We start from the raw sequence: 71,822 nt of genomic DNA on the forward strand, positions 1-71,822 counted from the left end.
AGGGTGCCATTGCCCTGTGGACCAAGATGCCCCATGCCACCCATCACATCTGGGTGAGGATGCCCAGGCAAGGAGTCTGGTGCCTGCAGAGAGGGCTTTGTCTCTGCTGGGCTCAGTGGCGAGGTAAGTCACATGGGAGTTATCCTCCAGTGAAAATATGCTTTTTCTCTTTTTTTTCCAGTCATGCAAGAAAGCCATAGGGCAGATTTTCTATGACTGACACACAAGAGCTTCACACTGCTGGTACAAGATAAGAGGTTACAGAGGCAAATTCCATGAATGCAAAACCCAGGGATGTCATTATGGTGTTGAAACCTGAACCTGGACATAACTCAACCTCTCCTTCCTCCTCCAAATCCCTCTCTTAAACCCAGTGCTTTACAGCCAGCCTTCCAGGCTCTCCTGGCCGTCAGTCCACAGCCCACAAGCTGTTATCCCGCTGCAAAAATAGAGGAGTTAGAAGCAATATCTCTGAAAGCGAGCATATCTCTAGGAAGCAGTGTTCTGGTTGTGCCAGCAAAGCCAAGTAACATTCCCAAGCAAGCAATACTGAAAAAAAAAAAATTATAAAAAAAAGATATTTACTTCTTGGTGGTGGCTGGCAGACATCCAGAGCTTCTGTTCAGGAGTGGGGTTAGAACAGGTCCTCTTGCCCTTTGTTCATGAGAGATGCCTTGGCTTGGTGGCTCTTTGGAGGTGGACAGCTGTGCCTCATGAGTGTGGAAGGGGAGGAAGAGGAGGGTGGCAAGGCTGCAGAAGAGACAGGAGGGTGCTGGGCTCTTTCTCAGTGTGAGTCCTTTGAAATCCAGCCTAAGCAATCCCTGCCAAAGACCGGTTGCAGGACCGTCCTGTGGCTCTGCAGCCTCTTGAGCTTTACTCTTCTCTTCCTTCTTGTTGCAGAATGGTCACACAACCCGTGGCTTTCCTGGCACTTCTCATCCAGCCTTCGCAAGTCCAGCCAAGCCTCTCGTTTCTTTACCGAGCAATTGTGGTTCATAATATTTTGACAGAAAAACCTACACTAATTTTTCATGCGTCTGAACTACACATTCAGCTTGGGTCTGGCTGCAGAAGGTGAGTCTACCTTTGTTTTTGTGATTGCGCTGCTTATTATCTGTTCCACGTTAGCGTGCTTCAGCATGCAGTAAGGGGGAAAACCAGCAGCACGCTGTCCCTCATGTTGTTGCCATCAGATGTCCTCTGCAGATGCGTCAGGTGGTAACAGGAGAATGGTCAGCCTGGTAACAGAAGGCTTTTGTGGGCTACCACAGGTAAGTATAAATCCACCAGAATTACATCCCAGAGGCGCATTACACCCTGAGTGGTGCCTTAATTTTTTGTCCAAAGGGCCAGCACAGTGGCATGATTCCCCAGATTTTTTCCACGCCCTGAACACCCTCTTCCCTCCACAAAATCATAGAATCATTGGGGATGGAAGGGACCTTCAAAGATCATCTAGTCCAACACCCCTGCAAGGAGCAAGGACATCTCCAACTTGACCAGGTTGCTCAGAGCCCTGTCCAACCTGGCCTTGAATGTTTCCAGGGATGGGGCATCCACCACTTCTCTGGGCAACCCGTTCCAGTGTTCCACAACCCTCATTGTAAAAATTTTTTTCCTAATATCTAAGCTGTATATAGGTGTTTCTGTGCACTGACATCTCTAACTCTCAGCTTTTCCTCCCAGAATTTCTCCATTTCTGCCTGTGCAGTGAGATGGAAGTGCCTGCCTTGCCAGGCAAGGACGGCTTTCCTCATCTAATTCAAAGCTCCTTATTAAGGAGCTTAAAGCAGGTTAAGCAGGAGCTTATTAAAGCAGGTTTTGATGCGCAAGGGGCAGCTGACTCAGAGTTAGGAGGGAAGGAATGAGGCGTTCAAATTCCTCCAGACACGAAAATCACCTCTGACCTGGCCACAGAGGGGAGGGGAAGAAGAGAAATATCTTCTCACTGCTGCCAGAAAAGGCTCCCTGCCAGCCCTGCCAAAGCCCCAGCTGTCCGTGGCTCAGCTGCCAGAGCAGCTTCTCCCGCTTGGCTCTGCGCTCTTGTCTGCAACAGGCGGCCGAAACAAAGGTGTGATTTCAAACAAGTTTAACTAAACTATCACAAATTTCTTGTGAATGCAAGACTTCAGAAAAATCTATTTGTTTTTTTTTTTTTTTGACTGCTGATAAATGTATATGTTTATGTAGGGGAAATTCCAGCTCAGTAGGCTGCAAATGGGTACAAGATTTCACCCAAAGACTAAAAAAGTACCCAAGGCATTGAAAATAAAATAGTCAGTAATATACTGAATTTAGTGTCATTCATTAGCATTGCATCTGGAGAATATTCCTGATTTTCATGTGGAAAGCAATGAAAAACTTCACTTTTTGTATTTCCTTGAAGGGCATAATTTTCAGACTGGTTTTGCACACAGATAAAGGGCCCTGCTTTGGAGTTGGGGTCTGCCCCAGTCGCACAGGGGACTCACTCAGCCACTCTACAGCGTATTTCAGATGCAAGCCCTACACAGGCATGAGATAATATAAGCATGTGAGCTTTCTAGAAGACTGTGCTGCAGTATTGATTAAAAGAGAAGAAAATATTCTGATTACATGTACAGTATAGTGGCAAAGTGATTTTATACAGTACATGTGAGAACCTCGGCTTAAATTTGAGGATGAGATATTTATTGCTTGTACAGTTGTGTGATAAACTATTGGCAAGTAGAAGCACAGATGGCTTTCCCTTAAGATCAGGCATCACATGCCACAAATTATCTGGGAAATTGTCATTTTAAAAATAACTCTGGAACAAGTGCCAAACTGAGAGGGACAGCAATGTCTAATAAACAGATATAAACACAGCAGTGGCCAAAACTAAAATATATTTGAATTAAAATATGTGGAGAGAGAGCATATACAATTAGCACTTATTCTCTAGCAGTACAAATGAAAGCTTTTCATACTGTATTTCTTTGGTCTCTTTCTCATCAGGAAATTCAAATAATGTTTTCTGTGCATTTTTAAGCTGCTGTGAAGTTAATGGCTTGAATAGTCATGTTAGACTCTTACGTTACAACTCCTAAAAAAAAAAATCATACTGGAAGAAAGTTAAACACAGCTATAGGCAGGCAACTTTTTTTAACTGGTTTTCAGAGTGGTGACAGGTTCATGCCCTGAGACGGCTGAGCTCCGGCGCAGCCGTTGCTCCTATTGTCTTCTCCAGCAACTGCATGTGCTTCACAGCTTGGAAAGGCAAGATCCTGGAGCCTGCCGAAGCATATGGGCAAAATTACATCCTGAATTTCACGGCCATGGCTGCTTGCTCAAAATAGAGTATTCATTAGGCTGCAGCATGTGGCTGGCCAGATTGGGGCAGCCCTGTGCTCTCCACTGCCGTGCAGAGATAAGGAGGGGAGCGGATTGCGTTTGCTTATCACTTGCCCTCCTCCTCCTCAAGGGGTGAAGGCCTCCATGTGTGAGTGAGGAGAGCCAGGGCCCCACCAGCCACCCCCCCGTCCCCCCACCAGCCGTCACCTGTCCCAGCCTGTCCTCCTCTCACGCGCTTATATGGGCACGGCAGGGTGGCATCTTGTGACGCCACGCTGCTAAAAACAGCCCCATCTCCCTTCGGCTCCTCGTTTAAACAATGTCCTCTGGCCAGACCAACCCAGAGAGCCCCTGATCGCAGCACAGCCTTGGACTTATTTCAAGGGAAATTAACCTGGAAACCCCTCCTCGAGGCCGTGATCCTGAGCATATGCCCCTGGAAAAGCTAGGGATGAGCACCTCCCTGAGCTACAAGTCCTTCTCCAAAGAGCAGCAAACCATGGATAACCTGGAGAAACAGCTGATTTGCCCCATCTGCCTGGAGATGTTCACCAAGCCTGTGGTCATCCTGCCCTGCCAGCACAACCTCTGCCGGAAATGCGCCAGCGACATTTTCCAGGTAGGTTTCTTCCCGCAGAAGGCTCTGCTTCCTGAGAGGCACTGGCTGAAATTAACGGAAAAGCATTACGTTCACACGTTTCAGGAAATTGCTTTTAACAGTTGGTAAGACTTGGGGGGGAGCGATTTAAAGCAGAAGTTGAGCGTCCCTAAGGGCCAGGGCTGAGCTCGTAGCAGATTAAAGTGTCACCTGTTAGCAGTGGGGACATGGATTAACGTGTCACCTGCCAGCTGTGGGACATGGCCGCATGTGTGAGCTGAGGAACCGGCCCCTCACCCTGCAATTGCCAGGCGCTTTCTTGGGGGTGGCTTGCTGGACCTACAGTTTGCTACAAGCATGTTTTGCCCCCAGTGCTTTAGAAATGAGGTTTTTGTGATCTTGCATGGCCTTACTCACCTCTCCTTGTGCTGCTTGGCAAGAGCAGGCCTCCAACCCCTACCTGCCGACCCGGGGAGGCACAACTGTGGCGTCGGGAGGCCGCTTTCGCTGTCCCTCCTGCAGGCACGAAGTGGTCCTTGACCGGCACGGCGTCTACGGGCTGCAGAGGAACCTGCTGGTGGAGAACATCATCGACATCTACAAGCAGGAGTCCACAAGGTAACGAGGGAGTGTGTACCCTTCAGAGGAGGCTTGCCACAAAAGCAGACATGGCTTAGGGGACTGGTGGCCTTTGGGCTTTCTGTTTGGCACACCCTGAGGTTGATTTAGTTAGTTTCCCTCTTGGAAATGCAGAAAGGGATCGTGCTGCCATGCATGCCTGTCTGTTTGCTGTGCAATGAAGTCACCTCTCACTAAGCACAGAAAACCCTGTCCAAATAGATGCTGAATTTCCCTGCTTCCACTTACAGCAAAGGATTGTGCCGTGCTTATTTGCATGAGCAACACCTACCCGTGCAAGCAAAGCCCTTGAGGTCAGCATGGCTACTCACACAAACAAGGGAAAAATAGCCAAGTTCAAACCATTTATTTTAAAAACAGTTCAGGCAATTCTTATTTGTTTTTAAGCTGTGTGTTCTCCTGCTAAAGAAGGGAAAGAAATTTCAAATCTTGTTAGAAAATCCTGAGGGACAGATAGCGCAAGCAAGAAGAAAACTGAATTTCAAACAGAAAATACCCTGCATCATAATGTCAAATCAAAACTCAATTAAAAAAAAAAATCTCCATTTCTGTCAGCTTGGGATATGAACTCATGAAATCAAGTCTTATTTAGGACTCCATAAAAGAGAAGGAGTAGCCAGAAATAATATGTATCAGTGCCTTGTGGCTATGCACCAGAATCAGGACCTCAGGGCAGAGGAGTGGGTTAGTCGTAAAAAGTAAGATTACTCCTAAATATTAATTGCCTGCATTAGATGTGTAATGGGTTCAGCAATAGAAAAATGTTGTGTTATTGTCTCTTTTCCTGGGATGGATTGGACACATGATACTACTGTGGGGAACTTAGTAAGGGCAAAGCTAAGCCCCAGGTTGCCAAGCAAGTAGCACTCACCCAGGGAAGCCACCTGTTGTCACCAGTGTGCACCCGTAGGGCTGGTTTTGTATGGCAAGGTGTTTTGTGCACCTGAAGGAAGGTGTAATCCTGGCCATGCTCCCTGACAGTCTTCCCATCCCAACCCAACAAGGAGCTGGGTTTTGCAGGGACAATGAGGTGATATTGCCAGAGCAGGTGGACATAACCATCAGAGCCCAGTGCCTGGGATGGCTTAGGGCACTTCTACCCTCCTCTGCCAGAGGAGGACAGTCCCCAGCAGAGAGGATGTTTTGGAGCCGCGTAATGGCTTTGGCTATTTTCAGCTGTTTGAATCCCTTCGGGGACTGTTGTAGCTGGGCGTAGGTAGGAGCTCCAAAGCGTCAGAGAGCACAAAGTTGGCTTAAAAGTGTCCTTTCTTCTGGCCTTCACACTCAGTGCTAAGGGAAGGTCAGCTTGTGTGTGTCATTGATACCCAAATATTATTTTAGTCAAGAAAATCTCGGAGGAAATGAATCAGCAAAGTTATGGTGGTGGACTTTGCTTTTGACCAAATAAGCTGGACATGTGTGACCTCATGCCTTTCCTGTCATTTTTTTTTCAGCTCAGAGTTCTATTTAACTTAAAAAAATAAAGAGATGCAGCTCTTTTCCCTGTGTAGGTCATGGGCAATTAGAACAAAATTTAGTTAAACAGAAACGTAAGAGATCTAATAGATTTTTTTTAAATTCCATGAAAGTAAAACACAACATCATGACTAAAAGGGAATAGTAGAAAGAATATAAATATGAACATCTACTTGCTTAGATATTTGTCCAAAAGATTTGTTTATTTAGCCTGTTTAAGGTGCTAATTTAACCTTCACATATGTCCTTAGAATGACAGTTATCATCAGGGTTATATAGCAGCAGCAATGCATAGCAGCATTATCTAAACTATTTGGCACTTTGTAGGCCTCAGCTGCTTATCTCCCTCCACCTAACATTCCTCAGGCTCCCATGAGACGGTGAGCAAGATCTGCCATGGCTTTATGCTGTGCTGTCCCACTGAAACCAAAAAGTCAAGAGAAATCAAGGCTTATCCACTTCTTCCTTTTGTACCAATCTTTCCAGACTGAGGGCTGGGGTCTGGCAGAGGTGCATAGGAGGAAGGGTGAGATGTGACCTTTGCCTCCTTTTTTCTTCCCAAGACAACCCTTCAAACTGGCAGCACCTGTGACTTCCAGACAGGACCCTCATCTCCTTGAGTCCTCCTGTGGGTACAATTTGCCATAACTGCGCATTCCAGAGTGATACCAGCTCCCAGCTGCATTTCACTTGAACCTAGGAGAGTGAAGAAAATTCAGCTAGGGAGCAAGCTTTGTCTCCTGCTTAGGCAAAAATGATTTGTTTCTCTTTTTTTTTTTTTAATTTGAGTTTCTATTTGAATTAAGGAATTTATTTTTTTCAAATAAAAGCTGGGGCAAGAGCTGGGCTATGGGGTTGTGAGTCGCTGCCTAAGCCCTCACATGCAGCCCCCTCCTGTTACTAGAAATCACATCTTATGGTCTCTTATTCCATTGCTCATCAAATTCCAGCTGACAGCAGCATAGCTTGTTGCCCAGTTTAGAATCTGTGAGCATCACAAGGAAAGAAATATTCAAGCAGAACATGGCTCCTACAAAGCTTTAAAGGAGGTCAAAGGACTGAACTGAGTGGAAATAGAGTTAGCTAGAATATTAAACCAGTGTTTAAAAGTCTGTAGGCTACTGGTTACCCAAACTATCTGAGGAACATCAGGGTGCCTGCTGCCACCAGGAAAGAGTAGCTACTGTGACTTCTTACAAGTTCTGTCAGCCTCTAACAAGCTCAACCAGCTATTCCTGATCTAAAACGTGCTTTGGTCTTTGTTACCAGCTGAATCTTGATCAGGGAGGGTTGAGCTCTTTTTCTGGATTGCACCTACTAGAGAGAGCCCTAGATACAGGCTGTCACAGCAGCCCTGAGCACAGATGGAGCAGTGTGTGCATCAATGTGCACAGCAGGGACCAGGCACTGTGCTGAGAGCAGCGTGCGTGGGCTCTGTGATGGTGGTGATGTACTGTAGGACAGGGTAGCCAGCACAGAAGTAGCCATCCCTGACACCTCAGAGGCCTCAGACAGAGGAGACATGGGTGTCCAGTACAGACTGCAGAGATGCAGGGATGCCTGGGGATCTCAGATAGGCTGGGCTGGGGATATGGATTGCTAAGCAAGGGAGCTACAGGAGGAGCTTTGCAGACTGTGCAGGGAAAGAGGTGAGGAGAGAAATCACCTGGATCTTCTCCAACTCCCCAAGGAAAAAAAGTCCCAAGCTCACCTGTGCAGGAATCCCTATGTCCATATGAATTTTTTTGGCCTTCTCATTTTTCAAGCCCCATTTCTACCCTGGGTATTGATGGGCTTTTCACTGCTTTTGGAAGAGTCCATTATTGTGGTTCATTTTCAAGGACCATCTCCTCCAAGCTCAGGAATGGTCCATCCCCTTATACAGGAACTCAAGCAATGGTGGCAGGATACTTGCATTGATAAACCAGGAGCTCCTGATAAAAATAAAACATTAAAAAAGGAAGAAAAAAAAAATGGTGGACAGGTGACTCAGAAATATTTTGAGACACTGTCCAAGCATATACAGATGAAGTTAGGAAAGCCAAAGCCTACCTGGAACTGAATCTGGGGAGGATGTGAAGGCTAACAAGAAGAGCTTCTACAGGTACGTCAGCAGCACAAGAAAGATTAGGGCAAGTGTGGGCCCACTGCTAAATGGGGCAGGGGCTCCTGTGACAAAGGACATGGAAAAGACCAAGGTACTTAATGCCTTCTTCACCTCAGTCTTTACTGGTAAGATCAGCCTTCAGGAATCCCAGGCCCACAAGGCCAGTGGGAAAGTCTAGAGCAAGGAAGACTTACCCTCAGTGGAGGGGGATCAGGTTAGGGAATATTAAAAAAAAAACAGACATCCTGATGGGAGGCACCTGTGAGTGGTGATGGAGCTGGCTGATGTCATTGCATTGATAAGACCAAGGTCATTGTTAAGATCCTCCTGAACCTTCTCTTAAGCAGGCTGAAAATCCCAGTTCTCTCAGGAGACATGCTCCAGTTCCTTAATAATCTTCAGGGCCCTTTGCTGGACTCTCTCTGCTATGTCCGTGTATCCCATGTACTGGGAAGCCCAGAACCAGACCCAGTACTCCAGGTATGGCCTCACCAGAGCTGAGAATCCTCCTCTCCATTGTTGCAAATGAAATATTTCACACAGTTACGATTTACCAACAATTTAAGATTTATTAATGATGTGAGGTAAATCAAAGGTTAAATTTAGCATTTAATCTTTAACCAATTCAAAGATTAAGAAAGCAATTCAGTGAAGTATGTTATGATTAAAACAGCGACTTAATTACAGATTGGAGAATGACAAGATTCACAGTAACTTGCTACAGGGTATCCTAAATCAATACGTGTGTATATATGTATAGACACAAAACACACAATCACAGAGATATTTGGATGCAATAAAATATCTGTGTAGAGGGGAGTAGCCTACAGTTAAAAGTTTCCTCTTTTACTCTATATGGGTAGAGATGTGAATAGAGGAGATGAGCCTATAGTTAAAAGTTCCCTCTTCCTTCTCAAGTTTAGAGTAAATACCCACAATGCATTGGCATTCCTCAACAGGCGATAATTAAGCCTCGAGAAGTTGAACTTTGCCCTGGCCTTTCATGGACTTTGCTGGCAGATGGTCCTTAAACCTCTTTGGTCTAAGGAGGCTTTGCCTGATAGGCGTCCCAGCTCAGGGTGGGATGCTGGTCACAGCAATCCAGGAGAGCTCAATGGGTCTCACTTAGGGTTGCTATTTATAGGGTCTGAGATAATTGACCACCATTTTAAGTTTAGGGGTTGTGGTTTTTGCTACATCTACATAGGCCTAGAGGATGTCTCCTGAAGTCAGGGGATGTTCTGCTAAAAATCTCTCCTTTTGCCTAGGGAGGAGACTGTAGATCTGTTAACTTCTAATCTTCTGTTGCTATCTTCAGGGCCTCACTAGTTCAGGGAGTTCTGCCAGGTTTCATCCAGCACTTTGCGGCACCTTTGAAGGTTGGCTACTTTTGGCTGAACTTGCTTGACACCATTACCTTCTTGCCCTATGCGATGTGTCTTTCATCCTAGTGGCACCGTTCCAGTGTCAGATAGCATTCTAGTAGTTTCTGGCTCTAGTCTTGTAAATATTTGCAGGAAGAGCAGCTATTTCAGGCTTAATTAATCATTTTGAAATTAATTGTCTGTTATTGCCCTCCCATGCAGACCCTCCCACTGGTGCTCTGTAGCGTGAATATATTAGGGGCTGTTTGCGGTCATCTGCAAACAATGTAAAGCATTCCTTATAGTGGAGACACACCTCTTCTGACTAGTGATGAAGTGATTCTGGATTTGACACACTGAGTGCTTCATGTAAATATATGCTGGAAATTTGACCCAAATAAAACAGGCTTACTTCATAAGTTATCTGTCTTATTTCACTTTGGTATATCGTGTCATATTGCAGATTACAGATTTTCCGAATAAGCCCTTTAAATCCAGTGCCCTCCTGAAATTAAAAAGTATGAATGCATGAGACACGGTATTTGGTGCTTGATCTTTTTTTAAACACATCTAATTGATCACGTTCCATTCCCTTCAGAAGAGAAAACCTGTACTTTGTTGTTAAAATATAAATGCCATGTCCACTCTACCAAACTGTATGGAAAAACTCTATTGAAATATAATATAAAATAGTGATTTTTCCATACATGTTAAAAATTGAATAGAATGACTGGTTGCCTTCTTGCTACAGAGCCCTGTAGAATGGCTTTCAAAAAATGTTTCCATGTAATTCCATTAAATTCTACAGTTTTGGAAAACATTTTCTATCTAATGATGGAAAGATACATTTCTATGACCACTTGTCATAGTTCTTATATTGGAAAGATTTAACTTTAACATTAAAAAGTTCAATACTGTATAAGCTAGCCACGTGCCACCCAACTGAAATCAATTTGTGTAAGGCCTTATTTTCATTGCTGGCCTAGTGTAAAGGCCATAAGGACCCAGTTCTGTTTGCTATTGACAGTCCTGACCTGGGCCTTACAAAGCTCATCAGCAGAGATGGAGAGTTAAGGGCATGAAGATCCACAAATACCCACAACTCTCACTTCTAATTAGCCCCCTGAATAAGAACTTTCCTGCATTAAGGGCCAAGTGCTCAACATTTAGCATGATGAACTCTAAAGGAATTACACATGTTTCATATTTCAGACAGATGTTGGATAACATACTAATTAAAGTACACGAGTAGTCTGAGATCAGCCTTAATGAGGGTATGCACGTTTTTAAATGTGAGCGAGGGTTCAGTCACACTCCCAGCTGGAATCCCCACATGAGGTCATGTTACTATATTGTCATCACATCCCAATGTGTCAGGGCATTAAGTTGTGCCGTTGTCTATTTAGTCATCCTGTGTGGCAGGTTTACGTCTACATGGCGTATTCAGGCCAGCCTTAGACACTGCTGTACAAATGTCCCCTATTTCATGCCAATACCCTAAGTGTTGTCACCAGAAAATCATGAGAGCCAAGTTTGTTTTAAACTTGTTTTCTTTTGCAGACCTGAAAGGAAGTGTGACCAGCCAATGTGCGAAGAGCACGAAGATGAGAGAATTAATATCTATTGCTTGAACTGTGAAATGCCCACCTGCTCCCTGTGCAAAGTCTTTGGTGCCCACAAAGACTGTCAAGTTGCTCCTCTCACAAATGTTTACCAGCAGCAGAAGGTAAATATATTTTATTTCACAGTCCTCCCAGCAACTGATAGGACAAATGACAGGAAAATATTCCCACGGACTCCCTGAGAGTTTCCAGAGGGGCCTGGGGACACCTTTGCCATTCCTGTGTGTGAGTGAAAGGCTCACTCAAATCTATAGGAATTGTTTAGAAACATAGGAAAAGAAATTTATGAGAAATCACACAGGAAGTTATTACAGTGTCCCAATTTTTGTTAGTATAGTGAGTAAACATTTTAGACAGCGATTTGATGTGAAGCTGAGGATCTCTCTTTTGAGGTTCCTAATCTCCTTTTCCAGTGCTTTTAGATCAGAAAAACAAGTGAGATTTTCCAGCACATGAACTGGCGAGAGAACAGACCATTACAAATCAAACAGTTATCCACCAGGCACTTTTGCCTTTAAGCATCCCGTTTTTGAGAAAAGTTAAATGAAAAACCTCCTCCTGCAAGTGAATGCAGGAATATTCAATAGTTGGCAGCACAGAATGTACCTAACATCCTCTGCCCTTGCTGTCACTAGTAAAAGACCTGTTTATTTTTAATACAGTGTTAATTTAAAACCTGACTCACTGGGTTATCCTCCTGAGATAAACAGCTCATTTTTCTGGAGGGCCTCAGTGGGCCAAGCAATCAGACAGGCCAAGTTTGCAGTCCCAGCCTCCAACTTTGTCACACAGATGCTTGTGTGTGGAAACTACAAATGAGAAGTCACTTTAGGAAAGTAGTTACAAACATCCGTTTCAATCAAAAAGGGAGAGAGAAGGGGATGAAGTTTCTTGGACCAAATCCATGCCCCCGACCACTCGGGTGATCACGGGTTTGCATGGAGATTTGCAAGCAGTGGTTTCCCTCCCAGCATGCCTGTGGAAAGGGGCTGTCATGCCCAAGAATGGAGGTGTAACCCGGAGGCTGCAGGATGTGTGCTTCAGAGGATCCTTTACAAAGCTGCAGAGGCCACGGACATGGTTGCCTCTGTCACTGCAGCCGTGTGCCAAAGGCCCCTCACACTCCCCAGCACCCTCACTGAATTCCCTAGGGACTAGTTTCTCTGACTCTCCGTTTCCAAGGACACCCCCCTGCCATCTCCCTTCCTACACTCACGCCATTCTCTTCTTCCACTCATGTCCCTCATGCCAGTGGCTCAGCCTTCACCTTCTCCTCCTCCTTTTCTCTCTTCCCCTCTCACCACTGCCCTAGCTGCACTGCCCTTATGCCAGGGGCTCTGTAGCATCCTGGTCCCTCCAGGTCCATGGGCCACCTTTTCTCTCCAGAGTTGAGAGCTACAGTCATCAGGGAAATACGACAGTGCTGTGGTTAGTCCCAGACACTAAAAAAAACCAACAAGCCTTCAAGAGAAAAAGACTTTTCTCTCACCAACCCAAAGGGAATATTTTGGGGCTGTTGAAACATAACACTTCAGACAAAAACATCTAGAAGAGCCTCCTAGAACAAAGTGCTTCCTCCTTTCCAAATCACAGCTTCTTCTCCCTGAAAAGTTTCAAAATGTCAATATTTTAATAGTATTTTGGGAGAGGAAACAAATGTCAAAGTACTAGTGGGTAACTTGTGGGCATGTAAAGCTCCAATTTTCCTCAGTTCTGGTTGAAAGAGGAGCTGATACACTGGTACAGCTCATTTGTCCCCTGCTCCCCAAAGTTAGATATGCACTCTGATGTGGGACAGTGTCTAACCCCCTACCGATTGCTCTCCCCTTACTGCTAGTCCGAGCTGAGTGATGGCATTGCAGTCCTGGTGGGGAGCAACGACAGAGTGCAAGGGATAGTCACGCAGCTGGAGGAGACCTGCAAGACAGTTGAGGTAGGTACCACCCCTTTAAAAGCAGGTATTTCAGTGTGAAGTAACATCTTTTAAACTGATGGTAACAATCATTTTTTAACAGACCTCACTTCACCCACATGCTTATTCCCACTTTGTTTTGCCACCTGTGGCTTTGCTTAGTATCAGCTGTACTGCCTCAACCAAAGGATATGTCCTGCTCGGCACCCTGCCTCTGACATTGGCCACCTGGTTGAGGACAAAGAGTAAGGGTAATCCACATCAGCACATCTTGCTCAGCATTGTTAGTGTCATAGGATATCACTGAAGTTAAAAGCGGATACAGCAAAATGACATCAACTCCCCGTTCATTTAACATCCAACATCAGGTGCCAAAGCTGCAAAAGATCAGTCTGAGGCCTGACTGTTCCTGTGAGTGGAGCCTTAGTCTCAGCCACAGCACGGCTCCCAAGTATGTCAGTGAGCTCTGTTTTTGGTTACTTTGCCTTCTGTGCAGAACTAGTTGCTTAATATACTTGTCTTTAAGAAGAGTCTTGTGTTGTTGCTTGTGAGAGGGAAGAGTTTGGGTTCTTACTGTCAGTCTGGATTTTCTGGCAAAGGTCTTGTCCTGACAGAGCTGGAATTAGTTTTTTGTCATTCAATAGCAGAACTGTTTTTTATTTCCTCCACAAGGTTTGCACCAGTAAAACAAATATAAATATCAGCTCTGACCAATTTGAGCATCGCAGAGCAGTAGGCTGAAAGGAGCTCATGTGAATTGATTTTATGATCAGAGTTTGATGAAGCATCTAGTGAAGGAGCCGTGTCCCACTCAGCCCAATTAGAATTATATTGACCCTTCAGAGCTAGAGCAGAAAAGAGAAACTGCAGAGAAAAAGAAGTTAATGCAAGATGTAGAGATTCTAATTGGTAAGACAAATTGATTCCACAATCTCCGTACACAATTCCCCAAGGCTCCTATTTCCTCAGAGCAAGGAAGAACAGAAAATGGCCAAGTTTGGTTCAAAGAATGTAAACCTATTAGCCCAAGTACGTGAGAAAGTGCATTAGCGGTGGTCAGAACTTCGTAGTTGGAAGCCTTCATGTTGCAAGGATGAAATTGGCTGCTATCAGGACTTTGCAGACAGAAACAAGACTTTCAAGTAGGTTATCAGCAGAAATTTGAATGATACAAAAGCAAAAGCTTATACTCATTTAAGTTGAACTAGCTGAACCAGAAACAAAACTTCAAACATCTAGTCTGAAGCATGCAGAAAACACTGTGCTAAAAATACCCTAATAAATACAACAGTTTCTGAAACCAGCTTCCTCAGAGTCATCCGCTCAGTTTAAAGTCTAACCTTTAAACTCAAAGCCCAGAGAAAGTGCAGCCATTTTACCTTCAGATGTTTTAACAAGCTTTTCACCTTTAAAGTCAAAGATTGCAGAAAATAGATCTTAAATCTTGCCTTGGCACTTCCATGTTACATTTCAAGCAAATCCCATTTCCTACCATACAAGAGCTTTATCTCAGTTGACATCAGTTTGTCCTTGAAGATGAAAAGCTACAGCTGGAGCTGAGAAATGTGCACACATGGAAATAATGCTTATAATCCAGGATTGTCTCTTCTCTCTATTTAACACTTTGCAGAGAACAATAAATATGTACTCTAGCAGAAAATACATGATCATTTTTATTTTAGCTGGAGTAAGAAATAGCCTACAGTTCTATATTTAGCTATTGCTCCTATCCAAGCCTAAAAAAAAAGAGAAAAAATGAACAAAAAAAAATCTGATTTCTACTTGTATAGGCTTTAACTGATTGAAAGGTAGACCAAATTCACATATGATACTGAAAATGTAAAAAGGGAATGTAACATCCTAAATACTGGTAAGCAATAACAAATAATTAAGTACTGTTTAGCTCTTTAAACAATATCAGTCAAATAATGGAGGAGAAATTATGGTGTTTCTTTCAAATGCTAATAGTGTAGACCAGTCAATACAGATACTTCAGAACAAGCAGTGCAACTCATGCTCAGTGGCAAGGACTGAGCTGTGCTTTTCTTACTTTTCCTGTAGCTGTGCTTTAAAATATAAAAAGGCTGAGAAATTTGTAGAATGGAAAGTCATGTATTTGTTAAGCTTTCTCATTACTTGGAATCTGATTAGGGTAATGCCGTCAGGCAGAGACTTTGAATAGGAACATTTTATACAGAAAGAGAGTACTTCAGAAATATTTCAGCATTTGCAGTTAGGAATCTGCTTTGAACTCTGACTCTTGAGGTTCACAACTCTGTAGTATCTGCTAGCAGGAAATATTATACATTAGAGCTTATAGATAGGGAAGGACCTCTCAGGGCATCCTGCTGTCGCTTTCTTGCTCTTTTTCCCCTAACGCTTGTCCTGTGGCAAATGGCACAGACAGCACACACCTGTCTTGAAATTAAGGTTGTTTAACAAGTGTTCTGAGTGACATTTCAGAGGAGGTCATTGTACACTAAACCAAAGAGGAGTCTGGAGCAAGCGGAACTGCAGGAAACACTGGGAGAAAGCAAGGAGAGGAGTGAAAGAGGAGATGAAGATTATTTGAGGTCTGAACAATAGAATGACAACCAGGAACAATGATTCACTTAGTCTGAAAGCTTCCTTATCCGCACCCTATAATTAATGAATCAGGAAATTCTGGGAAGTGGCAAGGACCTCCAGAAGGGCAGGACAAGCATAACCCCCAAAAGGAGTTTTAAATTATGAGTGCCTCTTTAGCCTAGTCTTCCCCATTGGGAAGCAGAGGTGGATACTTGGGTCAATGCAAGAAGATCTGTATTCACGCCCCACCTCTCAACATAAACAGTGATTTTTGGCCACATGTCCATCTTTGAAAGGCTTTCTTCTTTGAACGATACAGAGCAGACTGTCACCACTTGTAGAAAAGAGCTCTGGATGAAATTCAAGACAAAAGCGGAATTCTTCTTGGCCAAGTGCTGTGAATAATCAGTCTTACCACTTCCAAAAGTACTGTGGGACTGTTAATAATCCTAGGTTGCCAGGATCTCATCTCAACATTATGCCTCAAGGGATGAAGATGAGAATTGATTCAGCCTCAGTTCCTAGGAAAGAGATTTAAATAATCACCACCATCCACAAGCAGATACAACCACAAAGAGGTTATGCCCATCTGTGCCCCGGGGCACACAGATGACTCAAGTACTTCTATTTGGTAGACCTCAGACATTATAGATAACCTGTCTCCAATTTCCTGCCCATAAATCCTCCCTTGCAAGTGCAGTGTGTTCTTGTTAGAGAGCGCTCAATAAAGCAGTCATCAAACCCAACCTCCTTGCTCTGTGAAATACACTATGTTGTCTGGTTTGAATGATAAAAGTGTCTCAAAAAATTATGTGAAAATTAGTGCCTAAAGGTAGGATTGGAACCTGATTCCTCCTTCTTGTCTTTGTGCTTTCGTCATACATAATTTTCTTCATGGTACCTCTACCTAATTCAGTGCACAGTAAATGGAATATAATGGACACCTATTGTCAAAATAGAGTCCAAGAGGGTGTATATGAAAATTAAGCCCAGCCAAGATAGTTCCAGATTCTCTGGTAGAAAAATAAAATTCTCCAGAGTGGATTTGAGATGACTACTTCTTTAAAAACCATTCTGTTTGTACAAATGAACATAGCTGCTAATACAGTGAGGGGTTTACTTTTTCTGCAGATTTTGATGTATCACTATAGGTATCATAAATACCTTTCACAATTTTTTAGCCAACTGACAAGTTATACAATAACCTGTTTGGGGACTTCCAGTGGCTTGAAACTCAGAGTTTGAGGACAGTTTTAAAACTTTTTTTTCCAATAGCTTGGACTTTGAAAATTATAAAAGTCTCTGGGGTCATTCAGAATCCTTTGCACTGTTCAGAAAGAGGAATTTCTTTGAGGAAAATGCTTCCAAGTAACTGTAAAAATAGAAACGCTTTTAAGAACATAACATGTTTAACATAGACCAAATGATTCACAGGAATCCTGCAGACGACAGAAAGAGCAGCTGTGTGAAAAATTTGATTATCTCTATTCTCTACTGGAAGAAAGAAAAAATGAGATGACACAAATAATCACTAGAACCCAAGAGGAGAAACTGGAACACGTCCGCTCCCTGATGAAGAAGTATGCGGATCATTTGGAAGCTGTGTCAAAGCTGGTTGAATCAGGAATCCAGTTCATGGAAGAACCAGAAATGGCTGTGTTTTTGCAGGTATAAAGTCTATAAGCAGAGACAGAAAAAAGAATGATGGGTTTATCGAGATACTATTTAAGCATTTCTTGATTTTAGGCACATTCAGAGTTTGGTCATCTTTGAATGAACATTTATGCAAACTCATTTTTTAAACACTTGCATCAGCACAGACAAATGACTAGTCTTCTTGTGAATAGTGTCCAAACCAAGAATGTGAGTATTTTCTGTTTACACCAAAATATACTATCCTGTGTTTGAATTTCTGGTCCCCAAAGAAGAAACAGGAATTTTAACATTTTCCAACATACCTTTATTGTCCCACCACTACAATATATGTGTATGTGAACTTCTATGAGTCATAGGTTTCATTTGCATATTGACAGAATGATTAACTTTCCAAGAATTAAATATTTACGTTCTAAGTCACATTTTTATGCCTTTACGTCTTTTTTTTTTTTTTTTTCCAGTTTCTTACTACAAACTTAGGAGAACTGATTAGGAAACCATTATCAGCCTGTTCACTGAATCTTTGTTATAGAATTTCTCTCCTGCAAGTTTACAGTTCCTCTATATTAAAAGTTGTAAGAGTGTTTTCTACAAAATATATATTTTTTTTTTCACAAAAAAATTGCTTTTGAAGAGTACAGTATTCTTTCCGGACAAATACAATTTTATGGCTCCAGAAGCATGCCCTTAGCCAAAGATATAGTTGCTATCACTAAAGATGGTAGCAAAACAACTGCTTTTCACCACAAACACATACACAAAAAAAAAGAGCAAAAATATTTCCTGTTTATTTTTGTAGAAATTGTACGCATTTCCCATAATATTCATATTTTAATTAAAAAGTCTTCAATGACCTAAAAGGTTTACTCAGTTGTATGCTAATTACCATCCAAATTTGATCTCATTCATAGATCTCATTGTTGTCATTTATGAAATCCATATTAGTGCATCTAGAAGCAGACACTCTAAGAATTAGATCTCAATGCATAAAATCTCTGAAAAAAATGGAACCATTTAAGAAGTCCATTATTTCCTTTTTGTTTCCACAGAATGCCAAAACATTGCTACAAAAGTAAGTATTTAAACTTGAGACTCTTGATACTTATAATGAATTACAAACTACAAAGTTATCTGCAAATTCAAATGCCTATAACCAATCTCTCTGTTTTAGAATTACTGAAGCATCTAAAGGATTTCAAATGGAAAAAATAGAGGATGGGTATGAAAACATGAACCAATTCACAGTGAACCTCAGTAGAGAAGAAAAGATAATACGAGAAATTGATTTTGACAGAGGTATGTCATTCATTTCACCTAAATTCATTTCTTAAATTGCAGCTGTGTGTAATTTACATGAGGATACTGAGTAGGAAAACTTGAATCAGATATTTCTCTCCATCCCAAAGTATAACTAGACCATTTGGTAGCAATTATAACCAAAGCAAAAATCCATCACAGTCAAAAAGTCACATAACCTGTTGACACCCTTAATCTTACCTTTTATGTGGCCTCAACACTTTACTAAGTCCATGAAATTTACTGACTGTTCATGCGAAGGGACTGCAAAATTAATCTTTTATCTCAGTCCTTTTTTTCCCTAAAATATGTCATTATTACATGGCCTGTCTGCTCTAGAAAGTCATTAAAGAAATAGAATGTTTACTACTAAAAGAAGTACTTATGAAAGATACATTTTTAAAACTTTTTTAATAATAATCGAGAAACGTAGCAGAAACAATCAAAATTCAGGATCACGAAGTCACAGAGGGAAGCAAAAATTGTCATAATCTTTCATGCATTTAACATCGTGTCATGTCATTTGTCATGACACCATGACTAAACATGCTTTATATGTCTATACGATAACACAAAGTTCTAATTTTTACATTTACCAAAGTAGCCTGAAATCTAGGCGCATCTATGCTTCACCTTACAGAGTAAGCCACAAGAAGTTAATGGAAATAAATGTTTCAAATAAGCAGATCTCTCCTTTTAAAAGGCAGCAGTAATAGTCATCTGGATACCTCTAATTTTCTTGCTAGCACTGGATTCTACTAGTACATTTACATTTACCAGCCCAGATAAGTGTCATGCAGACGCCACCCGCTGCTTACTCCCCTACCACAACTTATACTAACTGCGGAGTGCACGGCTGCTCCCTGCGAGGGACCGTGTGTGCCTGTTGTGCGATCTGCAGATTGGGATCTGTGGACTAGCTGTACTTGGCACAGGGATCCATGTAGTGGGGCAGCAGCTGTGGCATCAGTCAGCAGCAGAGAAGCAGGGCCATGAACCCCCAGAGATTTGTCCCAGGAGGGACAATTCCTAACCACATCCTTGTGCCCAGTTCGTCCCTGTGATCAACCACGGCTGCCACATCCCTGCCACAACATGCATCTGCCAAGATCGTGACTTCATGCTCTGGCTACACACTCCCCACCATGTGATGGGGAATGTGACACCCACCTCTTGGGGACGAGGCACTGCCAAGGGCTCTGGCAATCCATTCAGTTCTGCATTTGAAACTCCTGCTACAGTTGATGAGGTCCTCTGCAGCCAGGGGACATGGAAGCAGATATCCAGCACTCCGCTTGTAGGAATGCATTTGTCTGCAGAAACATTTATCCGTTTTGAAGGCATTACCTAATTTGCGGATCTGCATTCCTTCTACATACTCAGGCAGAAACATAACCTGTGCAAAAATGAGCAACCAGTTTGGAGCTTGGGTTAACGCATCCATCTAAGTTTATTCCTCTGAAGGAAGGCTCTGAACAACATCTGACGTTTGTGAGGATGAATAGTGTGATTATGCAAAAGCAAATGCATTGTTAGAGGGCTCCCTTTGGAAATGAGCCAAGCCAATAATGCTGACAGCAGGATGTGTCAGATGATGCAAAAGTGATAGTTTGACCAAGTTTGACAGACTGGTTTTAGGGAGGTTGGTATCCAAGACCTCCAGTCATGTATTGCAAAGCACTGACCTGGTAAATATTTATTATGATGACCTCAATTGTGTTTAAAACAAACATATACCCAGAATTGCAAGAGGGACTTTTTTCCTGGCAGATTGTGACAGATTAGGTATTCTCTCCCCAAAAAATGCAGGGCCATGCTGCACATCCCTCATGAGGATAACTGTATTGGCAGAACTTTCTGTCCTCCTTCCCATGGAAAGGGACAACTTAAGATTGTAACAAGCATGTGCGTTCAGTGTCCTCCCTGCTGCAAAGAGCCTGCTGGCAGCTCCACGGCAGTGCCCAGTTCAGGCTGGTGTCAGTATGCTCCTCACCAATGCCCTCTCCCCAGCCTATGTCCTCTGACAGGCAGCAGATTGTCAGTAGCTTTGCCATCCAATTGTAAACGGCTTTTTAATTACATAAAGACTGTAGCCATCTTCACATGGTGCTCAGCCCTATTCTTTTACGCATGTCCTATCAGAGGAGGAGGGAGAAGAGGAAGAGGAGGAGACAGTGGACGGTGAAAATTTGGATGAAGTCCACACAGAGTCGTCAGGAGAGGAGGAGGAGGAAGAGGTAGAGGAGGAAGGGGCTGAGAGAGCATCACAGCCACCTCAGCAGGACCCTGAACCGCAGAGTGCAGTGGGAGATCCTCTGGCTGAATCTGCTCCGGTGGCACTGCCTGCCACCCCAGCGGTCCAGGTAAGTGTCCCCGCTGCCCCACTGCTCTGCCAGCTATGCTGAGTGCTCTCTGGCAGAGCAAGAAAATGCTCCCCTATGGCCTGTAGGGAGTGAACCTCGGGAGTGTGGCTAAGGGAGTTGATGTACTGGAGAGCAAAATTGTTTATCGCCCTTGTACACATCTACACAACTGTACCCTGTCCTCTTGACCTGCGTAAATATAGCTTGATAGCAAAAAAAAATTACTCTGCTAGATAAATTGAGATACGTATGGGATACCTAAGATATAAACAAAAGAGATTCTGTTTGGAAGTTAAGCACATTACAATGGATGTTCTGCTTACTGTGATTTAACCCAGACTAACTACTATAAATGAAATTATTGTTAAAATATTTATACTAAGAGAATCTGGCATTCTCTCTGGATTTAGGGAGCTTTCCACCACCAATTTTTAGATCATACTTCTAATCTGTTTTCTGTGAATGGCATTTGTTTTCTTCTGCTCTGGTCATCCTAGGGACATCATCTAGGTGGATGCAGGGATATCATACACCAAACAGGAGAAGAAACTGCCTCTTACAACCTAGCAGCAAACAGATTCAGGGTGTGAATAATTTAGGCCAGTACTTTTTCTTAAGGACTGTAATTAGAATGAGACCATAATTGCTGCATACTCTAAAAGATCTACATAAAAAAATATACTTCATGTGCTACTTTAGCTGGCTTTACATACAATTAACGTAGCAAACTCTTATGCAATTTGCCCAGTGAGGTTGTTGAGTGAGTAAAGGCTACTGTGAAGATATTTGAGGAAATCAATGTGAAAACAACACATCTCATAAAGAATCTTTGATTGTATCAAGCCTCCCACATAAAACAAGGGAAAATAAATACTATAGATTCATTCTTGCTTTGATTTAAAAACATATGTGAGTTTGCACCTACTGTGTAAAGATGCTTTTAAATCAGGCTTTACTGATTTAACTAACGTTTGTCTTTTGAGGATTTGCACTGACTTAACTAAACTTTGTCACCTAACAGACATAGTTTTTTATGCAAACAAGAACTAGACATAAGCAGTTCTGCCCACTAACGTGAAGTCCCTCACTTCTAATGCTAAAATGGGAAAGGTACGGCATGCTGCTTTAGCAATCGTAAAAGCCCATTAGGAGATGGTCAGACATGGAGTCAGACATGGCATGTGGGTGCTGCAGTGTGTGGGATACCTGTATTTCAGCTTTTGCCTTCTGGCATAAGAAAGGCAAAGCAGAAATGCTATGGTGAGCAGGTACTGTGTAGGTGAGCCCTGTGAGCTTGATGCAGGTAGAGAGGTGCAATTCAGCCAACTCCTCTTCCTGGCAGAGCAACTGTGCTTGGCTTATATCATTGATAGCAAGGCTGCTGGCCAAATGTTTCTCTGCAGTGTCTTCCCCTTATTCTGGCTGCTCATATCAGCAGACTCATTGGCACATGTGTTATTCTTAACCCAAAACCTAACAAGCCATTCAAAGGTACCTGCACTTGTCATTCATGGCTGGTACCAGTTCATGAGGCTCTTATGCAGGATTTCTTATATATTTAGGATTGAATTGGGTGTTTATGTGAATTAAGAAACTGCTTGCTTACTCCTTTCTCAGTCAGCATCCCCTTCCCAGCTAATTCTACCCTCCTATTCAATTGTTTGGGTAACTTATTTTCTTTCCCATACCTGTGTTATGCAAATGATAGTTGCTTTTGCTTTGCGTTTCGATTGTCTTTCGGACGATATATTAGGAAAAATCTACTCCTTGCAGTAAGATATAATAAATATGGCATGCAGAGCAACGTGGCTACAGCAGGAAGGTAACGTGGTGCACTCTGCTTGTTCTTCTCTTTATCTATCCTGATTAAGGATGAGGTTGTGACACCAAGTGGTTCTCAACAGACCCCAGAGTCTGACACTCAAGTGCCGACCACAGCAGAAACCAGCGATCCCCTGTTTTACCCTAGCTGGTATAAGGCTCAGTCACGGCAATCAAGCAGTCCGAGCTCAACCCTGGTGAGTGGGTTGGGGAAAGTAGGGCCTCCTGTTTCTCTGGAAACAAGTGCAAAGAAGGCAGAAGCCCCGGCAGCAGCAGCAATCGAGGAGAGTGCACTGGGGAGTGGTAAGGAAAGTAATGCCACTACAGCGACGTCCAAGGTCAGTGCTACCGAAGTCATCCCAGAGGGCTGTGATGTGCAGCAAGGCGGGAATGGCAATTGTTAAGGAAAATGTGACTTAATTTTCCTCTGCATGCTAAAGAATAAGAATGATTTCAGAAATATGGAAACAGCATAAATTGTCACATCAGCAAATCCACTGCATTTACAGATGGTTTCAATATGTGACAGGCTGACTTATCAGCTTCAGAGTAGCTTGCCGACAGTTGCTTGTGCTTAAGTGCCAGTGCACCTCACTTGTGCGAGCTGTTATCTCAGTTGCTCATGCACACACTCAGGAGCTGTCAGAGATGTTGGCGATGCCTCTGCACAATCAGATATTTGCATGCATTAGCAGCAGACAAATCCTGTGCATGAGATTATTCTCATCACCTACTGAAAGCCTGTGCACCTCATATGCCGTCCTACCACCACTGGTAGAGCAGCTATGGCTTGGCTTTTCCTTCGGTGGCTCTGTGGCTGCACCTGGAGCGTATGGCTTCCCCATGTGAACACAAAGCTATGCAAATACCCAGAGCTTTCTTGTGTGTTCGATTGCCTCTCAGTAAGCAATGTCATTTCCTGAGCTCGAATCTGTTGAAGAGTGTTTCCTTCAAGGATTATGAGAACTTGATTAAAGGAGAGCGTGAAGATAATATATTCCAGCTCTGTGTTAGACTACCAGCAGCAAAATAGGATAACAGAAACTGATGTGTTGGGTGCAGGAGGGTGTTTCCCTTAAAATTACAATGTTAGAGTTGGGATAACCTGAATATGAATATTTATTCTTCTGTGTATTTATACAAACGCCACATGGGTCAAAGATTGAAGGAACAGAGCCGAGGGACCTGCGTTTGAAGGATTTGCACACTACACCTGATCCTGCTCTAGTGTCTGCCTACCAGCCCATGAGCAGGACTCTCTAAATTAGACTATCCTGATTTACAGGCTTAAATCGTATGGTTTAACAAAGCAATGACCTGTATGTGTGTGATGAAAGCAGATAATGTGTGTGTATGTGAAAAAGCACAAGTGATAGTAAGTATTTAATGCTGTTTCCTTTAAAGTTGGAGTTGGCCATTCAGCACAAATAAGCAGCCCTACTATGATAAACCATCACATGGCAGGCAAAAAGTTAGCAGAAGAAGGAGCTCATACAGATATGATAAAAGGAGCACTTATCTTTTAGCTGGAGGCTTTAGTCAGTGACACTTGAATTTGGTGGAAGGATCCTTGCTGACTTCAGTCTTAACAAAAGCAACATTTGACCCCCGAATTTCAGTAGCTGTTTTTCAAGTCAGAGTTTTATTTGAGAATATTTGAGTGGAATTAAAAAAAAATAGCACAAGTATTTTAAAATTACCAAATCTGCTATGACCTTGTCTTCTTAAGTGTATTCCAAATGAGCTGGCAAAAGCAGGTAAATTCTGAGTGAAATTAATTGCTGATGTTTCTTCATATCAGAGCCAAACCTCACCATAAGCAGGTAAAATCCATACTGGGTAAATTCCCTGGGAGCTTGCCTGATTGTGGTCTGCTTCCCTGACTCCTAGTTTACCAGCAGCAAGTAAAGGAGCAAAATCAAGGTTTGATGGGGTCAAATGTCTGAAAAAACAGTGACCATGGTTTTTGGTCACACCAAAGCAGCAACCTGGTATCCAGCTGTTTTCATCATGGGATACCAGGAATAAAAACAGGTGCATGGAAAAGTTGTCAGTTCCCATAAGCATGTGAATTTGAGGGTGCTAGGATTTTGATATTTTGCCAGATCATGAGTGACATTGACATTTGGCAGAGGAGGGTGTTGAGATTAATAGTACATGGTTCTGGGGATAGGATGGGGAAGGAGCAGGGAATGTAGCTGAGGATGGGGTTTCCCCTGGGCTGGAGACAGAGGAAGAGATAAGAAAGCTCAGGAAGCAGAAAGATGCGGAGCATGCTGAAGAACAGAAAAAGCAGAGTGACCAAGCTAGGAAGGGTGTGACGCCGTGAGATGATGCTATGGTCAGATTTGTGGACCTGAGCTGAAATGTGTCTATGTCATGAGGAAAACGGCCTCTGTCATGTGGCAATGTGGCAGTGATCATTTTTAAGTATGTGAACTTCAACTTTGGTTTTTTCCTGCATGTGATTTTTACACAACCCATTCTGAAATGCCGTATTTGTTTATTTTTTTTTAATCCCGACTGATATTCCTCATACCACTGGTTTTACTCCCTTCCTCCAATTGAAGGATATCATGGAAAAGTGCTGTGGAAACAGAGCTTTTTCACTGAACATAGTAATAATGACTAGTTTGTGTCATGACAACACTGGTGAAGCACTTTTCTTATTTTCTCACAGGAGTTAGCATTCTGCATATCACTTTTGGCATTTCTTATCATACTACATCATCTTTGGAATCTGATTCAATACGTGATTTGTACTTTTATGGGTAGGAAACATTTTGTTTTACCATTAACTAACAGTTAAAATAGTGTCTCTGGTGATGTTCCTACATTATTTTAAAGGATATTTTCCCTTTCTTCCCATCCAAAATCATCATGTAAGCTGCCTAAACCATTTCTTCCTTGCACCTTCAAAATGCCACCCTTCAGCTTACTCCTGCATGGTTAAACATTGCATCTCCTTGGTTCAAAATGAAAAGAGACATTTACTCTCTCAGATATAGGGACTCAGTTGCTGTTCAGATTACCAGCATGATGGAGAACCTGTGGGTTGACAGGAGATGTGAAGAGCTCTGAGCTTGTGCAGTCCAACAAATGGGGGAGGGAGTTCTGAAGAGGAATGATTGTCATTATAGGGATAAACATAAGGAAGAAAAATCCACTGAATAATCCTGCTCCTGGGATTCCCACTACAAGCAAACCACTGGTAGTCCCATGAGGACCTTCAGGGAGCAGGGCTCGAGCCATCCCCCCAGGGGAGCATGACTGTGGAGAGAGTCCCCTCACACTCCAGCCCACACAGCACAACCCATATGTTGTGGACTGCTCTTGTAGAATCATAGAATAGTTTGGGTTGGAAGGGACCTTTAAAAGTCATCTAGTCCAACCCTCCTGCAATGAGAAGGTTCATCTTCAACTAGATCAGGTTCCTCAGAGCCCCATCCAGCCTGGCCTTGAGCGTCTCCAGGGATGGGGCATCCACCACCTCTCTGGGCAACCTGCTCCAGTGTTCCAGCACCCTCACTGTAAAAAAACCTCCTCCTTATATCTAGTCTAAATCTACCCTCTTTTAGTTTAAAACCATTACCCTTCATCCTATCGCAACAGAGTCTGCTAAAATGTTTTTCTCTGTCTTTCTTATAAGCCCCCTTTAAGTAGTGAAAGGCCACAATAACATCTTCCCAGAGCCTTCTCTTCTCCAGGCAGAACAGCCCCAGCTCTCTCAGCCTGTCCTCATAGGAGAGGTGCTCCAGCCCTCTGATTATCTTTGTGACCCTCCTCTGAACCCACTCCAACAGGTCCACGTCCTTCTTATACTGGGGGCTCCAGAGCTGGATGTGGTACTCCAGGTGAGATCTCATGAGAATGGAATAGAGGTGGAGTCTTCAGGTCCTTTTTCCACCAAAAAGCATCTGAAGCTGTCTCTCTCACATTCCCAGTGAGTGTGGAGTACCAAATATGGCCCCGAGACACATGTCCATGCAACTGGGGGGGATCCCAACCCTTTAGATACCCAAGTGTGTGTGTGTGCTTTTAAATATCTATGCTTAAAAAATGCTTTTCTGCAGGCAGACAAACAGACTCAGGCTTGAAAAAAAGCCTGAGGAAAAACTTAGGTCACACTAATTAAGAACTGAAATATCTGCAAATCAAGGACTAAGAGCTTCACTACCCAGTGAAGCTGTCCTGAAGGCAAATACTGTAAATTAAACCCTAACTGTTCCATAACATCTCTCCTGGAGTAGCTCCTTTTTGGTAGACACTGTCCATGATTTATTTTGCACGCCTCTTAGGTAAGACATATGTTTATATTCAATTTCCAAAGTGGCATGGCTGATCTGCAGAGAATTCTGGGTTGCCACTGGGGCATTTAATCTTATTTACTGAAGACCAAAGACCTCTGACACAAAACAACTGTAGTTACCTTTGGGTATTTGCTCTAATGACAGAATAGTTCAATTTTGGTCTATTCTTCAACACAAAAATGCTTGGTTTTCCCTGCTCACTTTCTCTACTGTGCTCTAAGCACTGTACAGCATGATATGGTGCATCTATGAAAAATTATAAATTATTATTCAGCTTTTATGTGCAAAAATTCCAGCACTGTGACCAAAGTATATCTCTCCATAAAAAAAAAAAAAAAAAAAAAAAAGAGAGAAGGGAGAAGCTATCACCTACACTTTAGTTGCTTACGTTATAAAAAAGATGCATTGTTTGGTGGTAATTTGAATTTGAAAAGCACTGGACATTGTGAATTTCAATTAAATTTATGGAACATTGTTTAATTTTCAATTTTTTGTATTTGGTTTTGAAAATTCATTGTATTATTATAAGAGGACACAGAGCTTTTTTGTACTCCTGGGAAATCAGGCATGCGAATAGCATTATGCTCTTTTTTTCCTTTATTTATTCTTTAATTCAAAATACCTTTTTGAAATTAAAAATAGACAAATGCAGAAAGCTCTCATTTCTACCATTTGAGACCTCTTTCTGTGTGGTCTCTAGTGACAGCTTTATGATTTATTTAATAATGAAATAGAAAGGAGATGAGGGAGAAAGGCACTTTGGTCTCAGACTCTATTTGCATAAAAAATATTTTCTTCTCCGTCTACAGTGAAGTGGCTGTTTAGGCAGTTCATGTGTCTTTACCTATCATGTGAAATACCAGGGCACTGCCCTTTTTTCTTTTTGTGTGATAGGCCCCTGAAAGCCAAATAACAAAATTACTTGAAATAACTGTAATAATAATTTATAATAATAATTTAAATCTATGTGACTCTCATCATAAAAGTAGCATATAATTTATTTTCAGGCTATTTTAATAGAATGCACTGATGGGGATTTCCTTGTTTTTCAGGAGCAAAAAGAGGTCAGTTCCACCAATTAATTCCCACCATTTATTTTATTTAAGGGTCACTGCACTCTAAGAAACTGTATCGATGCATCAAGAAATTTCCTCCAGAGTGCAGGAGGGTGTTTCAGCAGGGATATGGCAACAGGAGGTGCAGGTCAGAGATGTACAGATTGTTTGGTCTAAGAAGGGATAGCAGGAGATGATTCAGCATGAACAAAATAGGAAACTTCGCATTGGAGAGCCGCATCCTGCTTCAGGGTGTGCCTAAGTCAGAAGTGTTGTCACCACAGGCTGCTTCTGCACTTGACAGAGAACAAGAGGCATCTTCAGTGAGAGACAGTTCACCAGCTGCTGCTGGTTCTCACTTGGCACATCTTCACATCTGCCTGCTGTGTGTAAGGTGACATCGCTCTTTACCCAGGTGCCTCTGCTCAATGTCTACAGTTAGGGGGAGTCCTTCTAAGTGAATCTGGGCTTCTGTGGATGACAACCAGGAGCAAATGATTAAAACACAGGGAACAGGAGTAGCATCAATAAGATGCCTTGTCATCATGGGGCGTAATGTATTAGTGGAGGGTGACATAGACGTTAACAAGTAACCCTGTCCAGTGCATGGGAGAAATAGATCCTAGAGTCCAAACAAAAAAAAAAAAACTCACAGCTCACAGACAGTGTATGTGATGGGTTACAGAAAGAGGTGAAGGAAGCCTTCACTGAGTCTTAAGTTGTTTTCTTGTGTTTGGTCTCAGAAACAGACTAAGTGAGCTGGAAGAAGAATACATATTTTGCGCATTAAACTTCAGAAATTCATTCCCTTTCTGGCATTTCAGGACTCATTCATGTGGTTTTGTGCTTTTTATACCTGAAAGATGGTACTAATAGCATACAGGTGGCGAACTTTGGGCATATGAAGAATCATGTGTGTGTTCTGTAAACGCTCGTGGCATCTAAGTGTTGGACCAGTGCACCTGAAGGGGCATATGGCCCTTCAGGATCTTGGAAATCTGACTTCTAAATATGCATTGAGTAATCTTAAGTAGTAAGATTAGTCTGCAGGAGTGCTGAACGTCTATCTGTCACTTCTAACAGCGCAAATGCTCAGTACTCTCAGCCAACAAGCCAGGTATGTAAGCCTCTTGCTGCACAGCTTTAAGCAACCAAACATGAAAAACTGGCCCTAAGTTCTGCCCTTCAATTCCCTTGTGCAGATCTGTGATGGCTAGAGAAAGCCATGCACATCAAGAACAGTAAAACCACTTTCCAGGAATGTGTAGTCTTTAAAAATGTCTTCACACACAGAGCCACTCTATCTCTTGGTTTGTAATAGAGGAACCCCAAAAATCAGCAGTGACAGGTATTTTACAACAAAACTTACTTGTGTTGTCACTGGAAAAATGTGGATCCCAAAATATCTTACATCTGCTCAAATTATTTCAGTCTGTTTAAAATACAGAGGGCAATAGATGTATAATGAAAAGTTTGTTCATTTTTTTCCACTAATCAGATTTTTGTAGGCAACTTCTCTCACACAGTTACACCATATAAAATTGTGAGAGTTTATGAAAGTCTTGTATTCACCTGGGTCTCTGGTTATCCAGTTTATTTCACCTAAGATGAAGTACTGGACCCTATATTCTGTTGCTCAAATTCCCCATCAGAAAATTGACTGTCTGTGGCTGCAGAGGACTCAAGTGCATACATTTAGTTTGAAAGGAAATACAAGTTAATCATCCACAAACAGTATTCTGATCTAATTTCCCTTTGCTGCCAGTAAGTACAGTGCTTTAATTCCATGAGGATATAAAATATAATCGGAACTGAGCTGTTTGGGAGGAGAAATACTAATGGAGTGTCCTATGTTAATCTTGTTTCATTAGTTTTAAAATTTTCTATTACTTGCTTGCAACCTTATGCCATCTGCCAGAATTACCATAGGGACAGTCCTTTCTGTATTCATGCACTGTAGTTCTCTTTGCCCTGCTGCTGAATACTTCAATTTCAGCTGGTGCTCCTTCACATATTTTTCCATGAGACAGCTTTAAATCACACGTCAGAGAGGTCAGTACTTAGCTAAGTTTTAGCCGGGTGGTTGTCAGTCAATACGCAGGCAACACGGACAAAATAAGATCATTTAAAACCAAAATAAGCCCAAGAGAGATCGCACTGTGCTCGTTGCCCATGTACCTCTGCTTTTCTACCACTCTATAAAAGGTATGGTCCCACACTTTAGCACAGCACTGCTCCTGAATGACTGCACGAGCATGGTGGTGGTACGCAAATAATATTTTCCCTTCTCTTCTCCGACTTGGAAACTCAGTTTTGCCAATCTGCTCAGGTAAGGAAGCTAAGTGCCCCTCTTCAAGCCAACTGCTCCAAGAGAGAATTACTTTCTTGAGAAAAGGCAGTTTTGCAAGGCTGGATCTTGTAGGAACGATGCTAAGCAAGGGTCTCTCAACACGGCTTTCCCATGGTTTGCCCCTAGAGCGGAACAAGACGTCTGTTAGCATCAACAGCAGGGGCGGCCCAGGTTGCTCTCCCAGGAAGCCAGCTGCTGCTATGAAAGCTCCCTGCTCCCTGCAGCAACTGTGTTTAGTGCTAAGGAAGGATCTGGGAAGGCAGAGAGTGAAAATCAGCTTGATATTTACCATCTACTTCTGGATGTACTTGTATTATATCTTTCCTTAGGTAGAAAATTGGATTATTTTATTTATGTTCAGATAAAAAATCTGCAAATTTTGACTGAATGAAAAATGGGTCATCTATCCTCGGTGAAGTTGAGCCTTTTGTAGGAGACCCATGAATCAGCTAGTGTACCCATGAATCAGCTAGTGTACAAGCCCAAATTAAATTCTGTTTGAAGATGCTTCCTAAACATCTCTTAAATTTCACTTGGAAAAAAAAAAAAGTGTTCCTCTTGTAGCTGAAACACAGGGCAAACACTAGATGCAAGAATCTCAGTTAACAGTCCAAAAATTATGCCTTTATTTCACTGTAACTCTACTCAGTGAGTTGGGACTCGGTTGTAGCGGCCAGGTCTGAAGCCACTGAGGCTGATGTTTAGTTGGTGGCAAATTTTGCCTGTGAATTTCCATTTTGCATCTTGACTTTGTGCTTCAGGTGAGATTTTTTTATTTCCCCCTCAGTTTAGCAAATACATGCAGAGAAAATCAGGAAAGTCTTGATTGTTCCTCTTTTAGCGCCTCTCTCTCCCTTGCTTCTGAGAATTCTCTGAGTGATTCAGAAGCAGCAGTGACGAGTCATGAGGGCAATGCATTAAGCCCAGCTTTCAGACAACAGTTTCTCATAATTAATATGTGTGGCAAATACTTCACCTGAAGTTTTACCTCGAATAGTCTGCTCTTTGATTTGTCTGGTGAGTCATAGATACTGTCTGATTTATGCATATTTCATTTTTTTTTAGTCCATTACTAGCAAAAGGACTTCCACAATGCATGGACAAAATTATTTCTCCTGTTCAAATTAATACAAAGCCAGGCTCACCTAGACATTGTCTTTCTGCGACTAGCTCATTTAAATAGTGAAATTTGCCTCCGCTCGACCTCCACCTCCAGGCATCACTTGTTCTGCTCATTGTTAAGGCATTCAGAAAGGAAAATAATGTATAAACAGAAAATATTTCTTAATCACGGATGAACTGTTGGTGTTTTACATCATGTTATGGTAGATTTACTTCACAACAACAGGAGCCGTCTGTTTGTTAAATACTTGGTTAGTTGTCATCCTACTGCCTTGAGACAGTTCAGGCTTTCAGGTGTGGCCATATGGAAAGCAGTGCTTGTAATCCTGTAACGGTTAGAGATGGATCTTCTGACTGAAAATCCCACAGGCAATAATTAGTAAACCAGGCATGAGTCCTTGTGTTTGCACATTGTACCATGCCACTTCTAGGCTTTCCTGACTTGTGAGCAGGCGAGGGGCTGGACCACAGCACCCTGAAGGATTTGGTGCCCACCTACCTGGTATTTGAAATGGAATTACGGAGTGGGCTGAAAATTACAGCCGAAATGAAAAAGAAAAAAAAAGGAGGGACATATCAAACACCATTGATTCAGTTTTAGATCCCTTCTCAGGTGATACATACTCCTGACATCTTTACAATAATCTTCAGGTCGTTAAGTAAGAGACCAGTGACTAATTCAGAAAACCTGTTATCCCAGGCTACCAGCCAATGGAGACAGATAGGTGCCCCAGTGTTCAAATTATGCTACAGATGTCCGACATAGATATCACATCTTTAACTGAGCAGAAAATGAGGATCTCTCAGTCCTGGAGACTAATCAATCTGAATTTCTCATTGTTCTTTTTAATTTAGAGAGCACCCTATAAAATCTGCCCTAGTCTTTCCCAATTTCCGAAAGTGGTAATTGCAATACAGACTCAGCCTCTTAGAACACTCCTGGCTCAGCACTTCTGCACACAGAAGAAGTGTCTGTTTTTCATGATGAAACACTTGCTGTTTGACTTGCTCTAGTACAAAACGCCTTATTGAGGAAAGGTAGTTGTTGTTTCCCCCATGGAGGATGGTGAGACTTTTCAATGTCTGGCATGAGATTTATTTTAAAATATACATTCATTTTTATATCCATGCACAATTTCATAATTTGTTTTTATAAAATAAATTAACGTTTGGGTTTTTTTAAAAAGAAACTTGTGCCTGCCCAGATACAGGTCACAAGCTTATCTCTGGTGACAGTTGCCTGCAATCTGTGCTATATACTTCATAACAACCCAGTCAATAACTCTGATTGAATCTGAGGCCTTAAGAGCAGTATTTATCACAGCGTGCTTGGACTTCACCTGGGAACAGTGTGAGATGGGCAGAAGGAAGCTTAATTTAATATCCTGCTCAACATTTGGCCAAGTACTGTGCAAGTAAGCCAGCATTGCTAATTGGGGAGCAGAGATTGCAATGCGAGACGTGATCCAACAGACATCTCTCCAGGAAGTCATGGTGCTGCTTGCTGAGCAATGTATTATTGGAGTAGAGTCATTTCTTGGCTACCAGCTTCAGTTGCTGTGGTCGTAGAAGATTTAGGCAAACAAAGATATGGAAAAATGCGCACACTAAGGAAAAGGTGATGAGAGAAAAATGGTTTAACTGTGGCCAGGACTTACTTTCTCTGTTACGCTTTTAAAAATGGCAACCTGTTGCTTTAGTTGATGTTACAGCTTTTCTTCCTGCCTCTCCGTCACCGTGTTTTTGTCTCTCAGAGAAGGTGTGCTGTGTTCACAGCTCACATATACCACCCTCTGCATGTTTAAAACAGCCCAGCTAAATCAGTCCTTCACGATGTGAGCGCTGCTCCAACCTCCGAAGCACGGTATGTGTCTACACACCTCGCAGCTATGCTGGCTCCGTTATCTGATCCTGTGAATGGAGCTCCGGGGTGAGTCACAGTCTGAACTGGCACTTTGTCTCATTCATTGGGTTTACAAAAATACCATTTGCAGAGGAAGAAAAAGCTTCCATTTACAACATTCTGTAGTACTCAAAGGAAAGACTACATGACAGAGACAAACATAACTTTAAACTATTACTAGGTTTGCTATTTGTCTCTGAAAGCTAATGAAGACATTTCTCTGACATGGACTAGATGGGTTACTGCCATAGAGAAGTTCTTGGAAGGCCTTTACTTCACGTATAACTGGGTGATCTGAAGTCATATCTACTTGTCTGATGAAGCAGAAGTAGGAGGAAGAGGGGAGAACTGGTAGCCATGAGTCACTTTCTGGCACTGGTGGCCAGTCCATACCACTTACTCCTACGGCCTCTCAAGATGATCCTTCCTTTGCAAGACAGTTCCCTAGCAGGGCTGGAAGGGAGCAGAAATGATAGATGGCTGATTGATCAGGAGGTCTTCAAATACTTCTCTAGGAGAGGAACCAAGAATGTCGTGTGGATAGATCCAGGAAAGACTGTTCTGATCATGCAGCCTTAATATTCATGTGTTTGTAAGACTCTCCTCCTGGGTTTCCTTCATATTCCTGGACTGTGGTGGACCTAGGTTTTATGCAGATCTGTAGTCTTTGTAGTTTTTGTTGAGATCGCTCTCAACAAAATGTAATCCCAGCGAGGAGCAGCAATGGGTGAAATATTAAACGAATAGATTATTTCTGGCTTTTTTGTTTGAGTCGTGAAAAGGATAGGTGATATAAATAAGGGAATTGTGTTTCCTTTGACCCCAGTAGCAGTTAGAAGAAAGCCACTCTCTCACACTGTTCTCTAATACTGTTTCCATCACTGATTCAAATGTCTGGAGCTCCATATCCCATGGGAGACACGCAGATCCTATACCAAAATAAGCTCACTGGGCTGCTTTCCTCTGAACTGCATTTGGTCTCTTTAAGGTCATTATGTAAGACATTGCATTAGACATTAACCACATAATGTTAATTGTAATATAATGAAAATCTATAGAAAAAAAAAAAAAGGCATTTTCTTCCAATGGACTTTTAAAATTCATTACTGACCACCATTAAGAGAGTGACATATCTAGTACTGTGACTGATGGAGCTTGTCTGTGCATATTATTTTGTCTGCCACCACATGTATTTCCTTGACAGGTAATTGTAGCAATTATTTCAGAGAATATTCTGTTGATTCCTGCAAATAAAAAGAAAAAGTCCGTACAAAATAAGCAGCCTCTTAGCTTGAAACAATATTGTTGTGATACATGTGACAGCTGCCAGGTGTTACGCTGAAGGAGCTAGACTGCATAAAAATATGAAAACAAAATGCTTGAACTAAAGTTTAAACTATTTAAAAATAACCTGTTGTGCTTCCTTTGTTTCCGCTGCCTGGAATGTTGAGTGCCAGAAGAGTAACACTTGACATTTGAGGCAGACAAACATAGCCTACAGATTCTGTGATGACTTTGCGACCAGCTAGCAATTTTTAATCATGCCCGTTCTTGTCAACACTGGAGGTTGTTTCTGAACAAGTCGGCTAAGATATGGGAATTAACTTTAATTTCTCCCTCATTTTCTGAGGCTACAGAAACTGTAGAAGCAAGAAGCTTATATTTTCGCTGCTTCTCTTTCCAAGACCTTCATTTTCTAACAAATTCACAGTCTTCTCTCCTGCTGGATCAAGAGGAGGCAGGAAAGGCATTGGGTAATTCACATGCCTCTAACGGCGTAGATCCATTTTTTTTTTCTCTGGCAGCAAAGGTGATTTAGGAGTTTCTTGCCAAGTGGCCCTGCTTCTTATTCTTATTCCTGCCCAGATGCCACCACTCACATGGCATTTGTGCTGAGGCAGCTCTTTGTTGGGCTGTGTTGGAATGAAATAATTCAAACAGTCCAGGTTTAAAAATATCTCCCTTCACCTCAAAAAACAACAAAAAATTGATGTCATTCCAGTGACATTCCCATTCTTAGCACAGTCCTGCAAACAGCTGCAGCAACGCAAAGGGACAGTGAACCATGGAGGCAAAGCAGGAAGAGGTGGATGGGAAGCCAAGGCGCAGGACCTGCTTTGGTTAGCGTTGTTGCTCCAGAAAACATTCATATAGCTCCGTAAGATGGCTGTTTGTAACCAACCAGTGCATTCATGTGTATAGTTGCGAGAAATAACCCCCTTTCCTAAGGCATACTGGATTCTAGTAAACCACGTGCATTCTTTTCTCACTTATTTCACTGTAAATCCAGACCTTTTTCATTAATTCAGGCAAAACCAAGCTCATGATTCCACAAGATGATAAATACGGTTTTGGAGAATTCAGAGCTAGGTCAGAAATAACATATGCGGGTGATACGAAGTGTTCAACTGCTACAAATTCACTAGGTAGAACCATATTTGTTAAAAAAATGGGAGGAGGTAATTTTTGCTTTGCCAACAAAGGCATAATCTATTCTCCTGTGGCCAGCATAAAACCAGCAATCATCTTTGTTTTCTGATTAATTTAAAAAAATTTGTAACCATTCAGCCATGCTCAATCTGGATAAAATATATTGGTGGGCGATCTACAGCCATAGAGGAAACAATCACTTCAGCTCTCATTTCTCTTCTTTCTCAAATCTCCTTGTAAGCTGGTGGGATATAATGGCTCTGAGAGGGTCATTATAACAATGGTTTATCCAGATCCTACCTTATCAGAAGTCATCAAAAATAAGCAAAAAATTGCCAGAACAAAAGCCAAACTGAAGAAGACTGTGACGACCCTCCACCTTTCCTCTCCACTTCCTAAATTTAAGAGTTACTGATCTTGCAAAAAGTAGCAGTGCAGTCAGAGTTCTCAATTCCTATCAAGCAATTTTCTGATATCCTGAAGTATTTGGCTGGAATCTTTCTTGTGTAGTTACTTAAAAGCCAGATCTAGTCTAACTGGGTCACCAAGAGCCAGTGTCTTTAGAGTCAGTAAAGAGAAACAGGTATTTCCAGAGGGCAATCCACCCTATAGACACGTATTTTGGGATGGGACAAATCACTCTGGTGGTGCCTTTCTCTCGTCATTCCCATTAGACGGGACGAATGCAGTCTGCATCATTTCTGGATGACTGAAGTTTGGTAACATGGATCCCAGTCTTTGTACCTAAAGGCTTTGGAAATTAGTGGTGGTAAAGCAGAAAACTGTGTGTAGATTTCATTGGGTTTCAAATATCTAGAAGGCCTACACTGCCTATTTTTCCCTAGCATAAGTAGGATAACTGCTGGGCCCTGATAAATGAAAACATTATGACAAAGCCATCCCACCCACCCTTTTTCTCCTGTCCACACCCTTTACAAGAACCTTACACAGATTTAAGTAGTGCTCAGGTTGAGGAGGCAAATGCTGAAAGATGCTGAATACCTGCAACTTTGATACGACTCATCAGGTTAAACCCTGAGATCCTTATACTGTTTATTCATGCAAATTCTAGCATGCCAGATGCTGAGGAGTGCTGAATGGCTGCTCAGTGGGAGTTGTGGTTGCTCAGCACCTCCAAAGTATTGGCATGTAAACTCCAGCCTGGACTTTGCTTATGGGAAAAACAAATTCAGCCATCAGTCATGGAGGGTGTGCTTCCCCCTCCCCCCCAGCTTCATGAACTGGCCTGGTGAAAATTCCTGGTGCTTACTGAAAACATCATCTGTTGTCACTTGACACCACAGGGGAAAATATAAATCTAAGTGTAACTATTCAGCACTCTCTCAGCATTGGCCTGGTGTGATTAATGTAGTCTGAGGTAAACACTTTAGTTATTCCTCATTACTTTTAGGGACCCAAATCAAGGGTTGGGACTTGTTATTCTAGGTAATGTGAATAAACAAGCCCTACCCATGAGATCTCCAAGACTAAGATAAAGCTTAGGTAGAAGCTTAACAACTGTTGCCTAACAGCAATGGACAGACACAATGAAGTGTTGAATCTGAACCGTCTGAAAGGCATGTGGCAAGTGTTCTGCCATGCTCCGCAGAAAGCTTTTCTCTGGCAGCGGAGTGGAGCTGTGGTAACGCGGGCAGCAAGGTGACCCAGGATGAGATTGCAAGGACCTACAGAGGGGTCGGATGGCCAAATCCCATTGACACTGAGGAGACCTACTTCTGCTTTCTACCTTTCAGAAACACCTCCTGGTTCAAAAACATTGTCTTCTGTAAAAGTCTACAGCTGAAATCTTTGTCTCAGTCAATGCCAGCACACTCTATAACTCTGAGGTGTGTGGGCTGCCATTGGAAGGTGGGGACGAACTTAATAATGTGGACAGAGTTGCTCTTGGCACCTTTCGATGGTCTCTTGCCTCACATCAGGACAGCGTACCTCAGTCACTGTATGATTCAGAGCACAAACACTGAAGTGTCACAGGTGTGAAAACACAAGTCTAAAAGCCAAGGAATGGCCCTATTGTCAGTTTTGGGCTTGCTTCACTCCTGGCTGGGTGTGATGGCAAATGATTGCTCCTGGAAAGGCACAGCGAAGTATTGCAGACTGGCAGCCTGCTGAGTCCAGCGAGGTGCAGGGAGTAAATGCTTCATCCAGCCAAACCCAGTGAGAATATGCTGGAGCTCTGGCATTGTTTTGCTGACACAGGAGCATGTCATCACAGCAGAATATGAAGGAGTTAAGACCTTATGAAATACAGTTTTGACAGTGATGCAGACAAAGATTGTTTTGTTTGAAGTGCAGTACCAGCAGTGTTGGTTAACAAGGTAATGCAGTCACCTTGTCAGTCTAAGTTATTAGGCTGTGCTTTTTTTTTCATCTAACATTTTGGTTACAAACCCTATAAAACAAGCTACTTAACTTTGAGGCCATAAATGGTTCTTTGCTTCAAAGTTAACCTTAGTTTAATGTATATTTCTGGAGAGTGGCTGGTGGGAATAGCAAGTGGAAGTGCTAAGGGAAGCTCATCTTGCACAGGAAGAAAAATGACACAGTGACAGTGTGGCTTTAAATAAAAAAAAAAAAAAAGAATAGAAATGCAGGAATTTTTTTTTTAACCTCTTGCCAGTCCTATTCCTCTGCAGAGTGAGGAGAAGTGAGGAGGGCTGTCCCCTGCCTGCTTACACACACTGCTGACAGCTCGGTGCACAAAATTGCAAAACCAATTTCAAAATGACTTTTAGCTAGTCCAGGCACTCTGGCTGTCCTTCCAAAAATAAAAGGCAAGATTTTCATAGAGGACTAATAAACCATCTATGCTCCAGCATCTACCGAGATCAAAAGAGTGCAGAATCCCTTACGACTCAGAAAGTCATGTATTTGCTGCTGATACCTGACTTTTGTAATTGAGTTGAAAGGTTTGCATTCAGCACTTTCCAGGGCTGAGAGGCAGATCTTCTATAATCGGGACTCAATTAGCTACCTGCCTTTTCAGCTGAAGATTCAGCCCCGTGGGCCAAATTCTTTACAATGCTTTTGTATAAGCCTGGGAGACAACCCCTCTCACCAGCATTACTGAAAATGGACTTTTGTATTCAAGTAGACAGCCATTTCACCCAGATTTTTCACCATGCTTGTGCTCTCGTTGAAGTACAGGATGAAGTTAGCAAGCAGAAACTATATTCTTCTGCAAGATCCTTGTCCGTACAAATCCTTTCTGAGCCCTGCACTCTGCAGTGAGTAGCAGTGATTGCCTTGCTTTGAAAATATGAATCTAAGCCAAAGATTAGTCCACATTTCAGATATTAAAGCAGATTCTCAGATAGTGTTTCATTGGAATAAGTAGGATTATTCCAGTCTAGAGCAACTGAGGATCTGGGTCTAAAAAAGGAGCTAGGAACTCTAATTAGATATAAATAAATAGAGAGCTACATTTTTCATACCTCCACGCTGTCTCTTCTGTTGGTGTCACGATACTCAAACAGGTAGTAACTGGAATGAAGTTCAGTAGCCGATTTATACTCAACATAACATTAGTCCTTACTAATTCCTGTGGTACACTTTAACATTAAGCACTTACAAAAACGCTTAGGAAAATCATCCATCCCACGCTTCAGTTCCTCACAAGCATCCCTGCTTTATTGTTTGTTCCTGGATAAGTCTGTTAGCATCACTGCTTTGGTAACTTCCCATTTTAGGACAGTATTATAAATGATTGAGACGTTAAAATTCAGAAGACGCTGCTCTGTCATTTTCCCTCTATCAAGTAGTATCTTGACATCAAATAGTTCTCCTAAGAACATGCTGAAGTTCCCAAAGTAAGGTGAAACCCTGCACAGAGAAGGCTGGCGGTGTTGGCCATATTAATTTTAAGAATGTACAATTATGTATGTGCATATCTAGGAATATAGAAGGAAAAATATTCTGTATATTGCCCATTAAATTGTGATTTTAATGACAAAGACACAAGGTATCCCTTAGCTACCAAATCACCCATTTTTGTATATTTTATCTTTAATAGGATTTCTGATACTATCACAAAGCTGGTCTTCATTTTCTGCCAAGGTGACCTGAAAACACTGGAACTAGTAAAAATATTTCTGTATATCATACTGGCCTGTTAAATATTTAGCTACTTTAAAAAATACTAATAATTCCTGTCATTAGCAGCCACAGCATATCATGTCCAGATTCCATTTTTCACTGTCAGCGTAGGATACCTGTGCAAACAAAAGCAGAACTGGGCCTGGGATGTAAGCAGAAGCTTCTATCTCTGTACTATTTGTCTCCTGTTCTTGGGCTAAGTGAAATTGAAGTGAAATAAATATTAAAAGACTTTAAATAAAAAAACTACATCCAAGGCAGATTTCATGACAGCCGAACAAGTATCATTTTGAGTGGCAATGCACTGACAATAACTTTTGGCTTCGGCCCACATCAATCTGGAGGCCCAGCTACACAAGCCAAGCTGGCAGGATCACTTCTAACAGGCAGTTATCACCTTCGGTGCAATAATATTCCAGAGGCCCGAGTCAGGACTAAGCCCTTTGCACAGGTGCAACACGCTCATCCAGCGTAATCCTTCCTCTGCCGTTGTCGCAGCAAAAGTCCCTCTGACTTCTCCAGTGTTAAAAGTCTGGCTGACCTTCCCAAGTTTTCATGCTCCCTGCCTTTTCCCCTCTTTCCCACGTCATTCTGTTTTTCTTTGTGTTGTGAAATCTTAAGGATTTTAATGCAAGTCATCTTTTCCTCTTCCATTTGTCAACCTTTCCTTCTTTTACAGACTGGTTCTGAACCATCCCCTCAAGGACGAGTGGAGGAAACTCGTGTGAGCAATGAGCGGGGTGACGAGCCGGCTCGTCATGTCTTCTCCTTCTCCTGGTTGAACTCACTCAATGAATGATGACTCACTCCGGCTGGCTTCTGGTGTGCTTCTCCTCCAAGGGACCGTGAGCGCAGCCAGCCTGGCTGCAATCAACAGAAAGACTGGCCTGGAAAGGGACATCCGAGCAGGTTTCGTTCCCAGGAACTCAGTTGACCTCCACATCATACCCAGCCCTTGAGATGACAGTCCTATGAGGGATGGGAGCATGGGGACAAATTGCTATACTGTATTGTAGTCAGAGTGTTTTCCTTGTTTCCTTGTTTTTCTTGTTTCCAAGGGGAAAATAGCATCACTACAGCTGTAGGTTGAGCACTGCTAGTGTTTTGTTATTCACCTTTTGGCACATCCTTGTGTAGGTGTAAATGCTTCACCAGTGTTGTTAGCTAAAATGCTGGTGCGATGTTCACCATTAGCATCCTTTGCCAACAAAGTGTTTCTCCTCGGTACCCTCCTGCGTCCCCACTCATCGGTGCCCGTGACTTCAGTGACAGTATTGTGCCCTTGGCAGCCCTAAGTCAGGGTTGCGTCTAAGCACCTCCCTGCAGTCACTCATAGTCCCCATGGAACCAGTGCCTCTCCGGCTGCGGAGGCTGAACACAGGAGGGGAGAGGGAAGCTGCCATTTCTTCTTTTGCACTTGCTCATTCTGCTAAGCCGCAGCAGATGATGCTCACACAAAGAGGTTATTTTGGAGGGAAAGTGCCCAGTGACAGGCATGAGGAAGACGGACACGCCGAAAGCACTGGCCACTCACCAGGACACAGCTCTGAGCCTGTGGGGCAGAGCGCTGCCCGTGTCTGTCCAGCTGTTATCTGTGTCTACGTCTACTCAGTCATCCGTGCTTGTAGGAAAAGTGACATTTTCTTCCATGAATCCGGGATGCGGGGAGGTGTTTACAGCTATTCTTCCAAGATTTAATTTGAAGGCCCTGTGGTGGGCTTTAGAAAAGGCAAATGCCAAATGTCCTGTTCCATGTGCATGGCAGACGTTGAGCCGCCTAATGAAGCCAAATTTGTGTCCTAAAAGAAGCTCTACAAGTTGTACTGAAGGTGACACTCCATGGGTTTTGTCACTGGAGACAGGGTGCCAGCACTCAGTCGTGTTTAAGAGCGATCGGCAGGCTGCCAGGAGTGCTCGGTGCCATGAGGGACCAGGTGTCCAGCTCTGCGCCAAGGTTAAGTATGGATCTTTCTGGGATCCCCAAGTCAGGCCCTAAACACACGCTGGTTTGGCAGGGGACCGTGCTGGGACATTGGGCTGCAGTGCAGATGCAAAGCAGCACCTGGTCAACGAGGCTGTCAGGGGTCAGCCCCCGTCCCGGCCATCCCTTACTACAGGCCAGAGTCACATTGACCCTCATTTTGCCTGTTTCCCCCTGGAAAATGCTCCTTTGAGAGAAATTTTGGAGGGCTGTGTAGGTGAGGTCTGCACAAAGCTTTGAGACCTGCATAGCCCCAAACCACGCCGCCACCACCACCACATCGCCTCTGTCTGCGGGAGCAGCTTTTTTTCCCCTGGGATGAGGTTTGGGGTGAGGGATTTCCTATTTTCTCCCTGTGTGTCCTGGTGGATTTTCCTCCATTCCTCCCGGGAAGTTTCCCCCCCACGCATCGCCACCTTCCCACCTCCCCTGGGAGGGACCTGGCTCGGGTACCGCCGATGGGACGGGGGGGAGACAATGCGGGGGGGAATCCGCCCTTTTTGGGGTGCGGGAAGGATGAGCAAAACAGAAAAGAGACCCGGGATCGCCGCACCGGTTTCCTATGGCTGCGCGCTGGCCGGAGGAGGCTGCCCGGCCCCGGTCGTAGCGGGAGGAACTGGGGACGCCCCCGTCGAGGGGCTGCTGAGGGGGCAGTCGGCAGGACTGGGGGACACCGCCCGGTTCCCGACCGCGTCCCCCTCCCCATCCCCGTCCCGGGGAGCAGCCGGTGCCCAGGGTGGCGGTGTAGGGCAGCCCCCACCCTCGGACACGTCGGGGCCCGCCTGCGGGAGATCCCGCAGGGACATGGGCTTCCCGGGGCGGGGAGGGGGAAAAAAAAAAACATCCCCGGGGATGATTTAGGGCTCCCTGCGGCTCGGAGTGTCGGTGGCCGCGGGTGCCCCCCCACCATGAGCGCTGAGGGAGGCGGAGCAGCCCTCGGGGGTCTAGGCAAGAAAGTCTATCAAGCCATCGTTACTTTGCAGCTTTTATTAAAAATATAAATATTAAACATTCTCTTACACAACAAAATCGACCGAGCGCTGAAAAGATGTTTTATTGTGAAAATGTTTACAGGAAAAAAAAAAAAAAAAAGAAAGTGGCTTTAAAGGAGCTTACAGAGATTCCCCCTCCCACCTCCCTGCCCCCTCAGCAGAAAAGTTATCTGTGTTCTGAGAACCATTTCTTCCAATGCTCACACAGCCCTGCGTAGCGATGGCACTAGAACAACTGGGGAAACGGAGAAATAAATAACGGTGGGGGAGGTCACGGACGACACGCGAGTTTCTGCACTTGGTACACGGTCGTGCATGCGAGTCAAGGGACAAGAGGCGGTTCGGAGGACACCCCTTTTAGGGTTAAAGCTATATAAAAATAAAGAGATGGCGTCGGAGCAGCACGAGGGTACACGGGAGGGTGCGATTGCTCTTGTGCTAACTGCGGAATCTCTTTGGCAAGGCGGGGGGGAGCCGTGTCACTTCCCGATTATCTCCATCAGTTTCCTGTTGCTGTGAGCTTGCTGCGCCAACTGCTCGGCTCGGGCCATCTCCAAGACTTCTCGCAGGAGGTGGAAAGTCAGATCTAGAGAAATGGGGGGCTCCTCGGATCGCTTCTCCCTCTCCACCGCCTGCCCCTCGGCTTCCTCCTCCTCCTCGGGGCTCCCCAGCTGCTCCAGCGGTTGCACGGCCGACCGGAAAAAGTTGGTGGCGGAGGTTTCTGGCTGTAGGTGACCGGTGCTGCTGGAAGAAGTGGAGAAAGAGCCAAGGGGTCTCTTGTTGAGGTTGCCCAGGCGCAGGAAATACTCTTCTCCCATGCGGAGCAGGACGGGCAGAGTTTGCTGCTGCTGTTGTTGCCGCTGCTGGAAGAAATCTGGCTGGTGCAGAGCCCCGTGGGCGGCCGCCGGGCTCTTGCTGAGAGCTCTGCACTCCTGGCAGGGCAGGAGGGCGACCAGCAGGATTCCCGTGGAGACCAGCAGCGGGATCTTCATGGTCGGGGGCCCAAAACCTGCGGGGGGCAGACGAGGAAGGGGAAGCGGGGAGGGAGGGGGTTACACAGCCGAGCGGCGGTGGAAGAGTTGGGGGGGGGGGGGGTGTGGGGGGGCTGGTGACCCCGCCGCCGCTGTCCCGGTGCTGAAACGGGCCCCTCCGCGCCCCTCCGCGCTCCGCGGCCCGGCTGGCCCCCGCCGTCGAGGCGGCCACCTTCCCCCTCCGCACACCCCGCCTCGGGACAGCCCCGCACCGACAGCGGATCCCGGAGAGAGGGCTGGGCTGAGTCCCTGCGGAGACACTCCGCGCGTGTACGCGGACCCGCGTCCCGTTCACCCGTCCCACGGGGGTTGGTGGGAGGGTGCGTGGGGTGCCTACCGTACCTATTCCCCAAAGGCTGCGTGGGGTGCGAGAGCCCGGCTACCCCGCACCTCCCCGCTCCCCGTCCGGACGGAGGAGCTCCCCGCTTCCCACGGGACGCTGCGCTCGCCCCCCCGCACTGCTCCGCACTCCACACCGCTCCGCACCCCGCACCGCTCCGTACCCCGCACCGCTCCGCACCCGGGCGCGGCCCCGCACCTTACCCGGGGCGGCGGCAGGGGCAGGGCAGGCGGCGGGGCTCGGCAGTGCCCGGCGTCCCTTTCCTCTCGGTCTCCCTCGGAGCCGGCTCCCGGTGAACTTGGGATCAGATTTGGTCCTAATCAGAGCCGGGGCGTGGGATTTTTATAGCTTAGACCCTCTCCTGGAATCACGCAGAACTTGCCTAATAAGCTGACGCTCTCCTGACAGCCCGATTGCGTGCCCCGATCCACTGCTGAATAAATCATGGGGGCCCGTCGGAGCGGCGATGGGCCGAGTTTCGCTATCGCAACCCCAAATCTCACGTCCAATTATATCAACAGATATTTATCGCCTCTGCGGTGACGTCAGCCGGGCCGGGGGCCCGGGGAGCAGAGTGCCCCCCCCCTTCCCTCCCCCTCTACCCCATTGACAAAAAATACTTGAATGAGATTTCCCAGCGGGCGCGTACTATGAGAGGTCACCCCGGGGAAACTTTCCACTCGCGGGCCGGCCCGCGGGGAGGGGCTCGACCCACCTGGGACCGGGGGTTGCCACCCCGGGCTGTGTCCTTCCTCCCGCCCCATCCCGCCTTCGCTCCAGCCCTGGGCCGGGGCAGCGCTGCCCCCCACAGAGCGGGCAGGAAGGTGCCGGTGCCCGGGAGGGACCGCAGGCACCGCTGACACTGATCGCAGGGGCTGCCCGTGCCCCATCCGCCGGGGGAGGGGGCGGGAAGCCCCCGGGGGCCGGTGGGGAGGGCGGGGGATGCCGCCGGGGCTGGGGCTGGGGACGCGGCCGGGGCTGCCCCAGAGCATCCGCGGATGAGAGGCCGGGGCCGGGGGCCGCTCCGCCCGCTCCTCCTCCCCTGCCACCCCCAGCACCGCCGCCGGCCCTGCCCCCGTTCCGGCCCTTGCTTCTCTCCATCACCTTCCCACTTCTTGCCTGGAGGTAGCAACCGCTCCTTTTTCTTTTTTTTTTTTTTTTTTTTTTTCCCCTCCTCGACCCCACCAGCTGATCTCCCCCACCTCTCCACCCCCATGGCCGTGTGTTTCCCTGGTTGCTCTCCTCACCCTACCCTCCAGGGTGCCCTAATCCCATGCTGAGCTCCCTATGAAGCCCTCTCCCCTCTCCATCACGCCTGCAGGCTCCAGACCATATTCCACCACTGTCTCCAGCTGGGCTGCTTACCCTCACATCTCCTCTACCAGGAGGCAGTGCTGTCTAGAGAAACAACTTCTGCCCAACGCCCATTCCATGTGTAATGGGCGTTCTTCAGTTTTTGCATCCCATCGGCTTTGCCACTGTATCTCAGTTCTGCTTCTCCACTGCCTGGCTTGCAACATTAATTACATCTTTCCCTTTAAATTGGAAAATTGTACAGAAAACTTACTGGTTTTATCCCACCTAGACTGTAAGTGCTTGAGGTCATGCACTTGCATGTCCCCCACCACAGTGAGAAGTTGCAACAGACCAAGGAAAGTGGTCATATGCAATCAGTGCTAACTCAGTGATGAATCCGAAATCCAGTTCCTTAATAAGATAATAAAGTTCAAACAACTTGATATCTGAGGTTGGCCAGAGCCCAGTTCTGAGCTTCTCCTTAGGGATGCCATACACTTTAATTTTTGTGATACCTACCTCCAGCCTCAGATGCTGTTGGGGAAGTGCCGAAGAATAAGATTCTGTGCATCATAAAGGAACAAATAGAAAAACAAGTAGTAATAGTGGAGATTCATCTCTGCATTACCTCTGTTAGCTCAGGCATTCATGAACTGAAATGCGTTATTACAATGAAAACAGAACAGAATATATTGTGCAGATAGTCGCAGCAGAAGCTATTTGTATGCTTTTCAAGCATGTCAGCTTGGTTTTCAGTGAGAACAACAAGAGGTTCAAAGAAACGGGAGCTAGGTTCAAGTAGTTGATGAAAAATGCAAGAGGCGCTTACTAAACTCAAACACTCTAGATGTGCTCTGGAGTGGGTTTTATCACAGTGTCTCTGATTTTAGGTTTAATATGCCCTTTAAAGACCACTAAGCTCCTTAAAATAATGTGATCATAAATGTAAAGAAGGAAGCATTCTGATCCAAACACATTTTTTTAGTGCTGTGGGTGAGATCTGAATAAGACGTAGAGCTGCATCTCTCCAAAAGATTGATGTCAGGGAGAACTGGCTCAGATTACTGGATGTTTTTCATCATTTACAGTATTATTTAGGTCCCTTTAGGCAGACGGTTTCATTCTTTGAAGAATTACAGGGATAGCAAACAGAGTATAGGAGTGGGCTAGGAGAGCTCCTGCAATTTTCACAAGAGCTGCACAACCTGCCAGGTTCTTCTCCCCTTTTTCCTGACCCCCTGGCTCTGAGCAGACGCTGCAGCATCTCACACATGCTCGTTTCTACTCCAGCGTGGCCATATTGCCCCATTTTCCCCATAGATCCCCAATGATGTGCATGAGGGCTTGCAACAAGTTAAATGCGGGGAAGACTGAGAGACATTTGGATGCTTGATAACGGGGAATATAAAATATCACAGATACACAAACCGGAAAGTACTTCAGAAGCAGAACTGACTGCCTAGGAACACAGGAGTCCTTTCTCCAGAGTCACCAGTTTCTGGATGAAATCTCAGCTGCTGCTCCTGAAGGAGATTACGACAGAAGAAATCCTGGGTTCTCACTGAAGGGCTGAAAGAGGGAGACAAGGCAGGTATCAGGCATATCTGGATGTTTTGTGTTCAGTGGTACAGTTTGAGATTAGCATACCGTTCTCAAGAAAAGTATTCATATTTGACTCATTCTGCAAACAACAAGGGCAAACAGAATTTTTGCAGTGAATCACAAAATAACATTGCCTTGAAATAAAACATGTTAGTGAGGCCCATCTCCTCCCTGCTGACTTGGGTTGGGTGCACCTGCCCTTTAGCCTTCATCATCTCAAACCCAGGCACCTGCTGAAAGGCAATTATAGCAGCTCTGAGGTAGCTAATGGAAAGCAAAAGCATGCCCAGAGCATGATACATCCCATCGCAAAATAGCACCTTCAGGCTTCTGGAGAAGCTCACCTCATTCCCTTGTCTATAAAGGGAGTGCAGATGATCACCTTAGCCCAGTCACTGAATTTTTAGATAGCTAATGTGAGGCGAGAAGAATCCCCTCCTCACTGATCAACCATAGCAAAGAGCTCACACAGTTCTAAAAATAGAAATACAGAAGGAATGATGTTAAATTGAGGGCATGGCTCTTACCCCAGGTATTTTTAAAGATGTCCAGCTACAAACATGGAAGAACACACGCTAGATGTAGATCAGCTTTCGACTCCTGTGCAATATTTCATTACAGCTGCAGCCTTTGTCAGAAGGCAATAAGGATTCCTGGTATTGTCGCGTTCAGCAAACATTTCCAGATCATCTCACATAACCACTTCATGTGATCACCATCATTCCTTGATCCCTGTGATCGGCTCTCTAACACGTGATCTTACATTTTGTGACTATTTCAGGTGAACTCAGTGCATCTCACCCGCTCCGAGGTGTCAGCAATCGTACACTGGCGCATCTATACATTACATTCCCTTTTCACCCTTTGGTACTCCTGATATTAAGAAATCTAAATGGTCATAAATGTTATGGATCATAGGCTGATCTACAGAAAAAGAAAAAAAAATTAAGGTATCTTACTATGCCTGAAGGTGATAAGTAATTTTAAGAACAAAATACAAAATTATTGATTTTTTAATAACTCACTTTAATTTAGGTTGTCTGTGACTCCTCTAGCAAATTCATTCTGCTGAGGAATAACAGAAAAAAAATGCATTTTGTTCACATAATCAATTAAATACAAAAGAGTATGTTCTAGGTCAGGATGAAGAACAAAACTGATTAGGAGCTCAGCTATCTGCGCTTTCTTCTGAACCCAGAAGTCTTCAAAGTCCCTTAATTCTGTTTTAATTTCTCTTTCAATTTTTTAATGATCGTACTCCAAGAAGGGAATCACGTGCTTATGTCACAGAGATTTTCTGTGGTATGTCTCACCATTATATCAGAGCTCCACCTATAACTTAGAACGGGTTTTCCTACAGTTCTGTGAGAGACAGGAAAGCACCTTAATTTCCCAAACTTTCCAGTGGACAAAAACAACATGAGAGGATAAAGATATTTACCCAGTGTCCCCTCAAGGATTTGTGTACCAGGCAAGAGAGAATCTTAAAGTTTCAGAGACCTAGTTCATAAGCTCAACCAGCAGACTATTTTCATTCACGACTTAATGTTCACACTTTTGATCCCAGACGGCTGCCCACAAGCCACGCTTTTACAGGCTGGAGGTCCCAGCAGAAGGACAAATTCCTCTGGAATATCCTCTCGGTTCCACCGTGTCTGGGAAGAACACAGCCGTTCACAGCGGCTCACCCACGGGTGGATTTGCAGGGGCAGTTTTCCTCCCAAAGCCTGACCCCCCAAGCTGAGCAGAGGCCAGCGCATGCTGCTCAGGAATCCCAAGCATTGACCTCCTGCCCCAGCAAGAGCCTTCCCTGCGCCCAAAGCCCCATGCGCCCGGTGGGGTATTCCCACCAGCATGCATAGCACAGAGAGGAGCTGCGCCCGTGCTCCCTTGGCCATCACTGAAAAGCACTTTTGGAGGACTCACAGCCTTGCTCTCTGCTTCTGAGCAGCGAAGGGAAGCTGCAGACACAGGCTGGGAGAGGCATGCGGGCAGCAGGGGCTGCGCCTCTCTTCTCCTGACAGCCCTCATCTGGGGAGGCAACAGCTGACCTTTATATTTACCTCACAAGACTTGTCAGTTGCTATTCTTGCTCTCGGATAAGGGCTGAGGAAGGCTGCGTGGGTACATGTGCGAGCCCTCAATGCCACTAATGATAATGCTGCAGGAACTCATCTCACAATTATTGGTAGCAACAAGGAAATCCATCAAATGAGCACTCCCTGAGAGAGCCGCATAATCGGTGTTCCTGATTGTCTTGGTGTCTGGGTACATTTGGCTATGAGAGAAGTTTTGCTGGTTAGCTGAGCCTCCGATCTGTCTGTTTGTCTTTGGCACAGACCAGGGCAAGGACAAGGGTTTGGGTTCACATCTCACACGCATCCGGAACAACTCACTGAAATCATCGTGTTCACCCTAGTTGGCAGTGGCAGGGACAAGGGCATGCACAACCTGTACGGGCAGCAGGGTACGGGCTCAGCTGAGTGGAAGGGGGGGGATGCTGAACCACAGGAGGGCAGGCATCAGGCACATGGGCCAAGCCACCAGCCAAGGGCAGGTAGGGAGACCAGAGTGGTCCTGCAGGGAAGGGCAGGAAGGACTATCCACATTATCTCTCCTCTAGGCATGTCTCTGCCCCTGGGAGGTTAGAGCCCAGAGTTGTCCCTTTATTCGGTGCTGAGAGAGGGGCACAGAGGGGACCCCACAATGCTGTGATAGTATTGCTGATGGCTACTTGTGGCCTTGCTCCAGGGACCCTGTGAGGAACCATCCACCAAAGGTCAGGAGCAGATGAGAGCCTGTCTGTCCAGCGAGAACACACCAATGGAACGGGCCACCGAGACAGTGATGGCTTCAGCCATCAAGCCCACCACTGACACCAGGGACCTGGCCTTGTGCTCATCACATGCAGCACCAGGCCTGCCATTAGCCATTAGCATCAGCAGTAATATTTAGTTTGTTCAGGTCTAAACTTGTGGCTGTGTCACAAGCATAGAGTAACCATCCTGCTGGGGTGATGGATCTGGGCGCCACTATAAAAATCAAGAGAAACATCTGAGCAGAGCTGGGCTGGTGCAGCATTTTCCAGCATCCAGGCAGAAGCAATTTGAGCCAACTGCTGGGGCTGTGTTTTTTCAGTGGCTAAGCCGTTGTTCTCCTGCTGGAGGAGAAGATAACAGGAGAAACGTTGGAGTTTGAATTTGCAGAAAGCAAAAGCCTCACTCAGTGGCAAAACATCCACCATGTATGTTTGTTGTGAACCAGGATTTCCTTCATCATGTAAGACACACGACACATTCACATGTAAAAGCAGATACAACATGAGAATTAGACTGAGAAATGAAAACTGAATAGAGAAGAAGAATGATCAGTGGGATTTAAAGGAGGTTTGTGATACTAAGGGCAACTCCTGCTCCTGGAATCCTGTTACAACCTCAACTGTTGCTAAAAAAAAAAACCATCAAGAAAGTTTAGCCTTCAAGCTTAAAGACATCACCAAGCTATACCATCAAGGGTGAGAATCTCCAAATAAACACTGGAGGAGCTGGAAATGTCATCTTCTTTAAAAATCTCATGATTCTGAAAATAATCACAATATTTGGGGGAGAAGTGGATGGGGGCAGCACAATTTTGGAATACTTGAGGCTAGAGATGTTGCAACTGCCTTCTCACTCCTTTCAAGTGAGGAAATATGGGAAGAAATACAAACACACTATCTGTCTTCAATGGCTGGGCAACAGGCTATATATAGAATCTGCTCTGTCCTACTTAAGTTATGACTAATACTAAACAATTAGAAATTCAGATGTCTGCATATTTGAAGGAGCAAACATCTCTAATGCACCATTTGTTGTTCATTAAAAAAAAAGAATCAAAGACTCTCAGAGCTCCAACTAGGCTGCACTTATCAACAGGTGCGTGTTGCTGGAAGTGGAGCCCCATGAGACTAATTGCAAAGGATAATGAACAAGATGAGGCGTTTCTTGGAAAAAAAAAAGAAGAGTATTGTCTTTATAATGGCCATACTCATGCCAAAGACTGCAAATTCTTTAGGGAAGGGACTTTCTTTTTTGTTCCATGCCTGCCTGGTGTCTAGCACAGCAGTGCCCTAGTCTGTGACTAGGAATCCTAAGTGCTACTGCAATTCAAGCGGTACGTTACAGTAAATAACGTTAAATTAGCTGGGAACATGAAGGTGGTTTTCATCAGCATCTCCGATGTACAGGATCAACAAACATTTATCTAAGCCAGAGGCCAGTGGAGTTTTATTTGAAAACATTTCATTTTTTATGGTGAGAAGACAATGCTAATACGAAACTGCAGTTTAGCCTCAGGAATTTGGCAGGACTTTTTGTCTGGTTCCTCTAATTCAGGGCTGCAGTGGGCTGGATGCACTGGAGTAGGTTTTGATATAGCCAAGATGAAAGATTGGGTGAAGGAATCAAAGTAGAGAAGAAAACAGAAATAATGCCAGCCAATAAATGGAAGAAATGATCAGTCTCCACCAGACAAGATCTCCAGATTTCTCAACCATTCCCGTTCTCACCATGGCTTACTGCTATTGCAAAGCATACACTTAATGAATTTACTCACTGGATGATTTCCTTCACCTCTCTTCTGCTTTGTCATCATTACAGATGTAATGATAGAGGCTATGGATGGTGCTGCCTCACATACATCATCATATATTATTCTTTTAGCAAAAGAAGAAGATTTTAGTCTGGAAGAAAATACTGGCTTTATTCTTATCTTCTGATGCTGGGAGAGCAAAGGTGAGTAGTAATGGAGGTATTGTTGCTGCTTCTCTACAACTAGGACCTTCCAGTAAACTTAGACGCAGGTATATCTTCAGCCTGAGGACGTCATTAAAAACCCCTCTATTCCAGGCTAATGGATGTGAAAATCCAGTAAGATGGCCTACTAATACTCCCAGGCACTAAGTTTTTAATTTCTCTTTCACCAGGAAACAGAGGTGCCAGTGGCCTGACATCAGGCCACTTGGTAAGAAGCGGATCTCAAACTATTTGCAAATATTACCACTGAAGTTAATTAAGTTAATGAATAGTCATATATAACTAATTTTGTTTGGCACTGAAATGCATTCTGTACTGAGACACTCCAACACCACCCAGAATCAGGGCCCAAAGACTGAGCCAAAACTAGCACTAGGACAGGCGTATGAATACTGCATCCAAGCAAGGCTGCAGAATGGGGGTGTTACAGGCAAGCCTACCCCATGTAACGGGTGCAGAGATGCTTTTGCTACCCAAGCTTGCATCATACTGCTCCGGCAACGCCATGCCGCATCTCACGTAAGAGTCTTGCTGAATGTTGGTGGCCTCTCACTTTTTTCTGCAAGAGCAGGTGCATGTGTTTGGAGCAGCAGTAGCTCAGTGCTCTCTCACTGTGCTCTGTTGTACATGCCCTTGAATCGACAGTTAAACTGAAATTTGGCTAAAACCATCTGGGTAAATGCCAAGAGCTCTTCAGCACCCATCACTGATATAACCTGGCTCATCCAGATGAAGTTTTTACTAAATGACAGAGGAAGAATGAGATTTTAGGAGTGAATAACTAAAGCAGAGAGCCATAGGGTGGCCTCAAAGACATCAGGAGCTCTACGGGTTCACAGCTTCTCCTAGGATGCTTTAGAATGGGAGAAGACACCTGCTACCAGAGGGGCCAAAGCTTTTTTTTTTTACTTAAAAAATAACATTAGAAATGTAATCACTAAATAAAGTCCAATTTTAAGCAACTTGACTTGATAATGTCTCTTTTGAGGCAGACACATATATGGGCATACAAAGGTTGGAAACGTCCCTAAAAGGTTTTTTCTGTTCCCTTAGTGAAGGCTGCATGAAAAATAGTTTTACAGTAGCCAAATTTAAGGTGTTAACAGTGAGTGCCATTGACCTTTGGGTGTTGCTGTAAGACAGTAGTGTGAATATAATAAACACCTTGAGATTGCCTCTTCAGTTTTCTATGAGTATCTTGTGCTTAGGCAAGATTTGAAAAATCCTTGGCTCAAACGGACAGCGCATCTGAACCTCCAAGGGATGCCACCCCAGGAAGTCTGCTCAGCAACGCCTCTACGATGAGAGATGGATTCAGAGGAACCTGGGAACACATCAAGTAAAAGGGCTGACACAAAAGCACTTAGAGATTAATCACAATTGCTCTTAGGCTTGAGAGTGAGAAAAGTCTCTCCCTCTGCTAGCAGGAGAAGGAAGAGGGTCCCTGGGTGTCATGTGGGGAGTACACCTCAGTCCCTCACTTGTCCTACCTGTACTAATGATCCTGAGGGGGAAAAGGCATTGTTTTCAACTCAGAGGGGATGAAACTGTGCATCCTGAAATCTAGGGTTTTAACACTGACTGTAATTAAACTTGTTTTGGCCCCAAACCGAGAAGAACACACTTTCCTCCTATTTGTCTTGGCAGAGCTCTTGGCAGAGCTGTGTGATGGAGGCTGGCTGACTATTGCAGAACAGGAATGGAAAGGAGATGCCAATAACAGGAAAGTGGTGAACTGGAAAAGAAGGGCAGCGGTAAGTGAACCAGCTTCAACATGTCAATAGGTGATTGAACTGCACTGTCATGTCTTTATTGTGTCTGCAAGAACAATGACAGTAGGTACATATATGTGATTCAAGATACACTCCAGTTTCACTGCTACAGTGACTGTGCCTAAGAGCTGGAATTTCTCTCCAGATCCTTTTGCTATTTTTATTAATAAACAAACCTCAAATTAAAGAAATGAGCAAGAAGGAATATTGTGAATTCACAACCAGCCAACATTTACAGCATAGAATTATAGAGTGGTTTGGGTTTGGGAAGGGACTTTAAATATCATCTAGTTCCAACCCCCCTGCCATAGGCAGGGACATCTTCAACTAGATCAGGTTTCTCAAAGCCCCATCCAACCTGGCCTTGAAGGGGATGGGGATCCCTTTCTTCCAGGGATGGTGCATCCACCGCTTCTCCAGGCAACCTGTTCCACTGCCTCACCACCCTCACAGTAAAAAATTTCTTCCTTATGTCTAATTTAAACTTACCCTCTTCCAGTTTAAAGCCATTACTCCTCGTACTATCACTACCTACCCTTGTTAAAAGTCCCTCCCCATTTTTCTTGTAGGTATAGGAAGGCTGCTATAAGGTCTCCCTGGAGCCTTCTCTTCTCCAGGCTGAATAATCCCAACTTTCTCAGCCTGTACTCATAGGAGAGGTGCTCCAGTCCTCTCATCATCTTCGTGGCCCTCCTCTGGACTCTCTCCAACTGGTCCACGTCCTTCTTATGTTGGGGGCTCCAGAGCTGGAGGCAGTACTCCAGGTGGGGTCTCACAAGAGCAGAACAGAGGGGAAGAATCACCTCCCTCAACCTGCTGGCCACACTCCTCTTGATGCAGCCCAGGATGCGGTTGCCTTTCTGGGCTGCAAGCACACATTGCCAGCTGATCTTGAGCTTCTCATCTACCATCACACCCAAGTCCTTCTCCTCAGGGCTGCTCTCAATCCATTCTCCACCCAGCCTGTATTTGTGCTTGGGATTACCCTGAACCACGTGCAGGACGTTGCACTTGACCTTGTTGAACTTCATGAGGTTTGCACAGGCCCACCTCTCCAGCCTGTCAAGGTCCCTCTGGATGTCTTCATCTCCCTCCAGTGTGTTTACTGTACCACACAGCTTCGTGTCATTGGCAAACTTGCTGAGAGTGCACTCTATCCCACTGTCCCTGTCATGAACAAATATGTTGAACAGTGCTGGTCTCAATACTGACCCCTGAAGAACACCACTTGGACAGTAAGCCGTTGACAGCAGCTCTCTTACAGCTCTGTCTAGACCCAGGAAACATTCAAGGAGGCTCTTCAAGAGCAAGGAATGGAGGAATTAATCCATTCTGAGAGTGAAGGAATTGTGGCACTTGTTTTTTTTGTTGTAGCTGGGAACTCTGTTTCTTGCCTCATGCACAAGACTATCCTCCATTCTTCATCTGCTTAGCAGCATGTGAGGACAAACTTCTAATAAACAATGCACTCTAGATACCTACGTAAGGGGTAAACATCCCAGTTTTGGCCCCTCAGAACAGGTCTTTTAATTTCAAAAATTTAGCTACGTGATAATCACTTCAAAAATCCGTTAGAGTCAACACAAAGCAAAGTCAAAATCGGCTGATGAAAAGCAAAGCTTTATTTGACTTGTCCTTTGTAGAGAATGAAAACAAAGTCCCAGTTTGGGATCAAGACCAGACTTAAAGTCTTGAACACCACCCTTAAGTGCAACTTATGTCTCTGCATGATTCTCCTCGAACTATTACACAGAGCTTGAGACAGAACCATCTCATGCTGCAAAGAATGAATGTCGTAGTTTAAATATCTTTACATGCTATCAGTCATTATGACTGGAGCCACAAGGAATAAGTTTTCCATCTGTGTGTATTTCCACCACGGTATCACAGAGATCCTATTCACTTTGACTTTTGTCTTCTAAGAATTGGACATGAACAATGCCAACTGCAGAGGAGTCACAGACAACAGTCTGGTGAATCTTTTCATGCTCGTTGACACCTACTGATAACCAGCTTCTGTTCATTACCAAAACCAGATAGTCTACTTATCCTTCAGCCTTCATATCCTCCTATGGCTAGGATGTAGCTTGAGACAAACTAAGATGCTTTCAAGAATCTAAACTTAAGTAAATCTTCCAGTGGCTTGTCTCTTCTGACAGTGAATGAACTAGATGAACTCACAGCATGTATAACTCCTGGTGGTTTTGGAGAAACAGAGTCGTATTTTGACATTTTGATAGCACAGTTTCAAATGAGGCACTGGTCTTCTCCAATTTGCCAGGCACAGCATCAGTATCATGCCACTACCCAGGATGCCAGTCTCATACTCTGTCTCCTGACTGCACTCATCCTGAGTTCATTTTCCCTTGGGAACAGATGCCTTAATCACTAGCCGTGAACTAGCGATGTCTTAAACTGTACTGTCTTTCTGAGTGCTGAAGAAGTAACAACTATTACAATGCTTACCATACTTCACAAACACAATGTGGATTTGTCATTGGTTTCACTGAGCCTTCAGTCGAATGGTGCTCTTCGCCCCCTGCTCCACGTGCTAGGGCCAATCACGCCGCTTTGTGTGCAGGGGAGGTCCCATGTGTGACCCAGTGACAGGCTTTGTGTTTAATAGGATAGAATTTTAATAGAATTATATAGAATTTTATTTCGTGAATCTGTCTGAACAAAGATTGATTGAGAAGTGCTCTGTCTGTGAATGACATCTGTATTAAAAATAAACAATCCCCATAGCAAAGCTTAACATGTAACATGACAGTGGTAGGAAAAAGAGAACTTCAGTTATACAACCCACCCGTAAAACCAGTGAGATCCTTCTTTTCCTAGGCATGATACTTTGCATCTGACATTGCTTCCCTTACACCAGAAAAGGAAGAAATTGATTTTATAATTGACTATAGAAGTCCTGATTCTTCCAGAATATAAACAATGCAGGTGATCAATCACAGCTCAGATTTCCAGTGGAAATACCAGAAATTCCAGCAGTGCTTTGTAAGGCTGGTGGGTTGCTTGCTTTGTGCCTCTAGCTGAGGAAAAAACATCTCCCTGAGAAGGAAAACTGAATTGTCTTTATCCAACAGGGCCAAGCTTCCTGACTCCCCATCATTCCTTTATTCAGCTTGAATCGTCCCATACGTACAGGTAGGAGCCAAGAGGTGGTGCTAGAACTCAGCTATCTTGTACCCAGCAAACGCCTATTCCATCTGGTTTTCAGGTGGAAAGATGTAAAAGGTGGTTGCGCTCACTATGCTTTATAATATTTCCAATTTATGTTGTTTAGTTTCTCTCAGTGGTCTCTGCTTTTGGGAAGAGTATAACCTGTTTTGTAGTTTTAGGGGCTAGCTGTTCTGGAAAGCAATCATCTACAATTCTTCCCACTCACTTCCTGGAGTTCTTGAAACTGTTCACTCCTCTCTATATCCAGAAGCACTAGTTATCAATATAATGAGAACAACTGCCTCAGACACAAATATTCATGAGTTAATCTCGTCTCATTGTCCCTAAATTGAGCACTAAAACAACACACTACCAAATGCACATGAGCCAACTCAGGCTTAAAAGTAATATCAGGCCTTTCATCAGTGACAAATGTCACTGATGGGGACAAATTACCAGAAGCTCTTCTAGTGACAGTGAATTGCACTACATTTCAGGTAAGGGTCTTGAGTAAGAAAGCAAGAACACCACCAGAGATACTTACAGCATCACTGACAGGAGCATCTGCCATAGCTGAGGCTTTTCCTGCCCTGCTGGTGTATGGCTGAACTGGGAACTCAATCCCTCTATGCAGCCATCCTCAAAGGGAAATTTTGGTGCTGCCAGTGGAAATTTGGGTATTGTTACAAAGAGCAGGTACATCTCTGCTGAGAGAACCACACGGTAAGGTTTCAGTGGCAGTTCTGCAGCACAGATATTTCCAAATCAAATTAAGCAGACACCACAAGACCATTTTTATTATCATCTAACAGTACTTATCACTTGCTACCTGCACCACCCCTTAGCAACTGATTTTAAAGGGCCCCCAAAAGAACCCTCCTCACAGCTTCCAGTGTATTTTCTGGATTTATCTCCATTAAAATCTGGACAATTAAGCCTCCTTCATCAACTTAATTTATTCTACGAAAACAGCCCGCTAAAGACTGTTACTTCAGAATCAACAAGAGGTGCCTAATAAATTGAAGCATCATGATCAATGGTTAGGGAATTTCTTGAAGAGCTCCTAAACAATTAGCTGATAAAGCACTTGAAGCTAAATTTTCACAAGCTGTTCACGAAGAAACCTGGTTTTATTTAATCATAAAAGAGCATACTGAGATAACACATTCAAATGCTAGGCTATTACATAATGTTTTGTTATTATATTCTTACATAATTTGTATAACTTTGCATTGTTATGCACTAGACCAATTTTCTTTGGAACAAATGAATGTAACGGCCACCTTCCATTTTGGGATAAATGTAAGCATCAATTATAGTACTCTAATGAATCAGAGAATAAATTATACTATTCTCTCTCCCCAAAATGCGCACATGTCATCGATAAAGACATACGTCAGCATAACTAGCAGGGGAAGTTTATTGGACGTTGGTTTTGGAAGCCTATCAATCTGAAAGAGGCTGAGAAGACTAAAGCTGCTGAGAAAGAAAAGCTCATGAGATGATCAGGGCAAGCTCTGGGCACACATCTCCGAGTACTCAGTACTGCAAACCCAACCTGGCGACCGCCAGTATTGAATCAGAAATGCTGCAGCCACCTGGTGCAAAGTGCTGCTGGATCAAAATTCTTCAAAAGCAAGTTAATTTTGTACCAGCAGAGTTTGTGCTGCTCTGGGTATCATCTGTTCCCCCTAAAGCTGGCATGGAAGATGGAGTATAAATACCACAGCACGTGATGCGAGTAATTTGACAGAAATGGGAGTATATATTCATGCTCCAGCTGGATTCCTGGGTGATCTGGTGGTGAGCAGCTCTAGCAGCAATGAATGTGGCACCACCATCAAAAAAAAAGAGAGGGGACTTTCACGCTAAGAACTGACTGAATAGAGGGTCCAAACTACGAACAATTATCCTTTGTGTCTTGATTCTTTCACCAAGGTTTTGACAAAGAAACACCATTTTGTCAGCTTTTATGTTTCAGGGGCTACAGACTCATGTCCAAATGGGGAACAATAGTACATTTAGACTACAGCAGAGCAGTTTGCTTAAAATAGCCCATTTGGCAACGTATACCCAAGTTTCATAGTAAAACAGCAATAGCGTAGTTATTTAGTGTTTTTCATGAACTGAGAAGGACAATGCATTTCAAATAAGATACAAACCAGCAGATAAAATGTTTTGAGCTCTCATGGCTCCTCTCTCTGCCCAAGAGCACTAATAAAACTAAGTCATAAGATCGAAGATTATTTCTTTCCTTTTCTTTTCCTAAATCAATTCTGTTACAGAGCTATGTCCTAAAGGCCTTGTCCACATATTACTTACTTCACCACAACGTCCTTCACCATTTAGGGTTTGCCCATGACTCAGTAGAGGCAATTGGCAGATGCATTTATCCCACAGGAAATACCTGGAGCCAGCACTTCCAGGTAAGTTCTCTCGTTAGCAATTTATGAACGCTTGCTAAGCAGTATCACAAGAACTACCACCACCAGAAAGAGTACTTGGGGTAGCCTTCATGCAATTTTGTAGTTCCTGATCTTCCCATGACAGTGTGCTCACCGTTGTCTTTTTGGAGAAGTTTTATTTCCCACCTGTTTGTGGACAGCCACTTGCACCCTTGCATAAGGAAAAAGACCTAGAGTTAGGCTAAGACTTAGAAGACCAATGCTCACTTCCTTTCTCTGGTACTGTCATCTTAGGTGACTTTGAGCAAGCCATGTACTGTTTCAGTGTCTGACATCCTTACCCCTGAAATAGTCTTTCTGAAGATGCTTACAGTAAAGAATATATGGTACACAGACATTACTGTCCTGGAAGCCCTACGACCCTACACAAGATGCACACGGCTCGGTAGCTTCCTAGGCCATCTCAACCGTGCTAGTCCCTCAGTGCTTTGATCTCTCCTCCTCTCCTACTAGCTTATTTTGGAGCTCACAGATGGATATCTCAGTAGAATGCCTCTAATCAGGCACAATATTTTGCATGCAGTTAATCATTCATATGGGACTCTACATTTCAAACAGCGCAGATTTTCCTAATTAATGTTTTGCATCATGATCGTATTTACAGTAATTGGGACTGATATTTGAAGTACAGTAAAAGCTGTCATCTCATTCCCTCCTAAAGAACCCAATTACCTTCATTTGTTAGCAAATTCATACTAACATTTGAGTTTATTACACTTGACAACATAAAGCCAGCTCCTTCCATGACACAACTCAGCAGAGTGCCATCAGCCCAGGCCTAAAAGACACTGTAGACCCAGTCTTGGAGGCTAGAGTTCGGAGTGTCTTCCTGACACATCCTGAAATTCCAGTGAAATCAATCAAAAAGCATCTCCAGGACAAGAATTTCCTTTGTGCCCATGCTAGACTTCAGCTCGTGACTACTGAGGAAGATGACAACTTTTGTAATCAGCCATTTCTCTGACGTTTATATTCCACAAGAGACAGCTTGTGCCCAGGCTCACTCAGCCCAACTTCCACCTAATTCCTTGTGCCTAGTGTTTTCAATTAGCACCTCCGAGATCTACAGCCAGCCAAGAGGAAACATTAGGCACAGAAACTGGAGCAAATGTCAGATCACATGAACCAAGACATTAGTCTTTTCGAGTTTTCACATTGAATCATAGAACCATAGAAGAGTTTGGGTTGGAAGGGACCCTTAAAGGTCATCTAGTCCAACCCCCACCTGCAAGGAGCAGGGACATCTCCAACCAGATCAGGTTGCTCTGAGCCCCATCCAACCTGGCCTTGAATGTTTCCAGGGATGGGGCATCAACCACCTCTCTGGGTAACCTGTTCCAGTGCTTCACCATCCTCATTGTAAAAAAAAAAAATTTCCTCATATCTAATCTGAATCTACCTCCCTCTATTTTAAAACCATTACCCCTAGTCCTATCGCAACAGGCCCTGCTCAAGAGTTTTATCCCATCTTTCCTGTAGGCCCCCTTTAAGTACTCGAAGGCTGCTATAAGGTCTCCCCAGAGCCTCTCTTCTCCAGGCTGAACAGCCCCAGCTCTCTCAGCCTGTCCTCACAGAGAGGTGCTCCAGCCCTCTTATTGTCTTTGTGGCCCTCCTCTGGACTCTCTCCAACTGGTCCAAGTCCTTCTTATGTTGGGGGCTCCAGAGCTGAATATCTCTGGATTGTAGTCCTAAGGGACAGCTGCAGAGTGGCACATACACGTCATCGAAAGCCATAGCTGCCATTGAGTCCAAAAGTTAATTTCATGGTCAGGTGTTAAAATGGACCTGCGCATATGGCTATGTCATACAGCCATAGACACCTCAGCAAGGTGTTCACAAGTTTGCCATATAGGCGCTTCAGAGCGAAGCAGCCTTCCACAGACGGGAAAGAGGATGGAAGAGTGCCATACTTGTTTCTCATTCTGGGAAGTCCTATTTCAGCTACTGATTATTACCTAATAACCTAATCAGCAATAATAGCAATATTTGGCACTTAAAACCACTTTATATTCAAAGAGCTACACAAGCAGATTAGGTAGAAAATTAATCCCTAACTAATTAGCAAAGGAAGCAAGCAAAAACAATATTTGAGGATCAGAAAACAGAGCTACAGAAGCAAGGTCAGATGGTTAGAGCACAGTCATTCGTATGTTGTGGCTTTCTGTAGGGAAACAGGTGTTCTTCAACAGGGAAATAAGGTAAACTATGATTTTAACAGATGTTAGTGAGTCAGGGTCAGGCCTAGTGGGATGCTTTGAGTTGCCTAATTAATAAACATTTAAACACTAAGAAAAAAGTGTGTCTAGATCACACTCCCCCCAACTACAGCAGAGGTTTAAAAAGGGCTTGTTAAAGTGTGTTAGTGAGCAACAAAGATGCCTCCCTGCCTGAGGTAAGCAAGACATGAATGAGAAACAGAAATCAGGAGGGTCCACTCTTCCCACCTACAAATATTGCTCTGCATGAAATTTCAGCACAAAGTTTTCCGACTGAAATCAGTTCCATGATTCAACAGTTCAATAAGCAGAAACCTCTCTCTTTTCTTGGTAATTTTCCCAAGAGCTTCCTCCAACTATTTTAGCTCTTAATTTATCTCTCCCTCTCTTTTCTTTTTTTTTTTTCTATTTTTTTTTCTACAAGAAACTTCTTCCCCAAGCACCGATCTACAACTGAATCCTACTCTAAATTCATGTCAAGATCAGCTTATGTATTCATTGCTGAATGAATTTCAAATATGTGCTCCTTGTGTTCCTTTCCCAACAGGATAGAGAGGCCTCTGGAGTTGCTTTAAATGTCTCATTACAAATGCTTCATTAGAAACTACGTCACAGATTGTGTCAATCTGGTCCACACTTTCATGCCAAAAAGTAAAGACTTTCAAGCTGTGCCTTTCTTACCATTAAGTTTCCAATCTGTTTTTAGAATCTCAATCAGTTCTTTAAGGAATGCAAATGTTACTTCTCCCTTTAGTGCTGAAACCAGCCATTGGGAAATGCACATGCATAATGCTTTCCTGTTCCTGCATGTATTGAAACAATAATCAATGCTGGAAGGGCAGGCTACTTTCTATATATTTTCTGAGGGACGCGTAGACCTTCTGCACTCATAGGGACACACCACCTCCTTCACATTGTGTGAACAGAAGTAACTCCGTTGAAATCAATATTACATGTGACAAGTGTTTAATAAAAATCAGTGTGAAAAACTTAGGTCTATTGGCGCTGAAGCTGGTCTTATGATAATGTAACATGAGTCAAGTTTCTTTGAGCCTGTTTTTCACCTCAGTCAGACCTGGTTTACATCACCATAAACATACTTACTTCAAGGGACTGCTCTTAACTGCTACTTTCTGCTTAGTGCAACTCGCCTCTGTTATTGTTTCCTACATGCTCAGGAGTCCCACCTGCTTTACAGATATTGTGAACCCCAGTTTTGTCACTAATTCTTCCTATGCTCTCTTTCATCCGAATGGTAGAGGCCTCTGTGGCTTCTGAACCATGTGGTGAAATACAGATTATTTTTTTTGCTACTAATTCAGCCTTGGAAGCTAACTCATTGAAAGCTCCTATTTGGTGTGAAACTGTAAAGAACTAGTACAGAAAAGCATTCTGATGCAGATGATCAGCAGTAAAAATAGAGGCAACCAGTGAAAATGTCAGATGGAAAACACAGCACCTTAGATGTGGGAAGCTCAACCCAAGTAAAAATAGGAGGTAGCATATACAAAATACAACACAAATTACTCCTTGTTGACTGTGGCAGAGCAGAATGTAGATGGGACACCCACACTGCTGACAGCTGTGCACCCAGACAACCTCACCTGTCTGATGGTCCTGGTTGACATACATCAGACCATTGTCTTGCCTCAAGGCAGCATCACAGAGACTCCACATCATAGAATCATAGAATAACTTGCATTGCAAGGGACCTTTAAAGGTCATCTCGTCCAACCCCCACCTGCAAGGAGCAGGGACATCTCCAACCAGATCAGGTTGCTCTGAGCCCCATCCAACCTGGCCTTGAATGTTTCCAGGGATGGGGCATCCACCACCTCTCTGGGCAACCTGTTCCAGTGTCTTACTATCCTCATTGTAAAAAAAATTTTTCCTTATATCTAGCCTGAATCTACCTTCTTTTAGTTTGAAAACATTTCCCCTTGTTCTATTGCAACAGACTCTACTAAGTTTGTCCTCATCTTTCTTATAAGCCCTACTTAAGTACTGAAAGGTTACAATAAGGTCCCCTTGGAGCCTTCTCTCCTCCAGGCTGAACAGCCCCAACTCTCTCAGCCTATCCTCATAGGAAAAGTGCTTCAGCCTTCTGATTACCTTCATGGCCCTCCTCTGGACCCACTCCGGTAGGTCCATGTCTTTCCTATACCGAGGGTTTCAGAGCTGGACGCAGTACTCCAGATGGGGTCTCACAAGAGCAGAGTAGAGGGGCAGAATCACCTCCCTCAATCTGCTTCTTTTGATGCAGCCCAGGATGTGGTTGGCTTTCTGGGCTGTGAGTGCACATTGCCATCTCATGTTCAGCTTTTCATCCACCAGTACATCCAAGTCCTTCTCCACAGTGCTCCTCTCAATCCCTTCATCCCTTAGCCTGTATTGATACAGGGGGTTGCCCCGGCCCACATGTCAGTCTTTCCTTGTCACTGCCAAGGTTTCCTAACACCTAACCACAAAATCCACACAGCCCATGAGTTTTCATTCCATCAAAACATTATTTGCAGACCATGACTGTGTCTTGGTCAGTTTTCTTAGTATCAGACCCTTTCGGTTGCTTTCGTCTATCCACATACACTGTTTCCTAGGACTGCATCACTAATACTACCCTCCTCCAGACTCTATATCTATCTTGCAGGATGGTGGACACAAGATTGGACATAAGACTAAGGTGAAGCCTTATCAGTAGTGAGTAAAGCACAGCTCTTCATACATTTTGGTGTGATATCTGCTTTTTTACCCAAACAATGTGACGTGGTTAATGTAAATTCAGTTGTGGTCTGCTGTAATCCCTACACTTTTTCAGAAAATCTGTGTCTGTTTTATCTTTGTGAATTTTGCTTCCTAATAACAGAACTTTACTTATTGGGCTGCAGTTTTTTAGCCTAGTAGTGTCTTTTGTTTCAGATTGTCGGTAACACTTAAGTCCTTTCACACTTATGCTGCCCCTCCTAGATGGGTGTCATATGCAGGTTTAACAGGTGTATTCTCTATGCCATCATCCAAACCATTAATGAAATACTGAATATCAAACTCATGTTATAACTTCTTGAATGCATCTTCTTAGTTGGAAAGGTAATCATAACTACTCTCTGAACAAGGTTTTTTAAACCAGATTTGCACTAGCTACTAGCGCAATCTTCTTTAATCGTATTCAACAAGAATCACTCAACTCTTGAAAAAAATAAAATAAAAATCAATGGACCATCTTGTGCAATGACGTCACATGAGATTTAGGTGTGGTCAAAACTGGATGAAACTTATTTCTCCTCCTTTCTTGCTTAACATTCCCAGCATGCATAGGAGTGTGCACACACTTCTTTTTATCTTTGTTAGTAACCATTCTGCAACTCACTTCTGATATCTTACAGAAGACTAGAGTTCAGTCCACAGACTACCAGAAAGAAGCTTGAACTAGACAAGATACCCCTCTACTGCTTAAGACAAATACCCCTTAGCCAGTGTCAAAAGCCTATTGGAGTCAAGTTTCATCTGTTGCTTCTTGAACCCTTCCCAGGTTCTAGAGAAAAGGCAGAGTTCATATGTTTTGTGTCCCAACGTCACAAATACTTTGGCTAAGAGTGTGATGACTATATGCTTTCTTAAGTTTGTACGATTTCAGGAATTGTTAGGAAAAGAACACAACAGCTCAAAGAGTGATGTTAGGGATTGCTAAGTGCTGGAAATTGTTTGTAAGAAGGTGTTGTTCCCAAAGATGGGCACGTCATCCTGCATTACGCTCAAGAGCAATTCTCTGCTACAACATCCAAAGCTGAGGCACGCTCCACGTGGCTATGGCAATGGCTGTGTGCGTCCATATCAATTTCAGAGATCGAGTTTATCGCAGATGCTCAGAGCCTCAAGCCTCAAGCAGACATATCACCTTCTTTGGCTGGAAGAGCTAACCTCAATCTTGTGACCATGGATTACACATTATGTTATGCACCATGCTGTCACAGATGTTTTCACACTTTTGTACACCTGACATGAGTAGGAGGATCCTCAAGGGAAGCTGTAACCACAAATACAATGCGTTTAATCTTGGACGAGAGGCCATGCAATGTCTAATTAGATTTTCCTAATTTCTTCCTCACATTTGGCCAGTTGGGATGTTACGAAGTTTCATAACATCTTAACTGAAAGCAAGGACTGATTTTTGTTGGTGTTGTTTTCTTGCTAGCTAACTAAATGTCAATTAGGTAGTGGAAGAAATTTAATTGAGTTGTGCTGAGTTCTCCCGTGACTAACAAGTCTGCTCCTGAGTTCTGGAAGAAAACATTATATCACCTATGGCTTGTGTCATCCCAAAGATGAGGCAGTGGAGCTGAAGGAGCACTGGAATATGTACAGCTGGGTTTCTTCTTTTCCAGATGAGGCCCAGGCAGTATAGCCCATGTATACACTGTCTTAAAGAGAAGAGGGTAGTAAAGGCCTCCAAATCAAAACATCCGTATCTCATCACAGAAACTACAGACTGCTAACATTTACAAGTCCAAAAGCTTGACCACAGGTTTTAAAACATACTGATTCAAATGCTTTGTGGAGGGTGCGCAGACCCTGAGCTCATTCAGGGACCACCAGCAGTCTGACTGCATCAGCTACGTGCTATGTCCAAGTCTGGCAACCTTGCTGAGAGGTGGGACTTCTCAGCCCCCATAGAGGACACAAGCTAGTACCGCCTCAAAGGACAGTCCTGTATGTTTTGGAGGTACTAGTCAGGTTAGGGAACTTGGCCCATGAATTTCTGCATTTTATTCCTTTGCACAGAGTACATGCATTCTCCCAGAATGTCAGCTTGCCTCTCAGGTATGGCCTCCTTTTGCTACTGTGGCAACAGAAAAATCCCCTTAAGTGAATGTAAAATACAACAGATATTCACTGTAAGGTACCTCTGCATTGCCATAGCAGCACTGAAGAACCTTTATGTTGCAATAAGAACCTTCATGTTGAGGTGATTTGACTGTATAGTCTGGAGTTGGCCACATTTTACAGTTGCCGTCAAGCTGTAACTGAACCATTTTTATTGTGAAACAGGATAACCATTGTCACAAACTGCCTAGTCAAGAGCTAGCCTCTCCAGTTCTCAAGTGTTTTCAAAACAGGACTTGGTGCCTTTCTGGGAAGTCTTTCATCAAACATGTTACTGAATCCAACTTAGAAGTGACAATGACCTGCATGTATGCGATGCACGAAGGGTTTCAGGCTAGGTGATCTAAAGATGCTTTCGGGCCTTAAATACCATCCATCCCCATACCTATTTTGTCCTTGATGGTGCAGAACCAGGAGCAGAGACCAACCTTTAGAAACGCATCTACTATCTCTCTTCTAATGCTAGCCTTTCTAAAAAACGTTTTGTTTTTTTTTAATTGACATCGTCTTCACCATAAGTGTTTTCTACCAAAGGTTCATAAGCAAATATGTGCCCATTCACATCATTTTTAAACTCGCTGCCATTATTAATCCAGATTTTGTTTGTGTTTAAAAAATAATGTGTTGATGCACTGAATTTTTGAATGAATCATCTAATTCTCTGAGTAGGTGTATTGTATGGCTTCATGCAGCAAAAGTGTGCTTTAATCTCAGCAATCCAATTCTTTTAATCTTCAAAGGTGGAATGGCACAATCCAGCAGTGCAGTTAACTGCTGTTTGAATTTCTGAGGAAGATTTCTGGTCCTGCACCAATGTCAAAAAACAGACCTTCAGTTACCACAGAGCTTACCAGCATGGCTTCACACTACTTCAGTTCTCCTCTGGCTCCAAGAAACTGGTTTAGACCATGGCATATTTCCAACAAGTCTTATAGCTGCTACTGCCTTTGGACCATAAAGTTGGAGGCTGACATGGGGCAAATGTCTATGAGTAGTCAAGCGATCTGGAAAAAAACAAGTGCAAAACTTCCTAGTTCCTAGTATGGCCAGTAGACAGTACAGACCTATAGGTAAGGAAGAACTCCATTAGATCTCATCTGTCGTTTTAAGGACAAAATATGGAGATAGATGTTTTCTCCTCAATCCCACCTTGTGCACAATGGCAACCTCTTCTCTGTACTACTTAGAGCTTTCTACTACAATTGAATAAAATCCAGCCTCAGAAGGGGGACATGAAACTCAACTCTGGCATTTAAATTTTATTTGAGCTTCCTTGGCCAACTAACCCACCAACTGCTCTATGTGCCAACATACATACCTAAATAAAAAAAATAAAAAAAAAAAAAAAACCAAAATGAACAAGTCTGCCATTAAATTTGCAGACAAAACAGAGTGGATGGAATAGTTCCCCTTTCCCAGCCTATGCATCGTTAACATCCTTTTGGCTGAGTGACAGGCTGTCTAAGCACATTTCTTACAGCGAGAGGAAAGGTGTTGTCTGCATGAGATTTGCTGGAGAGAGTCTTTAATAACTGCTTTTAATCTGGGATAAATTACATACAATCAGCAACCTCATCTTCAGAAAATAAATCAGGAGTAAGAAAGTGGTATTAAATCAGCTAAATCAATTCAGCACAGGTAAATACAAGACCCACATGCAGCCTTTGACTGATTCACAATTACTTAATTCCCTGAAATGAAAGAAAAATGAGCTGCCTGATTGATCTTGTAACCCAGGGGCCACAAACTGCCCTTGTTAATAGAAGACCTGCTGGTTTGGATAATAGAGAGAACTGCTAATTTGCTTGCTATTCACCATGCTATAATTTTTCCTCTGAACTGAATTGTCAAAAATAAACAATTTCTTTTCTTTCCCAAATAGGAAAAAAGAGTTCACTTATTACCAAGAATGATTTGTGGCTTTAGAGGGAAAGTTAAATTTAGAACTTAGACTAGTTGCACAAAACACTTTATAAATATTTTAAGGAGCTAGCTCCCATTTTCTTGTGAATATAGATAGGAGCAAGGAATAAACTGAAAGAGGGGTTTAGGATGGAGTGTTATTCACTATACAACTCCACATTCACTCTGAAGATGAGTGAATGTATTTTGCTTGGGACTTAACCTTTCTTGACTCTGTACCTTCTCTGTATAAAATTGCAAAGCCCATGGTAGCCAGACTGGTCAGGCGGGAACCTGTTGGTGACTTAGTCTGTAGCCCAAGAATTCCTTGTCTCTTGCCCAGATGTGCCTGCACTGGTCCTTCCTCACCTATAAACTGGGGTACAGCTCTGGCTGCTGCTCCCTGGGCATGGGCCCAGCTGCTTTCTCACTAGGACTGAGGTGTATGAACATGTCTATTTGTTAGCACCTATTTAATTTTAATTTAGCATACCATGCTTGTTTTGTGATGCCCAGTAAGCAGAGAAGACCGATACCCACTGTCATCACGTTCTTATTCTCAGCCTTGCATAGCAGCTGTGCCACGCCCAGCCGGTCCCTGTGCCTCTGCAGGGCCTGGCTTTCCCTTTTTGCACCTTTTCTGATTTAGCTGGACCAAACCGGGGTGTCATTACAGTGAAACAGAGCCACATGTCTCCTCATCCTCGTCTCAAGAAGAAGGAGGCAACTGGGAGATAAGTATCGCCAGTCACCTCCCATGGGAAACACGGCTGCCCAAGTTCAGCCTAGGGTGCACCAGACACAGGCTGAGGTACCTGATGAGCAGACAGGTTCTCCCATGAGCCATGAACCTTCAAGTGGTTCTATTTAAGGGGCTATTAAGGACTCTGGGACATGTTCCTATAACTCCTTCACACCAAACTCTCTCCAAACTGATGCACCAGAATAGAAGCAAAGACACGTGCACGGATTGTATGCATTAAAACCCAAAAATTTGGCCAGACCAGAGGTTTGGATCTGAGCCTGGATTTGGGATCTGGGCACACTTTGCAGTGTATATACAGTATATGTCAAGAGGGACATTTTAGAGGAGCTTAGGAAAAGAAGAAATGATGACTTGCATCTCCCTGAACGTAGCTCCAATGGCAGTACTAGAAAAGAGCAATCAGCCCTTTTTAACCACACTTGTTCTCACAGAAGAGTCAGGAAATTAAGGAAATTTTTTTAGGCAAAGAGATCAAATTAATTTTGGTCCCACACTTCAAAAAACCTGGCACTTTTACCAAACAATGAAGATTTTCAATAGGAAAGGACAATTAATTGCTCCAAAGAAGTTGCTAAATGGAACTTGGACATAATAATTTTCATCTGACAACTATTCTCATTAACAGTTGCTGTGTTAAGGAATATTTAGAAATTCTAACTGAAATTTTTTAATATAAATACAGTAATGCAATATAGATTTATTGTTTGATAGACTCATGGCATGGACACAGTACACAAATTTTTTTGCCCTAGCGCAGGTAAAGAGGAAACAAACATTGCACCTATGCAACACAACTGAGAGAAGAATGAGCTTCAATGTTTTGTAGATGAGTAATTAGAAACAGCTAATTACCACATACAGAAACTAATCTGTATCATGCGTCAAAGCAGACCTGGGCTCAAGCAAAGACAAATGTTGTCCAGACTTTTCAGCAAATCTGGTCAAAGGTTTATCAGAATGTGATACTGTAAAATGGATTCCTTTTTTGTAAGAGACTTTGGGATTAAATATTAAGTGTAAACTCTCATTGAAATGATGACTGTGACCATATTCATAAAATATGTTATGAAGAACTATGTGTCTACGCTCAGAAGAATAAAACTCAAATTTTTATTATTTCATGAAAGGCATGTATATACATGTGTTCATGGCTTCAGAGGGAGAATAATTTAAATATTGTAATTTTCAGTCTATTTTAACCAAAACTTCCTTCTTGCCGCTGGTGCTGCTCTGTACAAGATCAATCTGAAAGCAGACAAACACATTAGTCAAAGCGCTTGGGAAGCCACAGTAACAAGTATTTAACTGACCTGAGCATTGCATAGGGCTGGTAGTCATCAAAGAGAGTCTAAACAAGAAAAAAAAAAGTATTTAGTCATGGACTCAGGATATGTTTGCAGCTGTGGGTCAATGTGCTACTGCTGATTCCACAGAATCACAGAATGGCTGAGGTGGGAAAGGACCTCTGGAGAGCATTTGGTCCAAACTCCCTGCTCAAGCAGGGCCACCCAAAGTCGCTTGCAAAGGACTATGTTTGTACGGCTGTTGAATATCTTCAAGAGGGAGATTCATAGGTGGTGCCTTTCTCTTCATGTTATTACTGAAACAAAACTCTAGGCACAACTGTACCACTTCAAGTGAAATTAAAACTGTAAACCTAAGGGTCTCTGTATCTCACAAGATTTTATTTTTTTTAGCTAAATCTAGGTAGGTGACTAAAATAAAGACATTCAATTTCACTCATTGTTTAAGGAAAATAGTTTTTTAAAAAATCTTGTTAAACCATACTTAAAATGGAAAATTATTTTTTTATTCCAGAGATAGTCACATGTCAGGATCAAAGGTGCTACAGAAAGGCATAAAAGTTAATACAATTAACACAATGAGACAGCTTTATCTAGCACTTTGCTGTTTGTCCTTAGATTTAAAGTGAATTTGAGAATTGTTTCTGTCACATTTCAGACATGACCTCTCATGTGCTTTGACACATCACACTGGGCCGCCTATGTGACATCATGTTTTCCTTCAAGAAAGAAGTCTGATGTGACCTATACAACTCCATGCCATGAGTCACAGCATGATGTATTGGGCAGAAAATTTTAAAAGACGCTTTTGTGAAATCCACCATTAGAAGAGTTAAATTTTCATCCTGGGAAACAAAAATGTTCAAAAATAAAATAAAAAATATTTCTAAAATTGCAACGTTTTTATTCATATATTGTTTAGATCTGGATTAGTGATTGTAATATGATTCTTTTTTAAAGACTTAAGTTAACAGATAAGTAGATAGGTAAGTAGATAGATAGTGATAGGGAAGTTCAAGTTGTTTTTCTTCTTGCTAAAAGACATCCTCGGTACGTTTTTATTTTCTAGATAAGATAAAGATGAAATGAGCAAACTATGCAACATGCAATGAGACAATAAGTGCGTCTCCTTATCCTGAAACTGCAGAGAGAACGTCTCTGTGCTGGGTCTTTTGAGGTACATTGTTGACACTTTCACGACAATGGCTGGTTGAATTTCAAACTCACGTCACTTATTGAGCTGTTACCTGCATAGAAGGATTTTATCTTCTGCCTGAACTCTGTTGGGTCCCCTCA

At 43.6% G+C, this 71,822-nt stretch overlaps 2 protein-coding genes across 6 annotated transcripts; one reads left to right on the forward strand and one right to left on the reverse strand.

The window, feature by feature from the left end:
• Positions 1 to 3,675: 3,675 nt before the first annotated feature.
• TRIM55 (tripartite motif containing 55) lies at positions 3,676 to 41,110 on the forward strand. Of its 5 annotated transcripts, none has more exons than XM_086740887.1 (11): positions 3,676 to 3,931; positions 4,356 to 4,528; positions 11,057 to 11,222; positions 12,956 to 13,051; positions 17,033 to 17,266; positions 18,304 to 18,326; positions 18,426 to 18,550; positions 20,693 to 20,913; positions 22,785 to 23,072; positions 25,415 to 25,505; positions 40,700 to 41,110. In XM_086740887.1, exons 1-11 carry the CDS (start codon positions 3,743 to 3,745, stop codon positions 40,708 to 40,710), a joined length of 1,617 nt encoding a protein of 538 aa, XP_086597013.1. In that variant the 5' UTR covers positions 3,676 to 3,742; the 3' UTR covers positions 40,711 to 41,110. The 5 variants fall into 5 exon arrangements, with proteins under 5 accessions (XP_086597013.1, XP_086597016.1, XP_010114154.1 ...); XM_086740890.1 differs by having other exon boundaries at positions 22,785 to 22,931; XM_010115852.2 differs by lacking the exon at positions 25,415 to 25,505.
• A 1,863-nt stretch (positions 41,111 to 42,973) lies between these two features.
• Positions 42,974 to 44,837, reverse strand: CRH (corticotropin releasing hormone). The gene is made up of 2 exons (XM_086740892.1): positions 44,568 to 44,837; positions 42,974 to 44,002 (listed from the first exon to the last, which is right to left on the reverse strand). The coding sequence occupies exon 2, from the start codon at positions 43,983 to 43,985 to the stop codon at positions 43,473 to 43,475; it is 513 nt and encodes a 170-aa protein (XP_086597018.1). The 5' UTR covers positions 43,986 to 44,002; positions 44,568 to 44,837; the 3' UTR covers positions 42,974 to 43,472.
• Positions 44,838 to 71,822: the final 26,985 nt, after the last annotated feature.

Source organism: Chlamydotis macqueenii, chromosome 2 (genome assembly GCF_036417535.1).
Source record: "Chlamydotis macqueenii isolate bChlMac1 chromosome 2, bChlMac1.mat, whole genome shotgun sequence".
NCBI lineage: Eukaryota > Metazoa > Chordata > Aves > Otidiformes > Otididae > Chlamydotis > Chlamydotis macqueenii.

What these genes read in the sequence shown, in the direction of transcription:
- CRH (XM_086740892.1), bottom strand. Translation starts at nt 43,985, where the DNA reads ATGAAGATCCCGCTGCTGGTCTCCACGGGAATCCTGCTGGTCGCCCTC.
- TRIM55 (XM_010115852.2), top strand. Translation starts at nt 3,743, where the DNA reads ATGCCCCTGGAAAAGCTAGGGATGAGCACCTCCCTGAGCTACAAGTCC. An exon ending in AAATGGCTGTGTTTTTGCAG is followed by an intron (nt 17,267 to 18,303) that starts GTATAAAGTCTA and finishes TTGTTTCCACAG; the next exon opens with AATGCCAAAACATTGCTACA. An exon ending in GCCAAAACATTGCTACAAAA is followed by an intron (nt 18,327 to 18,425) that starts GTAAGTATTTAA and finishes TCTCTGTTTTAG; the next exon opens with AATTACTGAAGCATCTAAAG.